At 38.7% G+C, this 55,247-nt stretch overlaps 1 protein-coding gene and 1 pseudogene across 6 annotated transcripts; both read left to right on the forward strand.

Annotated features, from left to right (window-relative positions):
* Positions 1–1,022: 1,022 nt before the first annotated feature.
* Positions 1,023–6,444, forward strand: LOC139357097 (non-selective voltage-gated ion channel VDAC1-like; annotated as a pseudogene).
* Positions 6,445–22,445: 16,001 nt separating this feature from the next.
* LOC105498092 (Fc receptor like 3) lies at positions 22,446–46,005 on the forward strand. Of its 6 annotated transcripts, none has more exons than XM_011769938.3 (15): positions 22,452–22,736; positions 22,813–22,984; positions 23,686–23,706; positions 24,746–24,991; positions 25,459–25,722; positions 25,959–26,243; positions 27,061–27,348; positions 27,783–28,061; positions 32,987–33,265; positions 33,603–33,725; positions 40,551–40,578; positions 41,445–41,563; positions 41,774–41,842; positions 43,507–43,541; positions 43,628–46,005. In XM_011769938.3, exons 2-15 carry the CDS (start codon positions 22,903–22,905, stop codon positions 43,769–43,771), a joined length of 2,262 nt encoding a protein of 753 aa, XP_011768240.2. In that variant the 5' UTR covers positions 22,452–22,736; positions 22,813–22,902; the 3' UTR covers positions 43,772–46,005. The 6 variants fall into 6 exon arrangements, 4 of the variants coding, with proteins under 4 accessions (XP_011768240.2, XP_011768241.2, XP_070939192.1 ...); XM_011769939.3 differs by having other exon boundaries at positions 22,452–22,695; XM_071083091.1 differs by having other exon boundaries at positions 22,452–22,984.
* The last annotated feature ends 9,242 nt before the right edge of the window (positions 46,006–55,247 follow it).

Genomic DNA, 55,247 nt, shown 5'->3' on the forward strand with positions numbered 1-55,247 from the left:
ACAAGTTAAATAACAGCTGAGAGAGAATAAAAATGAAAATTATAATTGTCAAAATAAGTACCTGACAGGTGAACTGATTAGCATACAGAATAATACTAAAGAAAAAAAACATAGTGAGCTGGAAGATCAGGAAAAACTCTCCTAAAAATACCAAGACGAGGTACAGAGAAGGAGAGTATACAAGTTAAGAAACGTGAATGATGGCAAAGGAAGTGTCAATATCTGTGTGATTCATGTACTGCATACAGGTACAAATAAGAGAAGAAAACTTACGGAAAAAATAATAACCCCATATTTTACAAAATCAGAGAAGGAGTAAAGATTTCACAATGAAAAGTGTCATAATTTTTTAATTGAATTTATTTTAAAAACCTAAATATTAAAGTAAAATTTGGATATATCAATGACCAAGGGAAAATTTTGAAATACTAAAGAGCATAAAGCATTATCTATAAGTCACAGGAATGAGAATAGTCTAAGACTTCTTAACAATAACACTAAATGTAAGAAGTCAATGGAAAATGTTTTCAAAGTGTTCAAACAAAAAAGGCAAACCTATTATTTTACATGTATCTGGACTTTTATTTAACTGCGAGGGTGAATGAAGATTTTTTCTTTGGTATTACAGCCCTCAGAATCTTAACACACAGACGCGCCCGCACACTCACACACACATGCAAACCACTAAAAACACTTTTAGAGGAAGTGCTACAGCAAGATGAAAAATAAATGCAGAAATAGGTCACAAGATAGGGAAAGTGAGTTTGAATAAATAAAATAATAAAATTTTGTTGTTTAAACAATGAAAAACACACATGGAAAGAAGTAAAATAAAATTATATTATTTAAACTCAAGAATGATAATGTGATTGTAGGGTGGGGAGGAAGTTGTTTTGAAGACATGTAAATGAATGTTGTTATTCATTACCACCAGAAATAAGAATAGAATGACCTTTAGAGCAGCATAGGAAAATCCACCGACTTACCCTGCCGAGCGTCCTGTTGCTGCCACTGAGCAGAAGATGGCTGTCCCTCCCATGTACACTGATCTTGACAAATCTACCAGGGATGTCTTCACCAAGAGGTATAGATTAGGATTAATAAAGCTTCATTTGAAAACAAAATCTGGGAATAGACTGGTTGTTACAAGCTCAGGCTCAGCCAATCCTGAGGCCACCAAAGTGACAGGTAGTCTGGAAACCAAGAACAGATGGATCAAATATGGCCTGACATTTGCAGAGAAGTGGAACACTGACAAGACACTAGGTGCAGAGTTACTGGGGAAGATGAGCTTTTTACAAGGACTAAAGCTGACCTGTGATTCAGCCTCCTCATCTAACACTGGGGGCAAAATGCTAAAATCAAGACAGGGTACAAGTGACAGTACATTGACCTGGGCTGCAACGTAGATTTTGACATCTCCAGGCCTTTCATCCAGGGTGCTCTTGTGCTGAGTTACAAGCACTGGCTGGCTGGATACCAAATACATTTTGAGATCAAAGAGTCCCAGGTGACCTAGAACAACTTTTTGCAGTTGACTTCAAGACTGATGAATTCCAGCATTACACTAATATAAATGACAGTGTTTGGCAGCTCCACTTACTGGAAGGTGAGCAAGACTTTGGAGACCACTGTCAATCATGCGTGGACAGCAGGAAACAATAACACTTGGTTTGGAACAGCAGCCAAATAGCAGATAGATGCTGACAGCTGCTTCTCAGCTAAAGGGAACAAATCCCGTGAGAGGTTTAGGATACATTCAGACCCCAAAGCAGTTATCAAACTAATTCCGTCAGTCCTGCGAGATGACAAAAACGTCAATGCTGGTCTAAAACAAGTTTGTTCTAAGACTGGATTTTTTTTTTTTTTTTTTTTTTTTTAGATGGAGTCTCACTTTGTTGCCCAGGCTGGAGTGCAGTGGCACTATCTCGGTTCACTACAACCTCCACTTCCTGGGTTCGAGTGATTACTGTGCCTTAGCCTTCCGAGTAGTTGGGATTACAGGCATGCACCACCATGCCCAGCTAATTTTTGTATTTTTAGTAGAGATGGGGTTTCACCATGTTGGCCAGGCTGGTCTTGAACTCCTGACCTCAGGTGATCTGCCACCTAGGCCTCCCAAAGTGCTGAGATTACAGACATGAGCCACCACACCGGCCTAAGACTGGAATTTTAAGCATAAATCAATACTGTACAATTATTTAATTTTAAAGTATTGTGCAGCATAGCTACCTTCAAAATTTAATGTACCCTCCTATGTTGCATGTCTAGGATGCAAGTATTGCTACATAACATGATAAATCTCTAGGTTAAAGATGTTTCATCTTTAAGATGTTACCTTTTCAGAGTATAGAAGGAACCTGATTCCCAAAAGGTCCTTTCAGTTAGAAATTTGGGAGGAATTGGTGGTCCCTCTAGAGATGTCTGGGTTTTTTTGTTTTTGTTTTTTGTTTTTCGTTTAGAAATGGCTGCAAGTGGAAGCTGATAACATGTAGGCACTTTCTAAAATTATATTGAGTAAATGAAATTGGGACTTCTTGAGAATTGAACTTTGGTTTCCTATCCTAATGAGAGACTCATTGCTTGATGGTGTGTACAAATATATCTGAGGGATACTTTTTTAGATGTATATTCATGGTCTCTTTCCACTCTACTCTATCACCTCTTTTATACCAAAAGTAGTTTGCAGGGTGTGGTAAGTTATTTCCTTTGTGCCGTTTGTGGGTAGCAAGGGTGATGAAGCCAATGATTCAAGACTGATATGATTTAGATCTGTGTCTCCACAAAATCTCATGTCGGATTGTAATCCCTAGTGTTGGAGGTGGGGCCTAGTGGGAGGTGATTGGATAATGTGGTGAAATTCTTATGAATAGTTGAGTCCTATCCCCTTGGTACTATATAGTGAGTGACTTCTCATGAGATATGGTTGTTTAAAAGTGGTAACACCTCCCCTGCCTCTTTTTCTTGTTCCTGCTCTGGCCACGTATGACATGCCTGCTTTCCCTTCACCTTCCTCCATGACTGAAAGTTTCCTGAGACCTCCCCAAAAGCAGAAACTGCCATGCTTCCTGTACAGCCTGCAGAATCATGAGCCAATTAAATCTCTTTTCTTTATAAATTACTCAGTATCAAGTATTTCTTTATAGCAATGCAAAAAATGGACTAATACAGAAAATTGGTACTGAGAAGTGGGGCATTGCTATAAAGATACTGGGAAATTTGGAAGCAGCTTTGGAATTAGATAACTGACAGAGGTTAGAAGAGTGTGGAGGGCTCAAAAGTAGACTGGAAGGTGAGGGAAAGTTCAGAACTTCCTGGAGACTTGTTAAATTGTTGTGACCAAAATGCTAATAGTGATATGGACAATGAAGTCCAGGCTGAGGAGGTCTCAGATAGAGATAAGAAATTTATTGAGAACTGGAGAAAAGGTCACTTTTATTATGCATTAGCAAAGAACCTGGCATTGTGCCTCTGCCCTAGGGATCTGTGGAACTTTGAACTTGAGAGTGAAGATTTAGGGTATTTGGCAGAAGAAATTTCTAAGAAGGAAAATATTCAAAAATGTGATCTGGCTGCTTCTAACAGCCTAATGTAAAACTGGAACTTATATTTAAAAGGGAAGCAGAACATGAAAGTTTGGAAAATTTGCAGCCTGGCCATGTGGTAGAAAAGAAAAGCCTATTTTCAGGGGAAGAATTCAAGCAGGCTGCAGACATTTGCATAAGTATAAAGGAGTCAAGTGCTGATAGCCAAGACAATGGGCAAAAAGCCTCCAAGACATTTCAGAGACCTTCTTGACAGCCCCTCCCATTACAGGCCAGAGGCCTAGAAGGACTAAATGGTTTTGTGGTCTAGGGTCCAGATCCTGCCACCCTGTGCAGCCTTGGGACATTGCTCTCTGCATCCCAGCCACTCCAGCTTCAGCTATGGCTCAAAGGGCCCCAGATACAGCTTGGGTCACTGCTTCAGAGGGTGCAAGCCATGAGACTATGCAGCTTCCACATGGTGTTAAGCCTGTGGGTACATTCTTCCAGAGTGCAAGAGTTGAGTCATGGGTGCCTCCACCTAGATTTCAGAGGATCTTTGGAAAATCTTGGTGTTCAGGCAGAAGCCTGCTGTAGGGATGGAGCCCACATGGAGAGATTTTACTAGGGAAATGTGGAGGAGAAATGTGGGGTTGGTGCCCCCGCATAAGGTCCCCCCTGGGGCACTGCCTAGTGGAACTGTGAGAAGAGGGCCACCATCCTCAAGACTCTAGAATGGTAGATCCATGGACAGCACGCACCATGCTCCAGGAAAAGCTGCAGGCACTTAATGCCAGTCCATAGAGAAGCTGTGAGGGCTTAACACTGCAAAGCCATAGAGGTAGAGCTGTCCAAGGCTTTGGGAACACTCTCCTTGCACCAGCCTGCCCTGGAGGTCAGACATGGAGTCAAAATAGATTGTTTTAGAGCTTTAACATTTAATGACTTCCCTGCTGGCTATAGCCCCTTTCATTTGGCTAATTTATCCCTCTTGGAATGGTAGTATTTATCCAAAGCCTATACCTCCCATTGTATCTTGAAAGTAACTAACTTGTTTTTTTAACTTACAGTCTTATAGGTGGAAGGGACTAGCCTTGTCTGAGATGAGAATTTGGACTTTGTACTCTTAAGTTAATGTGGGAATGAGTTATGATTTTGGGGGTCTGTTGGGAAGGTATGATTGTATTTTACAATGTGAGAAGGACATGAGATTTTGGAGGGACCAGGGGTGGAATTATACAGTTTTGATCTGTGTCTCCACCAAATCTCATGTTGAAATGTAATCCTCAATGCTGGAGGTGGGGCCTGGTGGGAGGCAGTTGGATCATGGCAATGGTTTCTAATGGCTTAGTGGTTTAGCACCATCCTCCTAGTGTTGTTCTCATGATTGAGTTCTCAGGATCTCTGGTTGTTTAAAAGTGTGTAGTACCTCTCCCATCTCTCTCTTCCTTCTGCTCTGACCATCTGAAACATCTCATTCCCCCTTTGCCGTCCATTATAATTGAAAGCCTCTTGAGGCTTCCCCAGAAGCAGAAGCCATTATGCTTCCTGCAGAACTGTGAACCAATGAAACCTCTTTTATTTATTAATTAGCCAGTCTTGGGTATTTCTTTATACCAAGGTGCAAATGAACTATTACAAAGACTTAATTTCCTCTCAAGTTGTAGTTTTATTGTCCTTGCATCAGAGAATGAAATAGCTTCCAAAAACACGGAATGCAAGCCTGGAAGAGTCTGTGTGGCTGTAATTACACCTACAATCTAAAGTGGACTTCTGCTATATTCTTACCAACTTATTTTCTTAACAGTTTAATGAGTATGGTTTAGAGTCTTCCATTTTGTGTGGAATTAGATTCTCCCCTTCAAATGCTATAATTAACTTCACTTAAATAAAATTTAAATAAAATTTTAAAGATTCAAACTCTATAATAAAAACTGGTAGGCATAAGTAGACATTTTTAAATAGGTAAACAGAAATGATCAAATAAAACAGCAGAAATTAGGTCCCATTAGCCTAGTAATTACAATACTGTAAATGAGTTAAACTTAACAATAACAAAGCATAGACTCTTAGATTGTATTTTTAGAAATCCAACAATACATTGAGAAACATATCTATAACAACACTAAACAAACAAATAATATCAATTTAGTTTAATATAATTCAATTGAAATAATACTATTTGGGGTACTACTTCTAACTGAAGCTATTTTTGTCTCTCATTTTACCGTTAAAATAAATGCCATGGTAATAAAATTCTCTTTCTCCTAGAAATTTAAGCAGGTTCCATGGTTTTTCTGCTCACTCTTAGGTAATAGGTAAGGTAAATATTTAACTCTCAATTGGCTAATTAGGACATTAAGTTCAAGGCATTAACTAAAATTTGAAACTTCCTCTTCTCTCAGCCTAAGTTTATTTTATGCTAAAAAACCTACAGTAAAAACAGAGTAAAAATGTGCTTAATTTCAGCTCTTTTCTCCATTTTGCCCCTCCAGCTGGCATCAACAACTTTTGGCATAGGAAGGCAGGATTAGAAAAGCTCAGGCTTCTGATGACATAGGCATATAGGTATTTAAAACTGTTGTCTTTCCTTTTTTTGGAAGCTCTAATTGGTAGAAAGCTCTCTCCCAGGCCCATCATCAAAACACTTAATCTGCCCTTTCTTTCCCTTTAGATTTCTCAGAAAGGAGTCAGATCAGAGTCCACTGTGCTCTCTGAATACAAGAAACACATTTCAAAGTTGTCTGATACTCTAAAGAGTATCAGAGCCAAGGCAAATTCCGGAAGGATCACCCCAAACCAGTCCTCTTGTAGTGGAGATAAGAGAAAGAAATCCAGTACAAAAACTCTGCCCAAGGAAGCGCATTTAACAATCTCTTTTCTCTCTCTCCGAACGCTTTTATATTCCTTGAGCAGGTGAGGAGTTTAGGAGTCACGGAACATCTCAGAATATAATTTAAAAGTCACATATGGATATTTGCCATCTTATTGTGAAAATTAACAGCTATTGAATCACTATATCTAATCAAAACTTTTATTTTAACCACTTGTTATACATTTAAAACACTCAGAAAAGTTGAATAAAAAAATAAGGAACCAATATTCAAAGTAAATATTAGGGTCCAGAAAACATCGTATATCATGCTTATATACTCATGTAACAATATAGTCTCCAAATATATAGTAACAAGTCAGAACCACAGGAGAAGAAAATTTAAATCAACAATTGTAGTTGAATATTTTAATGTAACCCTTCTGGAAACCAACAGATAAAATAAAACTAAACAAAAGGATAGATGTGAGTAATACATTCAAATATAGATACATTTACGTGGAACCAAAAATTCACTTTGTTTAGGAATACAGATGGAGCAGTCAAATGAGTCAATTATAAATTCAATAAAAAGCTAACATTATAAGTTTTTAAACTACAATGCAATAAATTCAAAATTGATTAAAGAAGATAGTAAAAATAGTCTCATATCTGCAAAAGGAAAAAAAATTACTCAAAATTATACTTTAATTAAAGAGGAAATAAGAAAGATTGTTAAAAAAACAAGAAAATGATAGTAAAAGTGTAATGTGAAAAAATACAGAATACAGTTAGAGCAAAACTGAGAGGAAATTTTATTGAATTAATTAACAATGATTTATTGAATTATTAAAAAAAGAAAAATTAAAGTCAAGGGACCTACCATTGAACTCAAAAAGCTTGTAAATGGAACTACAGAATTCTTCCCTCCAAATGGGGGGAATAGTAAAGAAATAATAAAAAATAATAGAACAATAAAAAAGAACTCAAAAGGAGAACCAGCAAAACCAGTAGCTGTTTCCATAAAAAGACTAATGAAATTAACAAACATCTAGCAAGACTGATTAAGAGAAAAGAAAAAGAAAAAATGCAGTTTTGATTAGATATCGTGATTCAATAGCTGTTAATTTTCACAATAAGATGGAAAACGTCCATACATGTCTTTTAAATTATATTCTGAGATGTTCCGTGACTCCTAAATTCCTCATCTGCTTAAGTTCTCAGATCTAAGTCTTCTGACTATGGGAGAAACAATAACATATATTGGCATAGATAAAATAACTCTGGTCTGTGTCTTGAAACATAATAATAACTTCCCATGTAAACCTAGAAAGGAGAAATCTGAGTAAAAGAAAAACAAATCCACAACATCACAGTGGCCCAGCACTCTTATCAACAGTACCTGGAAGCCCTTTTCGTTGCAGAAAGACAGGAAAAAGAAATAAAAAAATACAAAGAGTAAGCAAGCAGTAAAAGAACAAGTATTATTCACAAATAATATGAATGCAAATGTAGCAAATCCAAAAGAATATATAGATAAATTGTTGGAATTCACACAAGAGTTTAGAAAGATTGCTGAATAAAAATAATTAGTATATAAAAATGAGTAAATGTCTTTATCACATCAACAAAAATGAAACGCACTATATATATATATTATTTTTGATCACATACCTAAGAATAAGGAAGAGACATTTTAGACTTCTACAAAGGTAATTATAAAAGCATTAGAAAAAATTAAAGAAGACCTAGAAAATAGAGAAACATATCATATTCAGCAGTTAAAGGTTTTAATATGATAAGAGCAGTTAAATGTTTAATATGATAACCTCAATTTTTCCCAGTTGCTCTATTAATTTAATGAAATCTCAATCTTAATCCTAAAACTATTTTATTTTTGTTTATCTTTTATGGAATTTAACAGTTGATTTTAAATTTGGTATGCATATACAAATGCAAAGGGCAAAGAATAGCAAGATAGTTTTGAAAAAAAAGAGAAAGACAAAGTATTTCAGATTCAAATATATTTTGAAGCTATAAAAGGGTGATACAGTCACAATGATAAATGAATCAATGTAATCATATAGGTAATTCAGAAACTGATCCATATATATGCATACACTTCAGTTATAATAAACATAGTACAGGAGGAGGCAGAGGAAGATGAACAAATAGAAACCTTCACCAATCATCCCTCCTGCAAATTTCAACAACTACACACGAACAAAAAATCAGGTGCGCAATCACTGTACCTGATTTTAGCTTTATATTACTGAAAGAGGCACTGAAGAGAGTAGGAAAGACAGTTTTGAATTGCCGACATCACCCCTCCCCGATTCCTTGGCAGCAGCTGGGTGGCACATAGAGAGAATCCGTGCAGTTGGGAGAGGGAAAGCACAGTGACTGGGGAACTTGGCATTAAACTCAGTGTGGCCCTGTCGTAACACTGACAGAAAAACCATGCTGGGTTCAGCCAGTGCCCACCCATAGAGGGAACATTTGGACTAGCCCTAGCCAGAGGGGAATAGCCCATCCCAGTGGTCAGAACCTGAGTTTCTCAGCAAACCTTGTCACTCTGGGTTAAAGTGCTCTGGGATTCTAGATAAGCCTGAAACGCAGTCTAGGACACAAGGACTGCAATTCCTAGGCAAGTCCTGGTGCTGAGTTGGGCTTAGAGCCAGTGAACTAGGGTAGCATGTGACCCAGAGAGACACTAGCCCAGTGGGCTAAGGGAGTGCTTGCATCACCCCTTTCAAAACCCCAGGCAGTGCAGCTTGTAGCAAAGAAATTGACTCCTTTCTTCTGCTTGAGAGGAGAGCGAAGAGTAAAGAGGACTTTCTCTTGCAGCTCAGCCACAGTAGGGTAGGGCATTGGGCAGAGTTGTAAGTCCCCCATTCCAAGCCCTAACTCTCAGATGACATTTCTAGACACATCATGGCCCAGAAGGGAATCTGCTGCCTTGAAGAGAAGGACCCAGTTCAGGCAAGATTCATCACGTGCTGAATAAAGAACCCTTGGGCCCTCAATAACCAGCAGCAATACCCAGACAGTACACTATGGGCTTTTGGTGAGACTATGAGACATCCGGGCTTCAAGTGAGACCCAGTACACTCCGTGTTGTGGAGGCCATGGTGAAAGACTCCTTCTACTTGAGAAAAGCAAAGAGAAAAGTAAAGGGGACTTTGTCTTCCACCTTAGGTACCAGCTCGTCTACAGTTGGGTAGATCACCAAGTGGGCTCCTGGGGACCCTAAGTCCAGGCCTGGGCTCTTAAACAGCATTTCTGAACCTGCCCTGGGCCAGAGGGAAGCCCACTGCCATGGAGGGTGAGTCCCAGGCCTGGAAGCTTTCACCACATGCTAAGCATGCTAAGTGAAGATCCCTTGGGCCTTGAGTGAATATTGGCAGTGGCCTGACAGAATTACCCGTGGGCCCGTGGTGGCAGCCACTGAGAAATGCTCGTCTGCCTATGGAAAGGGCGGGGAAGAGTGGAAAGGACTTTGTCTCGTGGACCAAGGAACTGCTTAGCTTCAATAGAATAAAATACCAGCTACATTTCTAAGGTTTTTGACTCCAGCCCCTGGCTGTCAGACAGCATCTCTGGACCTGACCAGGGCAAGAAATGCACAAACCTGACTGGCTTCCCAACTTGCTAACTGTAGAGTCCTAGGGTCTTAAGTGAGCATAAACAGTAGCCAGGTAGTGGTTACAGTGGACCCTGAGTGAGACCTAATGCTGGACTGGCTTCAGATTTGACCCAGCACAGTCAGTGGTGGTGGCCTTAGGGGTGCTTGCATCATGCCACCCCCAGCTCCAGGCTGCACAGCACAGAGAGAGAGACTCCATTTATTTGGGAGAACATAAGGGAAAAGAACAAGAGTCTCTGCCTGATAATCCAGGAAAGTCTTCTGGAACTTATCCCAGACCACTAAGGCAGCACCTCTATGAGTCTGCAGGAACCACAGCACTATTGGGGTTGGGTCCCAAGTTCCTTTGAATACCTGGAAAACCTTCCCAAGAAAGACAGGCACAAACAAGGCCAGACTGCAAAGAACCACAGCAAATACTTAACTCTTAAATGCCTAGACACTAAGGAACATCCGTGAGTATCAAAACCATCTCGGAAAACATGATCACCAAATGAACTGAATAAGGCACCTGGGACCAATACTGGAGAAGCAGAGATATGTTACCTTTCAGACAGATCATGCAAAATAGCAATTTTGACAAAATGCAAAGAAATTCAAGATAACAAAGAGAGAATTCAGAATTCTATCAGGTAAACTTAACATAGGGATCGAAATAATAAAAGAAAATCAAGCAGAAATTCTGGTGTTGAAAAATGCAATCAACATGTGGAAGAATACATCAGCATCTTTTAATAACAGAATAGATCAAACAGAGGAAAGAATGAGTGAGCTTTACAGGCAACTAATGCTAAAATGGACAAATTGGATCACATCAAATTAAAAAGCTTCTGCACAGGAAAGGAAATAATTAACAAAGTGAAGAGATCACCAACAGAATGGGAGAAAATATTTGCAAACTCCCATTCTGACAAGGTATTAATAACCAGAATATATAAGAAGATCAGACAACTCTATAGAAAATAATCTAATAATCTAATCAAAAATAGGCAAGAGATCTGAATAGATATTTCTCAAAAGAAGACATACAAATGGCAAACAGGCATATGATCATCAGAGACATGCAGATCAAAACTACAATGAGTTATCATCTCACCCCAGTTAAAATGGCGTATATCCAAAAGACAGGCAATAACAAACGCTAGTGAAGATGTGGAGAAAAGGGAACCCTCGCACACTGCTGGTGGAATGTGAATTAGTATAAGCAGTATGGAGAACAGTTTGGGGGCTCATCAGAAAACTAAACATAGAGCTACCATATGATCCAGCAATCCCACTGCTGGGTATGTATCACCCCCAAGAGGAAATTAGTTTATTAAAGAGCTATCCACATTCCTATGTTTGTTGCAGCACTGTTCACAATAGCCAAGATTTGGAAGCAACCTAAGTGTTCATCACAGAGGAGTCGATGAAGAAAATGTGATTCACATACATAACGGAGTAGTATTCAGCCACAAAAATGAATGAGATCCTGTCATTTGCAACAACACGGATGGAACTGGACATCATTATGTTAAGTGAAATCAGCCAGGCACAGAAAGACAAACACATGTTTTCACTTATTTGTGGAAGCTAAAAATCAAAACAATTGAACTCATGAAGATAGAGTAGAAAGATGGTTAGCAGAGGCTAGGAAGGATAGTACAGGTATGAGGAGGAACTAGGGATGGTTAATGGGTACAAAAAATAGTTAGAAGAATAAATAAGACCTAGTACTTAATAGCACAACGTGGTGACTATAGTCAATAATAATTTAATTGTATATTTTTAAATAACTAAAATAGTATTATTGGGTTGTTTGTAACGGAAAGGATAAATGCTTAAAGTGATGGATCCCCTATTTACCATGATGTGGTTATTACACATTGCATGTCTATATTAAAGTATCTCAGGCATCTCATAAAAATATACACTTACTATGTACCCACGACAAATAAAAATTAAAAGTTAAAAAATAAATGTAGTACAGAGAACAGAAGAACTTTCTATGATTGATCCTGGGATAATTAAATATCAAGATAGAGTAAAATAAATTTTAATCTCTTCATTACTACATATGCAAGCAACACAAAATAATTTCAAGTGAACCATAAAACTAAATGAGAAAAGAGAAACAGGGTTTTAAAAGATAACTCAGTACTATATCTTTATAAGTTAGAGTAGAAAAAATTTCTTAAACAAAACAGCAAAGATAAAAGAAAAGATTGGTAAGTTTGACTACACTGAAATTAAGAACTTCTCTTTATCCAGAGACACAAGGAAGAAAGTGCAAAGCAGGGCCTCAGGGTGAGAGAAAATACTTACATTACAGAAACCCAACAAAGGGTTTGTATCCAAAATTACAAGTCATAGAGAACTACAGATTTATAAAGAGAAGACAAACAACTCAATAGAAAATCACCACAAGACTTGAGCACTTTACAAAAAGAGAAAATCCAAAGACAAAAAACCTGTAAAAATATGGTCAACCTCATTAATAATAAGAGAAAAACAAAATAAAATCATGAGCTACTACTACACACCGATAGCAATGGTTAAATTTAAGTGGAGCAATGAGAACTAGGCTGAATGTAAATTGGTTCAATCACTTTGCAAAACTTTTTGGCACCATCTACTAAAGCTGGCATGCATATATACTAGCCTGTGACCCAACATTCAATTTCTGTATAAGTGTGTGCTTATATATACCAAAATGTTCATAATATCCAGAGTATCATTGTAATAATGCAAAAACTTGATACTACTCAACTGGTCATAAACAGTACAATGGACAAATAAAAGTAATGCATTCATACAATAGAATGAATTTAATAAAAAGAACACAGCAATAAAAATAAACTAGAATAAATGCATGAATAAATCTCACAAACATCATGTTGAATGAAACAAGCAAAATACAAAAGAATATGAATAATTTGATTAAATGACTATCTAGCTCAGAAACAGGCAAAACTAATCAATATTGATTAGGAATGGGTAGAGCAAAGTGAAGTGATTACCATAAAAGCTAACACCCGGGAAGCAGGGAGCTGTGATGAGGAAGAGGCAGGCAAGCACTTCTAGAATCCTTGTAATATCCTATTTTATGATCTGGGTGGTGATTATATGGGTGATTGCTTTACAATAATTAAGCTAAATGCTTTTGTTATACATACTATGCTGTACATATATATTACATTTGGAAAAAAGCCTTAAAAAAGAATAGACTGGTAATGAGAGATTGGAATAGGGCCATGACAATAAAAAGAGAAATGAAAGGAATCAAGAGTAATTTTATCAAACAGCAATGGTACAGTTGGAAATGATAATAGAAAAGAATCAAACATAATTTTCAGGTTTCTAGCTTAAGCATCTGAGTGAATGGTGATGGGGACACCTGAGGGGGTACATATAGTTTAAAAAAAAAAAAGTGGAGAGGTGTGTTGAATCACATCTATAATCCAAGCACTTTGGGAGGCCAAGGTGGGCAGATCACTAGGTCAGGAGATCGAGACCATCCTGGCCAACGTGGTGAAACCCCATCTCTACTAAGAATACAAAAATAAGCTGAGTCTGGTGGTGTATGGCTCTAATCCCAGCTACTCGGGAGGCTGAGGCAGGAGAATTGCTTGAACCCAGGAGGCAGAGGTTGCAGTGAGACGAGGTCGCGCCACTGCACTCCAGCCTGGGTAACAGAGCAAGACTGTGTTGGGAGAAAAAAAAAAAAAAAGATTGCTTCAATTTTGGATATGTTCATCTGGAGGTGCGATTAAACACACGAATGATAATGTTCAGGGAATGTTGACTATTTTGGTCTAGACTCTAGAGTAAGAAGAGAAATCTATTTAATGAAGTGAAAATCAAATGCTCTGGAAAACATCTGATCTCAAAAGAATCCTATCACTGCACAGAGGTGTCAAGTGCCTCCACGTTGTGTGTAATAAAACTAAATCTAATTTCACTTATGTAGATGTTCAAGGTTTTGTTTTTTAACCATTCTGTGCCCATTTTATGTGGGCTTGAGGTCAGATGTATTTTCTCCACCATTTGGACTCCCAAGGGACGTTTGACCCTGAGGCAGAACTTAGTTACTTTCAAGTCTTTTCAAGAGCTTTGCAGTCAGTAAAACACAAAGCTGCAGTGCCTTTGCACTTGGGCTCTACGTGTGCATTCTGCTTTTTTGTCACATCTGTGTGTGTCCTTCATATTGTATTTTAGCTCATTGATAGAACATTGTGGCCAGCTGTCTGAATCAAAAAGGGCAATATAAAGGGAGAGGAAAATAAGAGGGAAGTGAAGTGGGGGAGAGAGAGAATTTTATTCTATTTGCATTTTATTCTATTGAGTGTTAAGCTTTCAGATGTTGTTAGGATCATAAAGATGGGATGACTCATTCTAAGATGAAGTACAAGTGAGGTTATATCTCTACCGTATCCGGCTATGCGATGTCTATGATTTTCTTTCGTCTCTCCACTCATGTGGAAACTTTTCTTTGACAAACATTTGTATCATGTGACTACCTTGTTTAATAAGGTACTTATTTCATATTTGGTTTTCACATAGAAATTTGTGTATACAACTTTATCATATCTATCACTCTTCACAAAATCTTGTATACTTTCTGTTTTTAGGGATCCTATCTCATTTCTCTTTATATTGCCAACAGTAGCTATCAGAATCCCCGAAAGTTGTCACCCGTGTTCACAAAGTTGCTCCCCAGGACCAACCCTGCCCTTGTGGGTATCCTCATGGCACCACTGGTGGGCAGTGGTGTAGAATTTTTCAAGAAAATTCAGAAAAATATGTTAGCTATATAACACAAATGTGTATTGGAATCCAAGGCCAAAATTTTGCTCCCCATGTTTCATGATAAATTAAGTCTGATAAGCAGTTCAGAAGTTCTGCAGTAAGATTAAACAATGAGATCCTCCAATAGCAAAATTATAACAATGTTGAGATGCCACAAATTTTATTACAAACTTTTCTTTCCCCTTTTTAATATCCCTAGGAAGAAATTGAAGTTCAAAGATTAAATCCTTTTGTAGGAAAAATTCCAGACACAGTAAAATCCAAATCAACTAAAACCTTAAATCAAATCGTCTTTAAGAATTTAAAGTAACCTCTGACCCTAATTTATTATATTCTGCTTAATCTCAACTAAGTGTAAGTTCTGGATGAAGCTAAGTTTGTTTTAGCAATTGCTGTCTGTACTGTCTCACAGCTGAATTGAGTCATTTCTTTCAGAACCTTGGAGATTGTGTTGGTTCAATGCCAAGACTCTCATGAGCCACAGTTTTAACAAGTTAAAAGGATTAATAGGGGATAAAAGATTATCACAGCACAGGTCCTATAGTCACTGAATTCTAGAAAGCCAATCCCCAACCCTAGAGCAATTATACTAAGCAGGCTTACACTCTTAGAACCCTTATTTAATGTCTCTACAGGCCCTGATGGAGATTCATTCACATATGAAGAAAGAAAAGTAGATGAAGAAATTCATTGTTTAGCTTCAGCAGAATGCCAGTCAGTTGATGCCAGTTGATGCCAGTCGACTCAGAGCCTTTGAACTTACACTCAATTGTGAGGAAGCTCGCAGCACAAGGTTAATGTTGACACTAAAAGCATTTACTATTTTAAGGATGAGTGGGGACCATTCATTTTGTGCCCTTTTTTTTAAGAACAGAAAGCATTTTAAGAATAAGTTTCATTTCAAAGGTAGTAGTACACTCATAAATCCTTACTGAAATCAATAATTACACAGGAAAATACAAATACGTATAGCCTGTCACAGGCTGATCACAAGACTTTATAATAAAGTAGACTATTCTTAGCTTTAATATCCTATATAAGCAAGTATCATGTATGAGGTAGCAGCATTCCTTCTTCTGCTTTCTGAGGATGCCCTGCTTTGTCATTGAGTAATTTCTTTTTTCCCCCAATTTTTATTTGAAGCCCAGGGGTACATGTGTAGGATGTGCAAGTTTGTTACATAGATAAATATGTGTCGTGGGAATTTGTTGTACAGATGATTTCATCACCCAGGTATTAAGCCTAGTTTTCATTAGTTATTTTTCCTGATGCTATCTGTCTTCCCACCTCCCCCACCCTCCAACAGGCCCCATTGTGTTCTGTTTCCCTCTATGTGACCATGTGTTCTCATCATTCAGCTCTCACCTATAAGCAAGAATATGCAATGTCTGGTTTGCTGTTCTTGCATTAGTTTGTTGAGAATCATGGCTTCCAGCTCCATCTGTGTCCCTGCAAAGGACATAATCTCATTCCTTTTTATGGCTGCATAGTATTCCATGGTGTATATGTACCACATTTTCCTTATCCAGTCTATCATTGATGGGTATTTAGGTTGATTCCATGTCTTCGCTATTGTGAATAGTGCTGCAATGAACATATGCATGCAAGTATTTTTATAATCAAATGATTTATGTTCCTTGGGGTATATACCCAGTAATAGGATTGCTGGATCAAATGGTATTTCTGCCTCTAGGTCTTGGAGGAATCACCACACTGTCTTCCACAGTGATTGAACTAATATGTATTCTCACCAGCAGGGTATAAGCTTTCCTTTTCCTCCACAACCTTGCCAGTATCTGTTGTTTTTTGACTTTTTGATAGTAACCTTCTGACTGGTGTGAGATGGTATCTTATTGTAGTTTTGATTTGCATTTCTCCAATGATTAGTAGTGTTGACCTTTTTCTCATATGTTTGTTGGTTGCATATATGTCTTCTTTTGACAAGCGTCTGTCCATGTCCTCCACTTTTTAATGAGGTTTTTAAAATTTTTTTTTCTTGTAAATGTGTTTAAGTATCTTGTAGACGTTAGATATCAGACCTTTGTCAGATGGATAGATTGCAAATATTTTCTCCCATTCTGTAGGTTGTCTGGTCACTCTGATGATAGTTTCTTTTTGCTGTGCAGAAGCTCATTAGTTTCATTGGATCCCAGTTGTCAATTTTTGCTTTTGTTGCAATTGCTTTTGGTGTCTTTGTCATGAAATCTTTGCCCGTGCCTATGTCCTGAAAGGTATTGTTTAGATTTTCTTCCAAGGTTTTTATAGTTTGAGGTTTTACATTTAAGTTCTTAATCCATCTTGAATTAATTTTTGTATATGGTGTAAGGAGGGTTCCAGTTTCAATTTTCTGCATACGGCTAGCCAGTTCTCCCAGCACCATTTATTAAATAGCGAATCCTTTCCCCGTTGCTTGTTTTGGTCAGATTTGTCAAAGATCAGATGGTTTTAGGGGTGTGGTCTTATTTCTGAGCTCTCTAGTCTGTTCCATTGGTCTATGTGTCTGTTCTTATACCAGTACCATGCTTTTTTGGTCACTGTTGTCTTGTAGTATAATTTGAAGTCAAGCAGTGTGATATCTCCAGGTTTGTTCTTGTTGTTAAGGATTGTCCTGGCTATTTGGGCTCTTTTTTTTGGTTCCATACACATTTTTAAATAGTTTTTTTTTCTAATTCTGTGAAGAATGTCAATGGTAATTTAATGGGCATAACATTGAATCTATAAATTGTTTTTTCATGATATCAATTCTTCCTATCCATGAGGATGGAATGTTTTTCCATTTCTTTGTGTCATCTCTGCTATCTTTGAGTAGTGGTTTGCAGTTCTCCTTGAAGAGGGACTTGACTTCTCTTGTTAGCTGTATTCCTAGGTATTTTATTCCTTTCGTGGCAGTTGTGAGTAGGAGCTCATTTATGATTGGCTCTCTGCTTGTCTATTGTTGGTGTATAGAAATTCTCATGATTTTTGCACTTCGATTGTGTATCCTGAGACTTTGCTGAAGTTGCTTATCAGCTTAAGAAGCTTTTGAGCTGAGATGATGGATTATCTAGATATGGGATCATGTCATCTGCTAACAAAGATAGTGTGACTTCTTCTCTTCCTATTTGAATACCCTTTAGTTCTTTCTCTTGCCTGATTGCCCTGGCCAGAACTTCCAATTCTATGCTGAATAGGAGTGGTGAGAGAGGCCATCCTTGTCTTGGGGATTTTCAAGGGGAATGCTTCCAGCTTTTGCTCATTCAGTATGATATTGGCTTGGCTGTGGGTTTCTCATGCCCCAGGATGCAAGGTTCAACATATGCAAATCAATAAATGTGATTCATCCCATAAACAGAACTAAAGACAAAAGCCACATGATTATCTCAATAAATGCAGAAAAGGCCTTCAATAAAATTCAACATCTCTTCATGTTAAAAACTCTCGATAAACTAGGTATTGAAGGAACCTACATTAAAATAGCATTTTGTGTCTTTCTTTTCCATTTAATCTATTCAAAGCCTCTTAGTTTTCACTTCCTCTTCGAGTGAAGTGCTTCTGACACCTCAACTCTGAGTTCAGTGAGAGTCCTCTTATGTGACACAGCATTTACCGTCTCAAGTGAGCAGACCAGCCTCTGCTTGATATGGAATTGTACTGGCCTAAGAAGACTGCCTCCTAGGGAAGATTTTCACCTTGCACTTACATTTAGTTCAGTTAGAAAGTATATCTGGCCAGATATATGTGTTTGCTCATACCTGTAGCCCCAGTACTTTGGGAGGTGGAGGTGGGTAGATTGTTTGAGCCTAGGAGTTCAGGACCAGTCTGGGCAGCATAGCCCCATCTCTATATGAAAGAATTAAAAAATTAAGCCACCTACAATAACTAAGCAATCATGTCAGTAATTGTTTAAATGTTTTACACCCTTGAGCCTAGAGAACATCACATGAATTCAAGAGTGATCCATCCAGTTTGCTGCTTGGACTTGAAAGCAGGGTGAGATTTGGGGTGACTGAGATATAAGAAGCTTTTCTAGGCTTCATTCTAGCAATTTAAAACTAAATTCTTACTGGTGTTTTGTAGCATACAAGGAATCTTACAGCCAAAAATATTATTCCAGTCACCAGTGCCTAAAAATGCTTTAGAGATTTCTATTTTTGCCCCTCACCCCCTCAAAACAAAACAAAACAAAAGACTATCTGCTTCACCTAAGACTACCTAGAAAATGTGACTCTGCCTACTGTGGGCCTCTGTTGAACCATCTTGTAGCCCCCAAAGTTCTGTTACCAGGCAGCACTTGTGTCTTTCCAAGCACTTACTGCCCGTGTGTAAGCCCTTGCCTTGTCTGTCCCTGCTTACAAGGGCTTCGCAGCAATCTTGAAGGCCCTCACAAGGTTTTTGTGCCTTTTGCTTATTGACATTCACGGGTACATTCCCACCTCTATAGAAGCAGTCACCGGCCTATGAACAAAGCCACCACAAGTTGTGTCAGAAAACCATATGCCCTAAGACTGCAAGCATCTTGCCCAGGTTCAGTAGTTAAGTATAAAAGGCGGCTCAGAATAGTCCTCTGCAATCCGGAAAATGCCCTTCTCTCTTACTAAACAAATCCCAAGGCTGAGAATGACAGGATCTGTTGCCACCAAAAGCCTCTCCTTGTAAATATATAGTTCTCATACATATGATCTTTTGTTTTTAGTTCTTTAACATCTAAACCCATGCCACAATTATTTGTGTCTCTGAAAATTTGCTCTGGAACTTTAGACTCCCCCACTCCCTCCTGACTTAAATCTCCATACGGAGGAAGGCATATGCTTGTTCATAAATCCTTCTACCAGCAGAGTTGCATCCAGGGGGAAGAGCATGGAGCTAAGTTTAGCATGGAGCCAGGCGCGGTGGCTCATGCCTGTAATCCCAGCATTTTGGGAGGCCGAGTGGGTGAATCACGAGGTCAGGAGATCGAGACCATCCTGGCCAACATGGTGAAACCCAGTCTCTACTAAGAATACAAAAATTAGTCGGGCATGGTGGCACGTGCCTGTAGTCCCAGCTACTTGGGAGGCAGAGGCACAAGAATCACTTGAACCCGGGATGCAGAGGTTGCAGTGAGCTGAGATCGTGCCACTGCACTCCAGCCTGGGCAACAAAGTGAGACTCCTTCTCAAAAAATAATAGTAATAATAATAATAAGTTTAGCATGACTAAATTATTCTTCCCAAATTTACCAATCACATAAGGCATGTCACTTCTTCCAGGGTGGAGTGAGTTAAGGAGCAGAAGGAGGAACGGGAGTAGGAGTTGCATGCACATGGAAGAAAACAAGTGTCTCCCCAACACAACCATTCATTAATTTATTCAGGCAAATGAAAAGTTATTCTGTTCAATTAGATTTGCCATATTTAGCAAATTAAAATATGGGACTCCTACTTACATTTGTATCTCAGATAAACAGTGACTACTTTTTAAATGTAATTATATCCTGATATGGCTCTGTGTCCCCACCCAAATCTCATCTTGAACTGTACTCCTATAATTCCCGTGTGTTGTGGGAGGGACCCAGTGAGAGATAATTGAATCATGGGAACCGTTTTCTCCATACTATTCTTCTGGTAGTGAATAAATCTCACGAGATCGGATGGTTTGATTAGGGGAAACCCATTTCACTTGGCTCTCATTCTCTCTCTTTGCCTGCTGCCATTCGTGTAACTTGCTCCTCCTTGCCTTCTACCATGATTGTGAGGCCTCCCCAGCCATGTGGAGCTGTAAGTCCAATAAACCTCTTTATTTTGTAAATTGCCCAGTCTTGGTATGTCTTTATCAGCAGCATGAAAACGAACTCATACATATCCCAAGTATTGTATGGGACATAATTATAGTAAAAATTATTTATTTTTTATTTGAAATACAAATTTAAATGAGAACCTTGTATTTTACCTGGCAGTCCTCTACTGAGTGAAAGGCACTGTGCCAAGGTGCTAGAATAATGTGAATATGACATAGTCCCTGTCTTCAGAGACAGAGGTAGAAAAATGTAACACTTTTGGCTACAGATGAACAACTAAATTCAAAATACTCTTTTCTGAGCATATCTTTCCAACCACAGGAAACAACAGTTCAGAGTCATCAACAACATCTTCACCTTTGAGCACGAAGTGAATTTGAGGTTTATTCATGTTTCGAATTAGTCTGAATTGACACACTGAATCTTGAAGCTATCCATATCCCACTGAACCTTCCTTTTGTTGATGACCATTCTGTCCTCAGAAAAATGAAAAATAAGCCCTAACCACTTCCTTCCCTAAAGATGCCTAGATCATTGAGAAATACCATCAAAGGGACGGGATGTTTCAATTCACTGTGATCAGCTCTGGGGTGAAGGAAATCGAAGTGTTATTGATGCACATGAGAGGAACACCCAGCCCAAATGTGGGAGGTCAGAGAATGCCTCTCAGTAGAAGTGGCAGCATACTCTACAATTATTAATGGACCCTGTACTATGGATTAATTGGGTACAATTTTAATAAATAATTTAGTTTAATTTAAATAAATTGATATAACCAATGCATCTTCTCCAGAATATTGGAGAAATCTCTAACCAGGAGTGACTAAGAACACATTGAAACACATCCAATCCTCTTCTATTGTCATACTGTTCCTTACTGCTTGTTGGTCGTTCATTCAGCAAGTCCTTATTGACAAATTGGTATGTGACAAGTGATCTGTTAGGCATTGAAACAAAATAAAGAACAAACCAGGCTTGTTCCCAAACCTTGCAATACTATCTAATGAGAAAAACAGGTATTATACAATCACATAAATATAGAGAGAAAGATAAAATTTGGTGAATTCCATAGGAGAAAGAACATAATAATATTCGTTTAAAAAAGAGGACCCTCTTTCCATTACATGCCAAGGTTGGGCACCCTGAGGATGGGACATTTGATCTGAGATCATCTTCCATTTCTAATGTAAAGGTCTCTGAATGATGACAACTTTATCCTGGTAGGTAGATTCCTAAGAATGGCTTGCCTCTAAGTCTAAAACATGCATTCCTAACAGAAGTGATATCACCCTCAAAGAGGCAAGAATTGACTCTTGGGAAGATTAAAAAAACCTAATTTTTTAATGTATCAAACACAGCTGTACATGCAGCACATAAACATATAAATAGTATATTTGTGGTATTAAATTTTCATGGAAAAAGGGGGTGGCTAAAAACAAAAATGTCTAAAAAAGATCCTTAGGGGAGCAATAATGAAAAAATGGTTGAGAAACACTGGTTCAGAGTTTTTATTCAATAGTCCCTCAAACAGTATTTACTGAAGGCATGCTTTCAAGAAAGAACAGTTAGAGGTGCAGGGGATATAATAGGTAAGAAAAGGGGTCCTTAAATGTTAGTGGGAAAGAAGACGCAAAAGCAAACAAGGAAATAGAGAAAATAATTGCAAATTATTATTAAAACTGTGAAAAAAACACAAAGGACTTGAAACAAAATAATGGGGTGGAACCTCTTTGATTGCAAAGTGAGGGAAGGCCTGTCTGAGAAGGGCTTTGGCTTTAAAAACGGTGGTACACTTGCTGATTTATCTCCTAATTTGCAGATCTGGGTGAGATTACGAGCAGTCCCTAATTTGTAAATTTGTATTATTTTCCTGTTCAGAAGCCTCATGACAACTTATGTGAAAGTCAAAAAGGCATATGCTTGACACATCTTGACTGTGTGACTCACACCACGCTCATTAAGCTTGCTTACATTAGGAGCTGCATGCGGAAGCAAAGGCTGTGTGAAGACAAAGTAGTGAAGGGGTTTTCCATGTGAAAAACAAAGAAAGAATTATTTGAATATTAGCAAATCCACAACTTCACATTTCTAGAGAACCCAGGCACAGCCTTGGAGACATTACTCCTGAGAGACTGCATTTGTTGGAAGATGAGCCCCAACTTCTAAAAATGTATCACTACCAGGATTGAGATACAAACAGCATTTAGGAAGGTAGCCATGTTCACATTTTCAGAGCCCAAAGCAAGATATGTTACTAAGCTCTTCTTCCCTTTTCTAATTCTTGCAGGTCTGATCTGAGTAGCAGCTTCCTGCCCTCCTTCCTGGAGATAAGTCCGGCTTTTGGTGAGAAAGACTTTCCCTGCCCTCTGCCCGGCCGATGCCCATGCTTCTGTGGCTGCTGCTGCTGATCCTGAGTGAACAGATGGACTATAATGGGACCAGGGCCTCCGTTCCTAAAGGTGACCAGGGAAAAACTCAAGGAGCTTCTATCTCTGCTTCTACTTGGGGTTCAGAGACAGATAGCAAGGGATGAGAAGTGAGCAGAGCTGGGTTCCCAGGACAACCAAGAGGCTCCAAATGTAACCATCAGAACAAGCCACATATCCTGCCCTTGGTTTCTCATCCACTGCTTTTCTCTCCTCACAGGAAACTTGGATTTTTCCTTCTGCCAAACCACAACTCTATATCCCACCCTCCCTCTTAAGCCTCAGACTAAATAATTTTTCAGATAAACAGTTACTTCTAAAAACTTAGGCATGTGAAGGAAGGTCTACTGAGAAACATCACTCTTTTCTAGAAGTTTTAAGCCAAAATTTAATCAGAGATTGAAAAAGTGAGAGGAACAATAGGAAGCCCAAGGAACGAAGGGAGCATAAACCATTTCTGCAAGTCTTTGTCTGCCCCTGCACTCAGAGAAGATGGGGAGAGAATAAAGTGTGCCATGGCCAAGAAAATAATAGCAGAGATGAGGTCAGGCCTTGGACACAAGCCATCATGTTTGTAAAATAATTTATAGGCCATTTGTTTGTTGCTTAGGGGCTCCGGGTGATATAAAAAGGGAGCAAAGAAGTGATAAGGAAAAACAAAAGAAGCGGTTGTGGTTAGGTTGTTAAAAAATGTTTTAGAGAGTGTCTGATTGTCATTTTCTGCTCCCTCACAGCTCCTAGAAGAGAACAATCAGGTAAGTTTCTCCTTCTCTCTGCCCCTCTGCTCTCTGTATATGGGTGCCCTCAGCCCACACAGCCTGCCCCAACGCTTGCAAGGATGCATCCCATCAGCAGTGCTGATGCTCTGGGGTCACATCTGCTACTATATTGGGTGAACAGAGCCTCCTCTGACTTTTTCAGTCTCCAGGATTTTTTTCCTCTACATTACCAGGATTCCTCAGAGTAGAGGAAGGAAACATTTGCAGAGCAAAGGGCAGAGGCAAGAGGCTGATGATGAAGGAATCTCATCTCTGATATCCATATTCTCTAATACATCTCCATCTGAATGTCCAAGCTAGTGCTGCTATCAAAGGACATAGAAATAGCTCCCATTCATGGAGGAAGATGCTACAGCAGAATCCTTATAAATTTCCAAAAAGAGCTCATGCCACTGCCACACCTCACTTCCATGCCTGTCAGTCAGTTGCAATTCCACACACAAGTTTGACTTCTCAAGCAGCCCGTCCTCCTCCATTTAAATTCTTTATGTCCCTCCATTGTTTACTGTGCCCAACTTACATGGAGAGTAAAGTTGCCTTCCCCACAGACTCTCAAACTGAGAAAGATATAAAAGTAATACAAGTGAGAAAATCTTATTCAATAAGTGTTAACAAGTAGGAAGTAATTTTCTGGAGTCTAGAAACTACTTCTGAGGTATATACATCCCAGGTTCACCTTTATCTGGACAGAAATGCATAGGACAAGAGAATTTCAGAATCAGCCACATTCTGAGGCCTTCCAATGGCAAATCACATCTCCTGAGCTTCTCTAAGGCAATGCCAGGAACCCGAGACCTCTCCCCTGTAATACCCATCTGCTCACCTCCAGAAAATGGGTGAGGAAGAACAGATTCTTTCCCAGGCATTTCCCCAGGTTATTTCTGCTCCATTTTCCACCCTGGTCCTGACTGGAAATTAGTCCAGGAAAACTCCTGACTGTAGGTTGGGCTCCCACTGTGCTGTGCCCACCTCCCATTGACCTTCCTCTGCCTTTATCTTTCTATTTCCTGTTTAGGGGTAGCTCCAAAAGCTGTACTTCTCCTTGATCCTCCATGGTCCACAGCCTTCAAAGGAGAAAAAGTGACTCTCACATGCAGGGGAATATCACATTCCCCCGCCCGCAGAGACACGTTTTGGTATCGCGATGAGAAGTTCTGGAAAATACAACATAACGTGATCCAAATTAGGGAGTCTGGAAATTACCAATGCAAGATCCGAGGATACTCCCTCAGTGATGCTGTGCATGTGGAATTTTCACATGGTGAGGAATGGAAGGGGAGTGTCTAAAGTGTCAAGCCGCCAGGCAGAATGTCTGAGGGCTGGGTTAATGCAGGGATCCCAGGCAGAGTTGTAAGCAGACATGGGGATATTTGATGCGCTGACCCCACTGGGGAAAATAAAGAGATAGGGCAGCAGCATGATGTTGGATTGTCTATCTATTCCCCTCCAAAGAAGTATGGGTGACCCACTGGCCATCAAGCACAAAGAGGTTTAGGTCTGGGATTCCTCTTTTTGTAAAGACATGTGAGGATTTCTCGAGAAAGTTTTCTGGGAATTGGTTCGCTCTCCTGGGGAAAGGAAGAATAAGGTATTGGAGCCACATGACAATGTGGGTGGGGGCCATTTGCAGGTGTGTATAGAACTATGGCTTTTGCCTCATGGGCGGAAATGGGAGTGAAGGCAGAAGCAACAGGGTATAAACTGAGTGTGCTCCTGTACTCTTTGCAGACTCGCTGATCCTGCAGGCTTCGCATCCTGTCTTTGAAGGAGATAATGTCACCCTGAGATGTCAGGGGAAAGAAAATGAAAATGCTCGTGAAAAGGTTTACTACAAAGATGGAAAACAGCTTCCTAATAGTTATAATTTAGACTTCATCACAGTGAATTCAGTCTCCAGGGACAATAGCAAATATCATTGTACTGCTACTTGTACAATACTTTCCATAGTATCAATTAAACGAAATTCAAAACGCCTAAATATCCAAGTTCAAGGTAATGGCTAGATTCCTGTGGATTATTGGGTTTGGTAGGGAAACTGAGGATAAAGGGAAGGTGTTTATCAGTGGGAATTTCATAAAGAGGTTCCTATGGCTCAGCCATGGGAAGGAGATTGTTCTTTCTGCATGCTTCTTTATCTCCTGATGGCTGGTGCTGAGAACAGAAGTGCATCTCTCTAGGAACTCTGAGCCTCACCACCCTGGGGACTATGTTTTTTTTCTTTTCATTAGAGCTGTTTCTACATCCTGTGCTGAGAGTCAGCTCTTCCACGCCCATAGAGGGGAGTCCCATGACCCTGATCTGTGAGACCCAGCTCTCTCCACAGAGGCCAAAAGTCCAGCTGCAATTCTCCTTCTTCAGAGATAGTCAGACCCTCGGATCAGGCTGGAGCACGTCCCCCGAACTCCAGATCCCTGCCATGTGGACTGAAGACTCTGGGTCTTACTGGTGTGAGACAGAGACAGTGACTCACAACATCAAAAAAAGGAGCCTGACATCTCAGATACGTGTACAGAGTGAGTGTCTAAGTGGCTACTCTTCCAGAGTCAGAGCTGGGGAGAGGAAGGCAGACCAGTGACAACTCCAGCACCCCTAGGATGGTAGACATAACAGAGAGGAGTGTCCAGCTATTCTGGTAATCTTCTCTCTTTAAGCTCAACATTGGTTTAACAGCCCTAGAACATTTTCTTCCACCTGAGTCAGGTAATAGTAATTATTGATCAGTTACTGAGTGCCTAACCCTATGGGGTTACAGAGATGTACAAGATCGGTTCTCTCATGAATCAAGAGACAACTAGAAGCACAGCTGAACACATGCAGTTTTGAGAGGCCCCTGTGGTGCTTCCATTTGGTGACCTAAACTCACAACAAAATAGTCAGAAAAGGGGAAGATGAATATGAATGGTAATAGTCAGAGAAAGATATGGAGGCATGGATGTAAATCTGGAGAAGTCTTGAAGAATAGGAGAAGAGTTTGGATTCTACTTTGATCTTCAAAATAGAGGATCTTCAGTGTTCTCTTTTACTTCATGGTTTATTGATGCATCAAAGATTCCTTAGAGATAAACACATATAAAATGTGACCAGAAAACTTTGGGTTTATGGAGATTATGGACTTGTTGCCCACATTTCCCAAGGATGGGAATTGTTGTGGGAGTGAGAGGGATGTTGCTTCCTTTATAATAGTATACACAATTAATTTCTTATTTCCTACTTTGGGCTTCTGCCTGCTGCACCTGCTGCTATTGGCCTATTCATGGCAGGTCCAGCCTTCCCCTTGACCTTGATGTCCCCGCCATCAGGACCTTCACATGCCGTCTTGTGTTCCCCCAGGAGTGCCTGTATCTAATGTGAATCTAGAGATCCAGCCCACCGGAGGGCAGCTGATTGAAGGAGAAAATATGGTCCTTATTTGCTCAGTAGCCCAGGGTTCAGGGACTCTCACATTCTCCTGGCACAAAGAAGGAAGAGTAAGAAGCCTGGGTAGAAAGACCCAGCGTTCCCTGTTGGCAGAGCTGCATGTTCTCATGGTAAAGGAGAGCGACGCAGGGAGATACTACTGTGCAGCTGACAACGTTCACGGCCCCATCCTCAGCAGGTGGATTCAAGTCACTGTGAGAAGTAAGTTTCGATTCTTTTCACACAGCCTCTAGTTGCAGGCCAGGGTTTAGGTTCTCTGTCAGCCACTAGGATCTCCTAAAAGAGGCATTGGGAGGGAGGGAGGGAGGGAGGGAAAGAGGGAGGTGGGGGAGAGAGAGAGAGAAAAAGAGAGAGAGAGATTTAAAAGCTATCCAAGAAATGGAAAGATGGCAAAATAAGTTGAAGGACCTTACTTCTTGTGGGGAAGACTGAATGGTGATGAAAACAAAATTACCCAGGATTAACTCTCACTGTTTTGGGGAAATGCTTCTGATTGTTAGATGAGAAAAATGTGATCAGTGAGAAACAGAAACAATCAAGGGACAAGGGACGTATCGATTGCTACACTCCTTGAGAGAGGTTGTGCATCTGTCACAAACATCAGAATCCTCTGACAGCCCTTTTGTCTCCCTCAGTTCCGGTATCTCACCCCATCCTCACCTTCAGGGCCCCCAGGGTCCAGGCTCTGGTGGGGGACCTACTGGAGCTTCACTGTGAGTCCCTGAGAGGCTCTCCCCCGATCCTGTACCGATTTTATCATGAGGATGTCACCCTGGGGAACAGCTCAGCCACCTCTGGAGGAGGAGCCTCCTTCAACCTCTCTCTGACTGCAGAACATTCTGGAAACTACTCCTGTGATGCAGACAATGGCCTGGGGGCCCAGCACAGTCATGGAGTGAGTCTCAGGGTCACAGGTAAGCAAGATATACCCACAGCAGTTAACAGCCAATGCAAGAGATCATGTCTTCTCAGAAATAGCTCCACTGGGCTATTTGCTGGTTGATATCCCAATAGACTTCCTGCTCTTTATGACTCTGCCTGGGAGTTCTGGGATTGTTCCTTGTGACTACACATTTAGTAACTTAGACCATTTCTTTTTTATTTTTATTATTCCTCTATAATTGTTATCAACGACCATCCATATACCCCATTCTTTTTTTTTTTTTTTTTCTGGTGGAGGCACGAAGGCTTACCAGAATACCAAATATGTGATGGGTCAGCAATTACTGACAAAGGAAAATTCTGAATTCCCTTGCCCAGGAAAAATTGACTGGATCATCCCTTGCCATAGTTTTCTGCCCCTATCTCAATCTAAATTTCCACTTGGCTCCCTGGATCATTAAAGTGTCTGTCTTCATGGATACCCACTTCTGTTGGTTCTCTGTCAGCCACTAGGATCACAGCAGCAGACCTCTTTCATGGCCTCTGGATTCTAATGAGCAATCTAACCTTCTCACTTTTTTCAAATGCCTTCTGATTGGGTCTCGTTTAAACTGATGTTCTCAGTATCCCCTAACAAAATTTTCCTTCAGCAGAGGCACAGGACATCTCGTATTTTCCATGTCCAGCCCCGAAGAACCATTAGCAATGTGCCCAAACATTTCGAAGAGAACCTCCAGTCCAAGTCATGGTTATCCCAAAGTGCTCAGCATTTGGAGGATGGGAGAGGGCACTGGGACCTAGGAAAAGGTGACAAAATAAGAGAGATATGGCAATAATTATCAGTGACCCAAACCCGTACATTCTCAGGATTTTGCCATGGACTCTTGTTCTCTAATGATTCCAAACTATTAGAACACTTATGACATTTTGGTTAATAATAATCCTTCCTATAGGCCAAACTTGGGTAATGATTTAAGGAAGTATTAAAATCTGGGAATGCCAGACAGTGTGCTGAAACAAAGACTCCAGTTTCAAACAAGAAAATATCATTTGTTTAACCTTGAATAAGTCTTCTTACCAGTCTTGTGCTTATTTTCCTCTCTTATAAACTAATTGAGTCAGCAAATCATGGGGGTACAAGAATTCTGGATATCACACCACTCTCCATCAAAATTGTTTAACACACACCCCACAAATGTGTATATTAATAACATATTTGTGTATTAATTATATACATGTACTACTGTATTAACTTAATGGGCACATTGCAAAACAAATAGAGAAATAGAAATTAAACAAGGGGCAGGGTGCAGTGGCTCATGCCTGTAATCCTAGCACTTTGGGAGGCTGAGGTGGGCAGATTACTTGAGCTTAGGAGTTTGAGACCAGCCTGGGCAACATGGAGAAACCCCTGTCTCTACAAAAAACCACAAAATTCAGTTGGGCATGGTGGCATGCGCCTGTACTCTCAGATACTTGGGAGGCTGAGGTGGTGGGAGGATGGCTTGAACCCAAGAGGTTGATACTGCAGTGAGCCAAGGTTGTCCCACTGCACTTCAACCTGGGCAACAGAGTGAGACCAAGTCAAAAAAGAAAGAAAAGAAAGAAAGAGAGAAAGAAAGAGAGAGAGAGAGAGAAGAAAGAAAGAAAGAAAGAAAGAAAGAAAGAAAGAAAGAAAGAAAGAAAGAAAGAAAGAAAGAGAGAGAGAGAGGAAGGAAGGAAGGAAGGAAGGAAGGAAGGAAGGAAGGAAGGAAGGAAGGAAGGAAGGAAGGAAGGAAGGGAGAAAATATTTTTAAATCTTTGATTTAGAATACTTGACTAAAATTATTATAATTGAATATCCTTCATTTACTTTGAAAATCTTAGTTTACTTATGGTGGTACAATTATTTGAGGTTTGGTTCTGAGTTTGGCCTTATTCCTATTAGTTTCAGTGTCTGTTACTGCTTAAAGCTTTATCTTACCAATATATCTAGATCCAAGTGGAAGCAGATCATCACTGCTGCTCTTTCAACTCCATTATACTCATTTTTCAATCCCATAGTCTAATTATGCAAGGCTTTTCATTGCAATTTGGTTAATAAGTTTATATTTTTGTTGATGTTTATTAGTTGTTCTTGTAAAGTAAGTGGGAAGTGCTGCATGTTGGATTTCCTTTTTTTTTTTTTTTTTGGAGATGGAGTCTTACTCTGTTGCCCTGGCTGGAGTGCAGTTGCACTATCTCAGCTCACTGCAACCTCCACCTCTCAGGTTCAAGCAATTCTCCTGCCTCAGCCTCTCTAGTAGCTGAGGCAGGCCACCATACCCTGCAATTTTTTTGTATTTTTAGTAGAGACGGGTTTTCATCATGTTGCCCAGGCTGGTCTCAAACTTCTGAGCTCAGGGAATCTACCTGCCTCAACCTCCCAAAGTGCTAGAATTATAGGCATGAGCCACCACGCCCAGCCACTGCATGTTGAATTTCTATCGAATGTGTTTAAACTTTGGAAGAGCTATAAGCTGGTTGCCATGTTCTGTTTCCATGGATTTTTAAAGGTGCAGATATAAATTTTTAAAGTTGACTGACTTACATTTTTCTGGTAATAAGACCACATAGAAATGTAAATATTTTTAAACAACTATTTTCCAAAATATTATCTCTATAGCATGAGTTTAGAAAAGCATTAACAATATGAGTACTGTTAAAGGTCAGTTTTTAAAGTGTTTGCTAAGTATTAACATTGTCAGTAGCCACTGATCACCAAAAAGACAACAAAAATTAAATACTGATCTTTCTTTGCGGAAAAACGCGTAACTTATCTTTACATTTAATTCCTCTTTTTAGAACTTTGTCACAAAATAAATGAACTTTCATGTGATACAAAAAGGTTTGAGGTTGCTTCCAAATCTCATCACAAAGCATTGTAAAGTTTTTATGATTTGGCCAGGCACAGTGGCTCATGCTTGCAATTCCAGCACTTTGGGAGGCCAAGGAAGGATTGCTTGAGCCCAAGAGTTTAGACAAGCCTGGGCAACACGGCGAAACCCTGTCTTTACTAAAAATACAAAAAAAATAGCAAGGCGTGGTGGCAAAATCCTGTGATCCCAGCTACTCTGGAGGCTGAAGCAGCAGGATCCCTTGAGCCCAGGAGGTCAAGGCTTCAGTGAGTCGTGATCGCACCACTGCACTGCAGGCTGGGCAACAGAGTGAGACCCTGTCAAAAAAGAAAAAGAAAGAAAGAAATTAAATTAAAAAATATATTTTATGATTTAAATTGAAATCATCTGTAAAAACACTTAAGTAGCCAATTAAAAGGGCATTATGTTCCATATGTTGAGAGTTAACCAACAAACCAAGGCACTGCTCTCCCACTCTCTGTGCCTGGGTGGCCCTGCCATCATAAGAAACCCTGTCATATCCCAATATACAATGTGACATCTACCTGAGCAGGAGCACCACCATGAATATTAGTAAAGCTGAATGTCTTTTTAAATTTCAAGCTCAAAAAGAAATACTCTTAAACATTGTCATATTTTCTCCTTACACTTCAATCGGGTGTCTTACAGCCCATGTTGGAGACCACTTAAGTTGACCGTAACCATGGTCTTTTTCAGTCTTCAAATTCTTTGATTTTAGGGGAATATGCATTCAGAACTGGGGTCCCATGAGCCCTAGAGGAGGGGATGCAAGAGGTTGTAAATCTCTCTTCCCAGAATACGAACACCGAGAGACATGGGTGAAAGGCACAGTGAGATCACAAAGCACCATATAAAAGACTCACCCCTGAGGCCCTCTGCATCCCGCCCAGGTCACTTCATATTGCAGAGGCGGTACGAACGGGACAAATTCAAACCATCGGTTTCAATTTAGCAAGAACTCTACACTTCCAATATCGGGACTTGGCACCTCTATCCTGACGAGGCAGCTGGTGCCATCTTTCTTGCAGCCAGCAGATGGCTCGTTTTCAAGTTTAATCATTGCCATTCAGTGAATAGTTTCCACATTCACACTCATTCCCTTTAGCCAATCTCCAATGGAAAGCAGAACTTAAGATCCTTACCAAGCTACCCTTGCCAATAAAGCACACAGCTTATATCTAAAGCACTACACACAGATTGGTTCATCCAGTTTTCCTCACAACTTTGCAGAACCAGCAATCTTACAGTTTACATTCCATATTAAGGGCTTTCTATTCTTCCCACTATGCCATTTCTTTAATTGTTCATTAAAATGGAAATCATTGTTGCTAGAGCTATATCTGGATTTTTTGTGATAGTTTGGTTCAATTCAGTTTTCCATTCAATCACCAATTATTGAGCATAAATTTTACATGCCAGGCAAAGTTCCAACAGCCATAAATACACCAACGAACAAACAGATAATTCTCCATCCTATTGGGGAATCATATAAAACGATGATAGATGATGTTGATGATAGATAGATAGATAGATAGATAGATAGATAGATAGATAGATACATAGATAGATAGATACATAGATACATAGATACATAGATAGACAGATGTTAGTGCTAAATGCTCTCTAGAAAAATAAAGCAAGGTGATTAGGTAGAGAGTAATGGGTCTTGCTTTAGATAGGTATGGAAGTTTCAGTCTTAGAGCTAAGATTCAGGTGAAGGAATGTTTAGAAACCTTGATTTTAGTTATATTTTTATCAACAATAATAACCAATTTTTATAGTACTTTATTTACAATTTGATTTTTATTACAATAGCTTGAGATATAATGTATCATTAGCTCAGTTTTACAGAGGAATAAACTAAGACTTAGAGAAATTAAAAAGTTCTTAAACAGTCAAGCTTATAGAGCTAATAAAGGATAGAGACAGGATTGAAGCCCAGGTTCTCCAGAATCCAGGTGCATGTTCCTGCAACTCAACTACGCTGCGTATTCCTTTATTAAGTTCTCTTGTATACCTACTTAAGCAAAACTGCCAGTGAACTATTTTTCCTCCCTCAGTTCCGGTGTCTCGTCCCATCCTCACCCTCAGGGCTCCTGGGGCCCAGGCTGTGGTGGGGGACCTGTTGGAGCTTCACTGTGAGTCCCTGAGAGGTTCCTTCCCGATCCTGTACTGGTTTTATCACGAGGATGACACCTTGGGGAAGAGCTCGGCCCACTCTGGAGGAGGGGCATCCTTCAACCTCTCTCTGACTACAGAACATTCTGGCAACTACTCATGTGAGGCTGACAATGGCCTGGGGGCCCAGCGCAGTGAAGTGGTGACATTCAGTGTTACAGGTAAGTTAGTAGTACCTGGGCTAGAGGTCACCATTATGGTAAATAAAATAGTTATCTGACAGATTGTACAAATTCTACCAGCAGCAAGGAGGTTTTGAACACGCACCCCAAGGCTTGGGACTTCTGGAGATTGGTATTGATTTTATATGGAAGAGGGAAAGGAAATACATTTTAATCTTAGATGCTGGCAAATACCTTTCATGTGCTATAGTTTTGAAAATTACAAATGACGCTACAGGAGGAATCAGAAACTGGAACATACTCACTCTACTTGCATGATTTTGTCTATATCCAAAACCTGTGCCACTGGAACTGAAGTACAGCTCCCTCCACTCAGGAACTTCCAGGAACAGAACAGGCCTTACCACTGCGGGAGTCACGGGGCTGGTGCTCAGCATCCTCAGCCTTGCTGCTGCTGCTGCTGCTCTGCTGCACTATGCCAGGGCCCAAAGGAAACCAGGTGGGTGTCTAGGTCCTACCCTGTGATGTGATTTTGCTGTTGCTGTAATAATTTGAAGTTGTCTGGTGCATGCTATAAAGGTCAATTATTCCCTTCCAAGTACTAGGCCCTCGGTTCCACTACTCACTGTCACTCTGTAGGCAATTGTAGCAAAAACAATAGAATAAACTTCTCAATAAAATTTTTACCTCTTGTTTAATTTGAGATTTATATTAGGTAGCAGAGTTTTGCTCCCAATTAAAAATTAGAAAATTAATTAACTCATGTTCTATCTCCCTAAGAAAGTCCTTCATTCATAACAAAAAATAAATAAATGATCGTAGAGGAGACCATAAACTCCAAGATATATTTGAATACCAGCTAGATATAGTGAAATTGGATAAAATAAATAAAGAATGCCAAAAATGAGATTAAAAATTCAGTTTCCCATTGTTGTTAGTATATAGAAACACAGCTAATTTTAATATTAATTTTATATCCTGAAATTTTGCTAGACTCACTTTTTAGTTCAGTATCTCTTCTGTAGATTTCATCAGATGTACTGTATAGATGATCATGTTGTCTGCAAATAATGATAGTTTAACTCTTTCCTTTCCAATCTTAATTTCTTTTACTTCTTGTTCTTGCTTAATTGCACTGATTAGAACCTCCTGTACAATGTTGAGTGCAAGTGGTGAGAGAAAATATCCTTGTCACATTCCAGATCTTAGGGGGAAAGTATTCAATCTCTCCCCATTACAGATTACTTTAGCCATGCATTTTTTTCAATGCTGTTTATCTGGTGGAGGAAGTCCCTCCTATTCCTAATTTGCTGAGAGATTTTACACAAATAAATTTTTGTAAAATGATTTTTCTACATTTATTGAGATAATAATGTGATTTTTTAAAATCTATTGATAAGGTGAATTTTGAATGTTGAAGCAGCCTTATATTTCTGGGGTCAACCCAACTGGATCATGATTGTTGATATGATTTGCTAAACTTTTGCAAAGGATATTTACATCCATGTTTATGAGGAATATGGGTTGTTAGCTTTCATTTCTAGAAATGCCTTTTTGTGATTTGGTATCAAAAGAATACTCACTTAGTTACCACTTCCAGGATTTTTCATTCGTTTTTATATAGCCGTATTTTCACCTGGTATCAATTTTGTTCTGCCTGAAGGACTTTTTTTTTTTAAACATTTCTTACAGTATGAATGTCTGCAGGTGAATTTGATTGATAATGTTTCTCAATTCCTCTATATCCTTACTGATTTTTTTGTCTGTCTGATCTATCAACTATTGAGATAGGGAAATTAAAATCTTTAACTGTAATTGTGAATTTATCCATTTCTTCTGCAATTCTATCAAGTTTTGCTTCCATAATTTGGAATTGCTCATTATTAGGTGGATAAGTGTTGAGAATTTTCATGTTTTTGATGAATTATCCACTTTATCCTTATGAAATGACCCTCTGTATCCCTGGTCGAATCACTTACTGTGAAACAGTCTTTGTCTAATATTAATGTATTAATATAATTAGTGTTAGCATGCGATTTTTTCCCACCCTTTTGCTTTTAGCCTATTTGTACCCCCATATTTAAAGTTAATTTTTAATAGATACCATGCAGCTAATTCTTGCGGGGTTTTTTTTAGTTTAATATTATAATCTGCCTTTAAAATGAGGTGTTTAGACAATTTACACTAGTATAATTATTGATAGGATTAGGTTTCATGTCTATTTTGCTATTTGCTATTTGTCACATCTATTTTTTTGCTTTGACTTATTTTTGGAATAACTGAGTGATTTTTTAATTCTACTTTACTTCCTTTGTTAACATAATAGCAATAACTTTTTAAAAATTTTCAACTTTTATTTTAGATGTAAGGGGTAAATGTGTGGATTTGTTACATGGTTATATTGCATGATATTGAGATTTGGGGTACAGATCCTGCCACCCAGATAGTAAGCATAGTACCCAATAGGTAGTTTTTCAACTCAGGCATTCCTCCCCATCTCCCCCATCTAGTAGTCCACAGTGTCTGTTGTTCCCATGTTTATGCCCATGTTTACTCAATGTTTAGTCCCACTTATAAGTGAGAACATGTGGTATTTGGTTTTCTGTTCTTGTGTTAGTTGGTGTATGATTATGACCTCCAGTTAAATCCATGTTGCTGCAAAAGACATGATTTCATTTTTTATGGCTGTGTAGTATTCCATGGTGTATATGTACCACATTTTCATCATCCAGTCTACCACTGGTGGGCACCTAGGTTGATACCATATCTTTGCTATTGTGAGTAGTATGGCAATGAACATATGAGTGCATGTGTCTTTTTTTTTTTTTTTTTTTTTGAGTTGAAGTCTTGCTCTGTAGCCCAGAACTCCAGTGCACTGCACTCTGAACTCCAGTGCAGTGGCCTGATCCCGGCTCACTGTAAGCTCCGCCTCCCGGGTTCCCGCAATTCTCCTGCCTCAGCCTCCCACCTAGCTAGGACTACAGGCCCCCACCACCAGGCCTGGTTAATTTTTTGCATTTTTAGTAGAGACTAAAATTAGCCAGGATGGTCTCAATCTCCTGACCTCGTGATCTGCCCGCCTCGGCTTCCCAAAGTGCTGGGATGACAGGCGTGAGCTACCGCACCCGGCCGCATGTGTCTTTTTGACAGAATGATTTATTTTATTGTGGGTGCATACCAATAATGGAATTTACTAGGTTGAATGGTAGCTCTATTATAAGTTCTTTGAGAAATCTCCAAACTCCTTTCCACAGTGGCTAAACTAACTTAAATTCCCAACAGTGTATAAGCATTCCCTTTCTCCTCAGTCTCACCAGCACCTATTGTTTTCTGCCTTGTAAGTACTAGCCATTCTGACTGGTGTGAGATGGTATCTGATGGTGGTTTTGATTTCCATTTCTCTGGAGATGAGTGATGTTGAGCATTTTTTCATGTTTGTTGGCCGCTAGTTTGACTTCTTTTGAGAAGTGTCTGTTCATGTCCTTCACTTATGTTTTAATGGGGTTATTTGCTTTTTGCTTGTTGATTTGTTTAAGTTCCTTACAGGTCTCAACATTAGACTTCTGTCAGATACATAGTTTCCTAATATTTTCCCCATTCTATAGGTTGTCTGTTTACTCTGTTGATAATTTCTTTTGCTGCGCAGAAGCTCTTTAGTTTAGTTAAGTCACACTTGTCAATTTTTGTGTTAGTTGCAATTGCTTTGGGAACTTAGCCAAAAATTCTTTGCCAAAGCTGATGTCAAGAAGCATATTTCCTAGGTTTTCCTCCAGGAATTTTGTAGTTTGGAGTCCTACATTTAAATCTTTGATCCATCCTGAATTAAGTTTTGTATATAGTGAAAAGTAGGGGTCTAGTTTCAATCTTCTGCATATGGCTAGCCAGTTATCCCAGCACCATTTGTTGAATAGAGAGTCATTTCCCCATTGCTTCTTTTTGTTAGCCTTGGCAAAGATCTGATGGTTGTAGGTGTGAATCTTTATTTCCGAGTTTTCTATTCCTTTCCGTCGGTCTATGTGTCTGTTTTTGTATCAGTACTATACTATTTTGATTACTGTAGGCTTCTGGTATAGTTTGAAGTTGTGGGGTGTGATGCCTCCAGCTTTGTTGTTTTTGCTTAGGAATGCTTTGGCTATTTGGGCTATTTTTTGGCTCCATATGAATTTTAAAATAGATTTTTCTAATTCTGTGAAGAATGATATTGGTAATTTGATAGGAATAACATTGAATCTGTAAATTTCTTTGGGCAGTATGGCCATTTTAACAATATTAATCCTTCCAATCTATGAACATGCAATATTTTTCCATTTATTTGTGTTATCTTTGATTTATTTCAGCATTTTTTTTTGTAGTTCTCACAGAGTCTTTTCACCTCCTTTATTAGCTGTATTCCTAGGTATTTCATTTTCTTTGTGGCTATTCAAAATGGAATTGTCCATTGATTTAACTCTTGGCCTGACTTTGTTGGTGTATAGAAATGCTACTGGTTTTTGTACCTTAATTTTGTGTCCTGAAACTTTACTCTTGGCAGAGTCTTGAGGGTTTTCAAGGTAGAGAGTCATGCAGTCAGTGAAAAGAGATGGTTTGACTTATTTACCTATTTGGGTGCCTTTTATTTCTTTCTCTTGCCTGATTGATCTGGCTAGGACTTTCAGTACTGTCTTGAATGAGTGTGGTGATAGTGGACATGCATAGTTGTTTCCCTTTTTCATTAATTAAAATTTTTTTTATTTCTGCATTAATTTTGATCTTCATCCAGGAGTTATTCAGGAGTAAGTTGTCTAATTTCCATGTATTTGTGTAGTTTTGAGAGATCTTCTTGATATTTATTTTTGTTTTTATTGCACTGTAGTCTAGGAGTATAGTCGGTATGATTTTTAAAAAATGTATTGATATCTGCTTTATGGCCGAGCCTGTCGCTGAACCTAGGATATGTTCCATATGCAGGTGAGAAGAATGTATATTCCACAGTTGCTGGATAGAATATTCTGTAGATTTGTGTTAGGTCTATTTGGTCAAGTGTCAAGTTTAAGTCCAGAGTTTCTTTGTCAGTTTTCTGCCTCGATGATCTGTCTAACTCTGTCAGTGGGATATTGAAATCTCCCACTATTATTGTGTGACTGTCCAGGATTTTTGTAGATCAAGAAGAACTTGTTTAATGAATCTGGGTGCTGCAATGTTGGGTGCATACATATTTAGAATAGTTAAGTTTTCTTGTTGGAAGTGATAATTATTTGTTTTGTTACTCTGGTGATTGCTTTAGGGTTTATAGTATATATCTTCAACTTATTGCTATTTTCAAGTGATATTATATTACTTATAGAAGGCTAGTCATACCTCCTACTTCCAAAATTACTTTTCTTTTTTTCCTCTCATTGTTTATCTAGGATGCCATTTTCTAATCTGTAACATACTAAAAGAGGACAATTGAATCTCAGTGTTGAGGTTGTCAGTCAGCACAGCACCAGGAGAGAAAATTGACAATCATTTCACATGATACATGTGAATAGGAGCCCAGGTGATCTGTCCCCCAGACTTGGGGGAGTGTTATTTTAAATAACAAACTCACTAAGGAATTAGGATAGTTCACCAAGCAGAGGGTCTGTGCTCTTCTTTTCTCAAAATCTTGCTTACTGTACCTCCTCATAGCAAAGTATCCCTTCTCATCATTGGCAAGACTTCTCAGGAAGAAGCTCAGACCTTCTAAATTTTTCTAAAAGTGAAGGACTCTGCTTTTTGCCTGAGTGAATCACTCCTAAAAAGAATGATAGGTTTATTGACTCTATGGTAAATCTGGCTGTGTTGAAATTCCAGTAATAAAACTTGCCAACTTGATATTAGGCAAATAAATTAAACTCATTAAACTTCAGTTTCTTCATATATGAAGTGGTTATAATAATAACAGTATCTACCTTTTAGGTACTATGACACAACCTAGGTAAACTGCTTAACCCAGTGCTGGCCCGTATGTCTTTAAGGAATATTAGCTTGTATAATAAATAGCCACCTGTCTAGGTCTCAGTTTTCTCTTTTACAAATAAGGAGATAGACTGACTCCCAGATGCATTCTAGGTCTGAGCTAACCACCCACAGGACAGATACTGGTTATTAACTTATGTGAACTGTGATTGCTCTGAGGAGATTCAGGACCAGATCCTGATCATAACCCTCTAGCTTAACTCAGGAGGCCCATTCCCTGAGGAACAGGGAGTTACTCAGTTATTTTTCATGAAAGTCAAGGCTGCTATGTTTATTTTGAGCAACGACTTGTGTTCTCTAAGCCAATGAGACTGATATAGAGCCACAGATTTTAAAAAGGCAAAGGACAAGGATGGGAACCGGGAATAAGGCTTGTATTGGGGCAAGCCTGAAAGATTCAATATTTCAGTGATGATAGAAACCTGCCATATTTTTAAGTCTGCTAGGTTTGGCTTCAAGGATAGACTTCTAACTTCTAAAATTGTCAGTTTGTTATTTTTAAGTCCTCAATATACATACTTTGTTCAGTTGTTTAACAAATCTTTGTTGAATATTTTTAACTGCTGGCCATGACATCAGAAATACAAAAAAAATTTAAGATGAGGTTTACAGCCTCAAGTAGCACATCCTTTCAAGAAAGAGAGAATGAGAGGGAAACAGAAATAAATAATTACAAAACAGTATAGTAATTTTAATATTACATGGTCTTATGTGCATGGAGACAGTTTACTTAATCCAGCCTGTTGGCATGCTCTGGAAAAAAGATAAATTGGAGTTAGCCAAGTGAAAGAGAAGGAGAGAAGAGGTGTGGAAAAGCCATTATATACCCAAACGATTTGCAGTTTAGTGTTGCTGGAATAGACTTGCAGGGGTGAGGGGTCACAGTTAGAGAAAAAGAAGGTAGAGTTTATCATGGTAGCCCCATTGATTCATATTAGTGAAGGAATTCTGTATCAATTTTGAGCATCCCTTGGCCCCTCTAGGTCTCAGTCTCCTTGTTTCCACCTTGTAGGGCTGCAGTCAGGATGAAGAAGTGGGTTTGGGGGGAGCACCTGACCCAGGTTGTGACCTATTCAGTCACTACTACTTAGAGTTGCTATTCACCTGTTACTGATCGAAAAATGATTCAGAATAAGTGTGATTCTAGGCAAATGCCTCTCAAGACCCCATGTTCCTCACCTATAACATAACATAGCTGGAGGAAGGAGGGTAGAACTGGATAATCCTTGAGATTTGCCATAGCTTAGATCTAGAATGAATCTGATTTCTAGGAAAAAACGTTCTAACAGAGTTCATGATCTACACAGCTCACTTACCACCCAACCTTCCTTTGTTTGTTTTGCAGGAGGACTTTCTGCCACTGGAACATCTAGGTGAGGTCTCTGCTTCTTGTGCTGCCAACATTTTCATGATTTATTTATATGCACAAGACTTGTTTATGTTTTTTAAAAATATGAATGGATTTCCTAGTAGCATTTTTACATTCTTACAAAATGAAAAAGTAGATATAAGTGAATGTCACTTTCATTTATATTTGTGAATGATATTCACTGTGTCTACTTAAACACAGAATACATGTTATTGGCTATCTATGTTAATTTATCTACTTCCTTAAATGTGTTCCTGCAGAGACTTGACCACTAATATCTTAATGGCATTACCTTTCATAGGGCTGCAGGGCATTCATTTCCTTCTTCCTCATTCCTCCACTCATTTGGGAAATTATTATTGAATGCTGGCAATGTTCAATTCGCAATATTAGCTGCAGAAGGAAATGAAATTGGAAAAAATCCACTTTACTTGAAGAGCTCGCGTGGCATCTTGCAGGAAAGGTAGATTATTGTAATATGAGGTGGAAAATTGAAAGGGACCTTTTACAAAAGACAAGGTTTAAGTTCTGTAAGAATGCAGAGGTCTTTGCGTCTCAGTGTTTAATCATTTACATCTTCAAAAATAACATTTAAAATTAGTCAAATATGAGTTTTTGCCTTTCAAAGAAGCGCTGAGGCTGCCTTGCCCTCTGGCCTTGCCTTGGCTGTCCTGTTTTGTAATGCTTCCCTGGGCTTCATCTTGTGCCATACGTCTTCTGACACTTTATCAAAAGAGCCAAACAGAAGCAGACACGATATTTTTACTTGAATCATGCTGTACTGGAAGACTTCCTGGATACCGAGTTCCCTGAAATTCTGTGTAACCCACAGATAGTTTTTTATCCATTTTCTCTCCCCCTCTGTCACAGTCACAGTCCTAGTGAGTGCCAAGAGCCTTCCTCATCCAGGCCTTCCAGGATAGACCTTCAAGAGCCCACCCACTCTAAACCACTAGCCCCAGTGGAGCTGGAGCCAATGTACAGCAACGGTGAGGACTCCCTAGGGGGCAGAAGGCTCTAGGGACGAGCCAGGGAGGGAAGAGAGATTGAATAACAGCCCGTGGCCCTGTCACAAATTTAAAAATGGCATTTCTAACATTAGACTGGGAATAGAAGGTGGTTATAAATTTGATGATTGGGAAGTAGAGTCTAGAATATAAGCTCTTGACTGCAACCAACTATGATACCTTCTCTCACAGTAAATCCTGGAGATAGCAACCTGATTTATTCCCACATCTGGAGCATCCAACACACAAAAGAAAATTCAGGTGAGATGCCTTTCAGGCAAATAGAGGTGAGGTGGCAGTGTTTTACTGAAACCGGTAAGGGGTCTTTGATCAGAGTTATTTCAAATACAAGTCCAACATGCAAGGCATTACTTGTCTCCCATATTGTCAGTTGTAGAATCTATCCATTTCTTCTTACCTTTACACACTGCCACCGTGATCCCATAAATTCTTTGAGGACAGACACTGTGACTTTTTCACTAATGTATTCACAGCATTTAGCCCAATGCTTGGAAACTGCAGGCCCCCCAAAATACTGTTTGAATTAATGAGTGAATAATCAAATGTGTAGACAATTGTCATTCTTTTAACTGTTCTCTTTATTTCTACTACTGTTCTCCTCCAGCCTTCCCACAATCTACTTCCAGCATGATCCCTTTGAGGTGCTCTATTGTTCACATCAGTGCCTAGATTAACTGCCCTCACTGACACCCATTCCAAAGCATGATCTTTGCCTTCCGCACGCTGGCTCCTCTTGCAAGCTTTGCCTAATGTTCTTCCTCTAGCCATACTGAACTCTTGGCATCTTTATGCTTGGTGCTCATGTTTCTTACTGGTCCTGAAATGTCCTTGCCTCTAGTCTACTTGGTGATCCCTACTCATATTTCAAGACATAGCTCAGGTAACACAGTGAAACTCACACTGATGCCAACTACCCTTTCGATATGCTAATCTGGGAGGAGCCATTTATTCTTTATGGCAACAACATAGTTCAATATGTATTTCTATCTTGGTGCCCATAATGCTTGTTGCATTTATTTCTATGTCCATTTCTCCCCTTCAAAATTATAGTATTCTTGATCACATGAACTGAGTTTCTGTCATTTATTTATTTATTTATTTATTTATTTATTTTATTTTTTTGAGATAGGATCTCACTCTGTCACCCAGGCTGGAGTGCAGCAGTGCGATCTTGGCTCATTTCAACCTCTGCCTCCTGGGTTCAAGGGATTCTCCTGCCTTAGCCTCCTAAGTAACTGAGATTACAGGCGTGCATCACTACGCCCAGCTAAATTTTGTATTTTTAGTAGAGACAGGGTTTCACTATGTTGTTCAGGAGTTTCTGCATTTCTATCTCCTTATACCTTACCTAATGCCTAATAGAAGGCCATTGCTTAATGAATGCTTATTGACTGCACAAATAAATAAAAGAGATACAAAGAACCCCTTGGAAAGGTAGAAAACACACACACACTAAATTTTCTCAATGTTCCAATGCAACTCTTTGGCTTCCTGGGAAATTGCCATGTGGCCTTAGAATGCCAATCTCTTCTCTGGCCTCTTCCAATTTCCCTGTGCAAAGTGAAGTGACTCATATCTGCCTCCTTCTCCCAGAGGATCAATACAGCCCTAGAAGTCTGCAGTGGATTGGGGATGGTTGCCCCTCTGGGGTTAGAATGAGCAGAGGAGCAAGAAGGAAACTGTCATGAAAGTAGTTCTGGGTATTTGGTGGGCAGAGGAAAGTCTTTGTTAGTGTTTGTGCTTGGGAGAGTACTTTTTCTATGTGGGTTTGGAAGAATCCAACAAAGGAAACAGTCAAGAGGTCAAGCAAATCAAGAAGATTGGCTTGGAGTGCAGTGTGCGTAGGTTGTAAGTTGGATTATACTGCCCACAGTTTAATACTTTTCTTTGCTACTCCTACCCAACAGCTAATTGTCCAACGATGCATCAAGAGCATAAGGTGAGTCACATTTCTTGGCTTTCTTCCCTCTCTGGCCTTCCTCTCCTGTATTTAGGTACTTACCTTTTGTGGTTTTTTTCCACCAGGAACTCACAGTCCTCTATTCAGAACTGAAGAAGAAATACCCAGATGACTCTGCAGGGGAGGACTGCAGCAGAGGCAGGGCCCATGAAGATGATGAAGAAAATTATGAGAATATGCCACGTGCATTACTGGCCTCAGACCACTAGCCCCTTACCCAGAGTGGCCCACAGGAAACAGCCTGCACCATTTTTTTTTCTGTTCTCTCCAACCACACATCATCAATCTCTCCAGACTGCCTCCTACGAGGCTGGGCTGCAGGGGATGGGAGGCTGCGCAAAAGATCTGCAAATCTCCTCTGTGCCTGAGTCTGTGTGTTCCCTAGGAAAAGAGTGGGCAGCCTCTGAGCAAGCACTGTGTTATTTTCACAGTGGAGACACATGGCAAGGCAGGAAGGCCCTCAGCTCCTAGGGCTGTCGAATAGAGGAGGAGAGAGAAATGGTCTGGCCAGGGTTACAACGGCACAATCATGACCATTTGATCCAAGTGTGATTGAAAGTTGTTAATGTTCTCTCTGTATAAACAATTTGCTCCAAATATTGTTTCCTTTTGTGTGTGTGTGGCTGGTAGTGGCATTGCTGATGTTTTGGTATATATGCTGTATCCTTGCTACCATATTGGGAACAGCCATAAGAAGTTATAGAACAAGATTTTAAGGTGACTCTATCTGAAGTGTATTTTTGTACTTACAGGGTGACATTCCCAACCAAATTACCCTTAGTTATAATGAAAAATAACCTCAGCATTTCATTAAAGGCTCTGCTAGTTTAATATGTGACCTCTATCCCTACTACAAAGATCTTATGTGTAAAAAATCACATTAATTGTAATTTTTGCTTCATGACATAGTCTCATCATTTTCCATACATGATAGATTTCTAGTCAGTCAGTTTTATTCTTATAAGTACCCATTAACCCCAAGACAATAACCTACTATATCTATGTGGCTTCTCCCATTCTCTTCCTCTACCTCACTCCATCTGCTAAAAAACCATTCTAAATCTCATGTTCATTATTCCCATGCTTTCCTAATTCTATCATATTAATGTAACTATATGTTTTCCTTAATATGTTTTTATATTAGTTTTAACTATAAGTTAAAGACCATATTGTTGTAGATAATATTTTTGGTATTTTCTCTTCATGTTCTATTTCTAAGATTCATCCATATTGTTGCATGTTGCTATAGTTCATTTGTTTTTATTGCTGTTTAGTATTTACTTGTGTAAAATATCTGTTTTAATGTTTTCCTAGCTATCACTGTCAAAAACTCTTTCCACAGTGTCTTGAATTTTTAATGTGACAAAAATGAAAATGTACCAACAATTTTTAGTGACTTCACCTCCATTCTGAAATCCTGATGTTTCCAAATATCTCTGAACACCTCAAGTCATAGGGACAACTGAGATTATATTAACATTAATCTCTGAATGTTGTTAATTCTAAGCCTTCACTTGGTTCATGTAGGAACACCAAGTCCTTTCAAAGCACCACATCTTTCTCTAATCAATATTCCTTGGAGTCCCTAAGGAATGTCTTACAAGCATTCAACCAATCACCATTTCTGGAGATACACTACAGGGTCACCATAAACTCTGCTACCCTTGGATTCCATCACTATAGAAGCTGAGTTTCACCAGAAGGCACTTTTGTCCTCCATTACTACCAGCAAAGCCAGCTAAGCCACAGCTGCTGGCCTCAAAAAATGTGATGATCAATCCACACTGCTCCCACTGGCCTCTCTTACCCTTATCCTGGCCTTTGAGAGCAGGGCACGATGTCCTGCCTATACTGAGATGCTGATCTCTGCCAGTTCGTGTTCATATTGGCATTAAAATTTTAAGTTCCCTTGAAGAGGGAGAAGGCAAATGTCTCTGTCTTCTATGTGATACACTCTGCTGTTTTTTTCTCTATGGTAAAAATATATAAACAGGTTTGTGTACTAACCGCCAGACTGTACAGGGAGGCTCTCCTCCTCTCACACTTTGCTGCTGATTTGGAATTACCTTGCCAGGTCCCTTTGTGCCTTATAGTGAACTTTCTCTAAGGGACCTCTCATCTTTTATCATTGTTTATCCATTTTCTAGATTTTTAATCCAGGAAAGGACAAAGTTCAAGATTTTCCATGTCTTTGTAACACTTAACCCTGTTCAAATCAGAGTATGTGAGTGGAAAGAGGAGTGAGTCCTAACTGTACATTTCAGATATAACAAAAGTGCAAATTCTGAGTGCCCTGTAAAATGAATTATTCTCATGCATTGCTCTACTTGACTTTTCCCTTTGAATTCACAACTAAAAACCCATAGCCCAGAAATCTAAAAAACAGTAATTTTAATGGAGCCTTTGAAAATAAAAGACCATTGGAAAAAGTACCAGTTTCCAGTGTCTTTCTCACACTTACCCTTTTAGTATATCTTTACATCAGAGCCTATTCTCACTCATAGATTACCAAAGACAAAGCCACATGAGAAGCTTAGGTTTTGTCACTAAAGTATATTAAAAAGGTTATTTTAATTTTATCAAGATCAGATTTGGGTGGGGACACAGAGTGAAACCATATCATTCTGCCCCGACCTCTTCCAAATACCATGTTTTCACATTTCAAAATACAATCATGCCTTCCCCATAGTCCCTTAAAGTCTTAACTCATTCCAGCCTTAACACAAAAAGCCAAGTCCAAAGTCTCATCTGAGACAAGGCAAGTCCCTTCCAACTAGGAGCCTGTGAAATTAAAAGCAATCAGTTACTTCCAAGATATAATGAGGGTACAGGCATTGGATAAATGCTTCAATTTTAAATGGGAGAAATTGGCCAAAACAAAGGGGCTACAGGTCCCATGCAGGTCCAAAATTCAATGGGACAGTCATTACATCTTAAAGCTCCAACATAATCTCCTTTGACTCCATGTCACATATCCAGGGCACACTGATGCAAAGAGTGGGCTTCCATGGCCTTGGACAGCTCTGTTCCTGTGACTTTGCAGGGTACAGCCCCCACCCTAGCTGCTTTCATGGTTGTCATTGAGTGTCTGCAGCTTTTCCAAGTGCACAACGCAAGCTGTCAGTGGACCTACAATTGTGGGGTCTAGAGGATGCTGGGCTCTTCTCACAGCTCTACTAGGCAGTGCCCCAGTAGGGATTCTGTGTGGGGGCTCCAACCCCACATTTCCTTTCTGCACTGCACTAGCAGAGCTTCTCCATGAGTATTTCATCCCTGCAGCAGACATCTGCCTGGACATCCAGGAGTTTCCATACATCCTCCGAAATCTAGGCAGAGATTCCCAAATCTCAATTCTTAAGCTCTGTGTACCTGCAGGCCCAAGACCACGTGGAAGCCACTAAGGGTTGGAGCTTTCACCCTTTGAAGCAATGGCCTAAACTGTATGTTGGCCCCTTTAGCCATAGCTGGGATGCAGGACACCAAGTTCTGAGACTGCACAAAGCAGTAAGGCCCTGGGTCTGGCCAACGTTCAATTCATCAAACTCATTCTCCATCTAGTTTTGTTCCCTTGGTGGTGAGGAGTCATGATCCTTTGGAGGAGAAGAAGCATTCTAGTTTTTGGAATTTTCAGCGTTTTTGCTCTGGTTTTTTCCCATATTCATGGATTTATCTATCTTTGTTCTCTGGTGTTGGTGACCTTAGGATGGGGTTTCAGTGTGGAAGTTCTTTTTGTTGATGTTGATGCTATTCCTTTCTGTTTGTCAGTTTTCCTTCTAACAGTCAGACCCCTCTGTTGCAGGTCTGCAGGAGTTTGTTGGAGGTCCACTCCACACCCTGTTTGCCTGGGTATTGCCAGCAGAGGCTGCAGAAGAGCAAAGATTGCTGCCTGTTTCTTCCTCTGGAAGATTTGTCCCAGAGGAGCACCCACCAGATGCCAGCTGGAGCTCTCCTGTATGAGGTGTCTGTCAAACCCTGCTGGGAGGTTTCTCTCAGTCAGGAGGCACAGGGGTCAGACTGCCATTTGAGGAGGCACTGTGCTGGGAGATGCACTGCTCTCTTCAGAGCCAGCAGGCAAGAACAAGTCTGCCAAAGCTCTGCCCACAGCAGCTGCTTCCCCCAGGTACTCTGTCCCAGGGAGATGGGAGTTTTATCTAAAAGCCTTTGACTGGAAATACTAATGAATAAAACTGAAAAGGACACAAAAATGAAAAAAAAAATCATAATTAAGTTGGAAGAATTGATATTATTAGAATGGCAATACTACCCTCAAACAATTTACAGCTTCAATGCAATCCCTATCAGAATACCAATGACATTCTTCACAGAAATTTTTAAAAGTCTTACAATTTATGTGGAACCATAAAAGATCCTAATTAGCTGAAGCAATTCTGAGAAAAAAGAACAAATCTGGAGGCATCACACTGTATAACTTTAAAATTTATGACAAAGCTATAGTAACCAAATCAGCATGGTACTGGCATAAAAATAGACACACAGACCAATGGAGTAGAATAGGAAATCCATGTATGAATCCACACATTTATAGCAAATTCATGTTCAACAAATGTGATAAGAAGGACAACCTCTTTAATAAATGGTGCTGGGAAATTTGGTTAGCTATAATCAAAAGAATGAATCTTAGATCTGTATCTCTTACCATCCACACACAAAAATAGATTAAAGGCTTAAAGCTAAGACCTGAAACTGTGAAACTACTAGAAGAAAACATTGGGAAAATACTCCAGGACATCGGTTTGGGCAAAAATTTTCTGTGTAAAACCTCACAAGCACAGTCAATCAAAGCAAGAAATAGACAAATGGTATTCCATCAAGCTAAAAAGCTTCTGCACAGCAAAGGAAACAATCAGCAATTGAAGGAAGACACAACCTATAGAATAGGAGAAAATATTTGCAAACCACTAATCTGACAAGGGATTAATAAACCAGAATTTATAAAGAGCTCAAACAACTCAGTAGAAAAAAAAAGCAAATAATTTAATTTAAAAATGTGCAAAAGATCTGAATAAACACTTCTCAAAAGAAGACATACAATGGCCAACAAATACATGAAAAATATGCTCAACATCACTAATCATCAGGAGAATGCAAATCAAAACTACAGCGAGGTATTATCTTACTCCAGATAAAATTGCTTTTATCAAAAAGACAGGAACTAACAGGTGCTGGTGATGATGTGGAGAAAGGGGAACTCTCACACACTTTTGGTGGGAATATAAATTAGTAAAGTCACAACGGAGAATAGTATGTAGATTCCTCAAAAAACTAAAAATAGAACTGTTCTACCATCCAGCAATCCTGCTACTGTGTATATCCAAAAGAAAGGAAATCAATATATTGAAGGGATACTGACATTCCCATGTGTATCACAGTACTATGAACAATAGAAAAGATATAGAATCAACTTAAGTGCCCATCAACAAATGAATGAACAGAGAAAACGTGGCACGTATACACAATGGAATATTATACAGCCATAAGAAAGAATGAAATCCTGTCATTTGTAGCAACATGGATGGAAGTGGAGGTCATCATATCAAGTTAAATAAGCCAGGCACAGAAAGACAGTTATTGCATGTTCTCACTCATACATGGGAGCCAAAAAAGTGGATTTCATGAAGACAGAGAGTAGAATGATAGTTACCAGAGGCTGGGAAGGGAAAGGGAGAGAGAGTTATGAAGAGAAGTTGGTTAATGTGTACAAAAATACAGTTAGCTAGAAAGAATAAATTCTAGTATTCAATAGCAAAGTAGGGAAATTTTAGTGAAAATAAATAATAAATTATATATTTAAAAATAAAATAATATATTGAACATTTTAAAACATCCAGAAGAAATAAAATGTTTCCAATACAAAGCAAGATAAATGTTTGAGATGATGGATATCCCAATCACACGTCTTTGATTATTACACAGTGTATACATGTATCAAATATTACACATACCCCCAAAATGTACAACTATGATGTATTAATTTAAAACATACAAAAATATTCCTTTCTGTGTTTCCTAGAAATATTATAGTTTTACTATTACACTTAAATCTATAATCCACTTAGAGTGATTTTTTTCATGTTGTGTATAGTGAGAAAAAAAAATATTGATTTGTTTTTCTTATAAGTACCCAGTTGGTCCAACACTATTTACTGAATAAACTTTATTTTGCCTCTTGTTAATTTGGGTTGTCTTCTTAGTATGTGGTTGCAGGAGTTATTTTTGGTGATGGTCAGTCTGGTCAACCACAAGGGGGACACAGAAGAGGCAAAGGGAAAAACAAGTTTCTTATACTCAAGGTCCTAGAGGGACAGAGTCACTGCATGCTGAGAGGGAGTGATGTGGAAAAGAGCACCAAGGAAAAAGGCTCAGCCAAGCAAGTGGGGAGCAGAGAGCAGGCGAACACCAGAGGGTAAGTGCCTTTATTGGAACTCAGGTTGAGACACACAAGAAAAGGGATACACAAGAAAAATTTTACTGGTGTGTTGAAACGTTACTAGGTTATGGTCAGGAGAGGTTGGGAAAGGAAACTTGTGGCAGGGACCAATCTTACCACACTGTTGCACCTGGTTGTCTGGGCAGGATGCTCTCAGCCTGTTTGTGGGTTGTTGAGGAAGCAAGAAAATATGAAGTTTTAAAATTTACAGTACAATATAACTTTGTCAGATAAATGCCTACCAAGTATTTTCTCCCATTTTGTGACTTGCCTTTACATTTTCTTAACCATAATTTGTAAGTTCAAATTTTTTCATATGATGGAATTTATCATTTTTTCTTGTAGTTCATGCCTTATGTGTCCTGTTTAGAACTATTTCTCTGACCAAATGTCATAAAGATTATCTTCTACATTTTATTCTAGAAATGTAATATTTTTAGCTCTTGTGTTTAGCTATGTAAGGCATCCTAAGTAAATTTTTATCACAGCATGAGGTCAGGGTTGATGTCAATTTTTTCCCACACAAATATCCAATGATCTTAGCACCCTGTTTTGAAGATTATCTGTTTTTTGTTTTTCCTTTGACTTACCTTTTCATTGTTGTAAACAACCAATTGCCTATATAAATGTGAGTCTACTTCTGTACTATTCTGTTCCATTTATGCTAAAGCAGGGAATCCACTCAGAGATGTTTCTTTCCCAGGCTGGAGTGCAATGGCGTAATCTTGGCTCACTGCAACCTCCGCCTCCTGGGTTCAAGCGATTCTCCAGCCTCAGCCTCCCAAGTAGCTGGTATTACAGGCGTCTGCCACTCCGCCTGGCTAATTTTTGCATTTTTAATAGAGATGGGATTTCACCATGTTGGCTAGGCTGGTCTCAAACTCCTGACTGCCAGTGATCCACCAGCCTTGGCCTCCCAAAGTGCTGGGATTACAGGCATGAGCCACTGCTCCCGGCCTATTTGTAGCTTTTTGAAAAACCTTCATACTCTTTTCAATAGTGGCTATACTAATTTATATTCTCACCAATAGTTCGTTACTCTTTGCATCCTCACCAGCATTTGTTATTTTTTGTCCTTTTCATAGTAGCCATTTTAATTGGCGTGACATGATGTCTCATTGTGGTTATGGCTTGCATTCTCTTAATGATGTTGAGAATTTTTTCATATGCTAGTTTGGTCATGTGCATGTCTTCTTTTGAGAAATGTGTATTCAGATTTTTGTCCGTTTTTAAATCAGATTGTTTTTGTTTGTTTGGTTTTTGCTGTGGAGTTGTTTGAGTTTCTTATTTATCCTGTATATTAATCATTTGACAGACGAATAGTTTGTCTCTTTATTCTGTTGAGTGCTTCCTTTGCTGTGCAGAAGCTTTTTGGTTTTATGAAATCCCATTTGTCTATTTTTGCTTTTGTGGCCTGTGCTTTTAATGCCTCGTTCATAAAATTTTTGCCTGACAAACGTCCTGAAGTATTTTCCCTTTGTTTTTTTCCCAGTAGTTTTAGTTTCAGGTCTTACATTTAAGTCTTTAATCATTTTGAGTTGTTTTTTGTATATGGTGAGAGATAGGTGTCTAGTTTCATTCTTCTGTGTGTAAGCATTAAAAGCTATCAGTTTTCCTCCTAATGCTCATTTAGCTGTGTCTCACAAATATTGTCCTCCTTGATATGGTTAGATTTAGGCCTTCCATCTTATTATTTGTTTCTTGTTTTCCTCTGATTTTTTTTTCTTTTCCCTTCCAGCATTCTTTTAGATTACTTGTACATATTTTAGTATTTCATTTCGTACCAAATAATTTCTAATACTCATTTTTTCTTCAACACATTGCTGTTTTAAAATATGTTGTTAATTCTCAAGTATTTGAGATTTTCCTAAATATCTTATTGATACTGACTTGTAATTTAATTACTTTGTGGTTGGAGAACATAATATTATTTCAATCCTTTCAGATTTATCAACACTTGTTTTGTGGCCTGGCATATGTTCTCTCTTGGTGACATACCATGTGCACTTGAAAATAATGTATATTCTACAATTTCAGAATAGTGTGTTCTATAAATATCAATTAATTAAGGCAAGAAAGTTGAGAGTGTTGTTCAAATTTTTTGTGTTTTTATCTCATTTTACCATTGGCTGAGAAAGGAATGTTAAAAAATTTTTACCATGATTGTGGAATTACTCTATTTCTGCTTTTATACCATAAATTTTTGCTTCATATATTTCGAGACCCTAGTAAGAAATGCACACATGTTAATGTCTTCTTGAAATTGTCCCTTTCATTATAATAAAACACCTTATTTATGTCTAATAATATTGTTTGTCTTAAAGTTTATTAATTCAGTAGTAATGTAACCTCTTCAGCTCTCGTATGTTTACTGTTTAAATAACATATCTTTTTCCATCGTTTTTACTTTCAATCTATTTGTGTTTTTATTTTTCATGTGAGCTTTTAGTAAGCATCATATACATTGGCCTTACTTTTAAAAATCTATTTAGATAATATTTTCCTTCAGTTAAAATTCTTATACTATTCATAGTTAAGGCAATTATTAATATGGTTGAATTTTAAAATTTTTTATTTTCCATTTGCTCCACCATTTTTTGTTCATTTTTTCTCCTTTTTCTCTTTTGAATCATTTGAATTCTTTTAGTATTCCATCTTAATGTATCTGTTTTCTTTTTAGTAATACATTCTTGTATTGTTTTCAACAGTTGATCTAGAGGTTAAAATATACATTCTTAACCTTTCATGGCCTACTTAAAATTGATACTCTGCCTCTCCACTGAAAATGTAGAATCTTGAAATTAATAGGTACATATATGTCCACCCCTTCAATCATTTATAAGATGGTTGTCCTATCTCTTCATTTATATCCCATAAATGTCCAATCATTTCTAGGATGGATGTGTAGGCATTATATCAATGTACATTTTAAAAATCCCACAAAAATTCTTATAATTTGTTAAGTACTTATATTTTAGATAACTTAAACAAAAATGCAGTCTTTTTTATTTTATCCTAGATATTTACCACTTACAGTGTTGTTAATTTTTTCTGATAATCCCCATTATTTCTAATTTCATTTCCCTTTAGCCTAAGGGACTACTTCTTCTTCTTCTTCTTCTTCTTCTTCTTCTTCTTCTTCTTCTTCTTCTTCTTCTTCTTCTTCTTCTTTCTCTTCTTCTTCTTCTTCTTCTTCTTCTTCTTCTTCTTCTTCTTCTTCTTCTTCTTCTTCTTCTTCTTTCTTCTTTCTTCTTTCTTCTTTCTTCTTCTTCCTCCTCCTTCTCCTCCTCCTCCTCCTCTTCTTCTTCCTCTTCTTCTTCTCTCTCTTTTTTTCTTTGACAGAGTTTTGCTCTTGTCACCCAGGCTGGAGTGCAGTGGCGCAGTCTTGGCTCACTGCAACCTCCACCTCCTGGATTCAAGCAATTCTGCTTCAGTGTCCCAAGTAGCTGGGATTACAGGCACACGCCACCATGCCCAGCAAATTTTGTATTTTTAGTAGAGACGGGATTTCACCACGTTGGCCAGGCTGGTCTCCGACAGGGACTTCTTTCGAATCTCTTGTAGTGTTTTCTAACAATTAGTCTCTACATTTTGCTTTACTTATTTTTTAAAAAAGAAATTTTGCATTCATTTTTAAGGATATTTTTGCTCAATATAAAAACCAAGTTTGATAATTATTTTCCCTTTCTTTAAACATTTTTCTCTTACTTTAAAAATGTTCCACTGTCTTGTTGTGCCTGTGGTTTCTGAGAGAAGTTACTAGTCACCCAAATCACTGTTCTATAAATATTGTAGCATTTTTCTCTGTCTACAATCAAGGTTTGTTCTTTATCTTGGATATTTAGCAGTCTGATTATGTTTTTGGTATGGTTTTCTTGGAATTTATCCTTTGTAGGGGTCATTGAACTTCTCAAACCTGTAAATGTATGTTTTTCACCAAATCTGAAGAGATTTCAGCTGCAATATCTTTAAATATTATTTTATGTCCAATTTCTCTCCTTTTCTGCTGGGATTTCAAATATATGTATGTAACAGTTTTTGATAGACTTGATATTGTCCCACAAGTCCCTAGTTTCTGTTTATTTTTCAAATTTTCTTTCTATATTTCAGATGAATAATTTAATTGATATAGTTTTAATTTTATTGATTCTTTCCTTTGTCCTATTCATTCTGCTGGAAGTCCATTTGGTAAATTTTTGAAATATATTACAGACTTATTTCAAAAATTTCTATTTAGTTCTCTATTTATATATCTCTGCTGAGATTTCCTGTCTTTTTATTCATTTTATATATATTTTAAAATCTCATTGAATATAGTTATTGTGGCTACTAAAAAATTCTCATCAAATAATTCCCACATCAGATGCATCTGAAGCTAGCATCTATTGATTGTCTTTATTCTGAAAAATTGAATTCATTTTCTTGCTTCTTTGTACGTTGAGTACTTTTCATTTCATCTTGGACATTTTAATGTTACATTGTATAGATTCTGTGTTCTGTGACATCCATCACGCTGTTTTTGTTTTTATTTTTTGTCTTAGCAGGCATTTAACCCAGTTAGACTCAATGTGCAAGCTCTGCCTTTCCTTCTGTAGGAAGGAAATTCTGTGGTGTAAATCTTAATTCAATTATTTAGTTCTTTGGTGTACTGCTTTGAGACAGTCCTGTGTTTATGTGACTCAGGCATCAGCCTGAACTTGTGTATTTAACCACACAGAAAATTAAAGGACTTCCTTCTCTGGCTCTCTCCTCTGTGGAATTCTCCCTCCATGTTCTAGTAACTGCAGTTAATCAGACTCTCTTTTTAGATCCTCTGACCAAAAAGACAATGAGCTATCAGAATTTTACCAACCTACAATATGCCTTCTCTGCTACAAAAAACAAATCCACAAATCAAATCTACAATAAAAATGGAAAACTAACTGCTATGCCAGTCACTTCTCCAACTTTCATCTCCCCACTACGCCCTGGCTGCTCTTTTACTCTTCAGAATTCTCAGGTGGTCATTTTCTGTATTTTATGTAGCATATAATTGTTACCAGTTAGATGCTTGTCTGAAGGGAATTTACAATATTATTCCAGAAGTGAAATTCTATCTTAAGTATGAATGGACATATTTGTATTCATTGGTCAGTAAGGTCTGCATTATTCAGGATGTATGTACATATGTGTATATATGCATTTTACATACTTGGACTGCAATTTTATTAAAAATTTATTTTACATATTTGAACACT

The sequence above is a fragment of the Macaca nemestrina genome, chromosome 1, assembly GCF_043159975.1.
Source record: "Macaca nemestrina isolate mMacNem1 chromosome 1, mMacNem.hap1, whole genome shotgun sequence".
Lineage (NCBI taxonomy): Eukaryota > Metazoa > Chordata > Mammalia > Primates > Cercopithecidae > Macaca > Macaca nemestrina.

What these genes read in the sequence shown, in the direction of transcription:
- LOC105498092 (XM_071083091.1), top strand. Translation starts at nt 22,903, where the DNA reads ATGCCCATGCTTCTGTGGCTGCTGCTGCTGATCCTGAGTGAACAGATG. An exon ending in TCCTAGAAGAGAACAATCAG is followed by an intron (nt 23,707 to 24,745) that starts GTAAGTTTCTCC and finishes TTTCCTGTTTAG; the next exon opens with GGGTAGCTCCAAAAGCTGTA. An exon ending in TCTGCCACTGGAACATCTAG is followed by an intron (nt 40,579 to 41,444) that starts GTGAGGTCTCTG and finishes CCTCTGTCACAG; the next exon opens with TCACAGTCCTAGTGAGTGCC.